General features: G+C 48.0%; 3 protein-coding genes across 17 annotated transcripts in view; 2 read left to right on the forward strand and 1 right to left on the reverse strand.

The window, feature by feature from the left end:
- The window catches only part of LOC107402792 (doublesex- and mab-3-related transcription factor C1-like), a 7,112-nt gene extending 2,890 nt beyond the window's left edge, over positions 1 to 4,222 (forward strand). The window contains exons 2-7 of one of the 3 annotated variants that reach the window (XM_042269310.2): positions 1 to 61; positions 370 to 428; positions 978 to 1,114; positions 2,243 to 2,309; positions 2,472 to 2,727; positions 3,649 to 4,222. The exon at positions 1 to 61 is cut by the window's left edge and continues 96 nt beyond it. In XM_042269310.2, the coding sequence (XP_042125244.2) occupies positions 1 to 61; positions 370 to 428; positions 978 to 1,114; positions 2,243 to 2,309; positions 2,472 to 2,727; positions 3,649 to 3,665 (597 nt within the window). In that variant the 3' untranslated portion in view covers positions 3,666 to 4,222. Of the gene's footprint in view, positions 62 to 369; positions 429 to 977; positions 1,115 to 1,351; positions 2,310 to 2,471; positions 2,728 to 3,648 lie in introns of those variants that run through there. The other 2 variants (XM_042269309.2, XM_042269312.2) reach the window with 2 other exon arrangements.
- Positions 4,223 to 12,976: 8,754 nt separating this feature from the next.
- Positions 12,977 to 27,045, forward strand: LOC102917947 (uncharacterized). Of its 7 annotated transcripts, none has more exons than XM_076562445.1 (15): positions 12,977 to 13,054; positions 19,545 to 19,709; positions 19,841 to 20,002; positions 20,134 to 20,298; positions 20,432 to 20,596; positions 20,745 to 20,909; positions 21,041 to 21,202; positions 21,336 to 21,500; positions 21,634 to 21,798; positions 22,228 to 22,385; positions 22,868 to 22,926; positions 23,237 to 23,373; positions 24,260 to 24,320; positions 24,517 to 24,643; positions 26,501 to 27,045. In XM_076562445.1, the coding sequence occupies exons 1-14, from the start codon at positions 13,008 to 13,010 to the stop codon at positions 24,637 to 24,639; spliced, it is 1,899 nt and encodes a 632-aa protein (XP_076418560.1). In that variant the 5' UTR covers positions 12,977 to 13,007; the 3' UTR covers positions 24,640 to 24,643; positions 26,501 to 27,045. The 7 variants fall into 7 exon arrangements, with proteins under 7 accessions (XP_076418560.1, XP_076418558.1, XP_076418563.1 ...); XM_076562443.1 differs by having other exon boundaries at positions 12,987 to 13,054; positions 19,485 to 19,709; XM_076562448.1 differs by lacking the exon at positions 12,977 to 13,054 and adding an exon at positions 13,264 to 13,370.
- A 9,194-nt stretch (positions 27,046 to 36,239) lies between these two features.
- On the reverse strand, positions 36,240 to 50,286 carry LOC121826735 (uncharacterized). 7 transcript variants are annotated; one of them, XM_076561425.1, is made up of 15 exons: positions 50,220 to 50,286; positions 43,563 to 43,787; positions 43,270 to 43,431; positions 42,974 to 43,138; positions 42,676 to 42,840; positions 42,363 to 42,527; positions 42,070 to 42,231; positions 41,772 to 41,936; positions 41,474 to 41,638; positions 40,887 to 41,044; positions 40,348 to 40,406; positions 39,901 to 40,037; positions 38,954 to 39,014; positions 38,631 to 38,757; positions 36,240 to 36,784 (listed from the first exon to the last, which is right to left on the reverse strand). In XM_076561425.1, the coding sequence occupies exons 1-14, from the start codon at positions 50,264 to 50,266 to the stop codon at positions 38,635 to 38,637; spliced, it is 1,959 nt and encodes a 652-aa protein (XP_076417540.1). In that variant the 5' UTR covers positions 50,267 to 50,286; the 3' UTR covers positions 36,240 to 36,784; positions 38,631 to 38,634. The 7 variants fall into 7 exon arrangements, with proteins under 7 accessions (XP_076417540.1, XP_076417542.1, XP_076417545.1 ...); XM_076561427.1 differs by having other exon boundaries at positions 43,563 to 43,727; positions 50,220 to 50,281; XM_076561430.1 differs by lacking the exon at positions 50,220 to 50,286 and adding an exon at positions 49,904 to 49,992 and having other exon boundaries at positions 43,563 to 43,727.
- Positions 50,287 to 58,332: the final 8,046 nt, after the last annotated feature.

Here is a 58,332-nt window from a genome sequence, read left to right on the forward strand (position 1 = left end):
GATGCTGACCCCAACTCTCATATGGATGCTAAGCAGTGCCCCGCCAGATCACCAGGCATGAGTGAGTCTCTGGCCAGGGAGTCAGGGGGGCGGTGTCTCCGTTTGGCATCAGTAATCCTAAATGCTTCTGCCACCAGCCATGCTGCAGAATTTCCACTTGACCTTGGGCAAACCCTCCCAAGACCTTAACCAGTCCAGGTTTAAGGGTTCCTACTAATGCCAAGTATCATGCGCTTACAGAAAGGAGAGGCATTGTGGGTGGGGTATTGAAAAAATTCATGGTGACCAGAGTCCTCAAGTGGAGGGTAGGTGCTTTTTCAGGGTAGGTGGGAAGGGAGGATCAGCCGAGCTCTGTGTGGTCTTTTACAGATGGGCAACAGGGTATGATTTACCAGCCTGGAGTCTTGCGTCACACAGTTCCCCAGCAGGTAAGAAGAATAAGTTGCTACAGGGACACGCTCCACGCCAGCAGTCATTGTCCACACAATTTCAACTCTGTCCCAAACTCTGAGGTTCTAGCTCCAGTCCTGTCTGGCACTTGCCTTGCAACCTTGAGAAAATAACTTCCCTTTTGGCCTCAGTATCCTCACCCACAGGAAAAACCCAAATGGTGAGACTGTGCAGTTGATCACCAAAGTCTTGAGAATTCTGCCATTCCCCATGGCTGTGACCAGGGTCTTGAGAGCTCTGCCATTCCCCATGGCTGTGACCAGGGTCTTGAGAGCTCTGCCATTCCCCATGGCTGTGACCAGGGTCTTGAGAGCTCTGCCATTCCCCATGGATGTGACCAGGGTCTTGAGAGCTCGGCCATTCCCCATGGCTGTGACCAGGGTCTTGGAGCTCTGCCATTCCCCATGGCTGTGACCAGGGTCTTGAGAGCTCGGCCATTCTCCATGGCTGTGACCATTTTAAAACACTCCCATCCCTCTGTCTTGGTGGTCAGACCTGATCTTCAACATGGATGTCTGTCCTTGCAGGAAAACTCCCAGGTGCCTGTGCTGCTAAATTGGCCCACAGCAGTTTTACCTGTGAATGGTACTTCGGTGACTGTGAGTCCTCAAATGCTGATTTCGTTCTCATGTGACCACTGCCAGCCCATTACTGTACCCTACTTGTGAGTACAAGAAAGACCATGGAGCCAGCTCTGGCTTAGGGTGCTGTGTTAACACTCCTGTCTGGTGCTATGCGGTGTGGGTGGGGGTAGGAGCAGCAAGAAGGAAGACCAAGAGGGGGAGGAAAGGAGAGGAGCGAAAGGAGAAGGAAGGAGGGAGGGAGGGAGGGGAGGAAGGAAGGAAGGAAGGAAGGAAGGAAGGAAGGAAGGAAGGAAGGAAGGAAGGAAGGAAGGAAGGAAGGAAGGACAGAAGATAGGAAGCAAGGAAGGACAGAAGCAGGGAAGGACCGAAGGAGGGAAGAAAGGAAAGAAGGGGAGCAAGGAAGGAAAGGAAGGAAAGAATGAAGGAAGGGAGGAAGGAAAGAAGGAAGGAAGGGAGGAAGGAAGGAAAGAAGGGGGGAAGGAAGGGACCACAAAGTATAGGGAATGACACAGCTCTATTTCAGCCTAACTTGCAGACAGGGTCCTCCCTGATTTGGAATTTCCTGTATGACATGCTTGGGAAAGAGCTTTCTGGCCGTTCACTCCCTCTGGGCATGTCTGGAAAATATCTCACACAGGAGCATTAAAGAGGACAAGCACACTGCATGCAGCAGGCAGGGGCAGTCTAAATGTTGAGACTATTCACGCACACTGAAGTGAACAGACACGAGAGAAGTTTCTGCTGAAATCTGGAGGCTTAATTGCAAGGCCTGGGTAAATGTTCCAGGCCAGCAGAGAATGTGTCTCCTCGATGAGCTTGGCTTATCCTTCATGACCGGTGGGGAGTGGGCCAAATGGAGGCAAGAGCCAGTCCTTTCCAGTCTCTGAAAAGGAGCATGCTCACATCTTCCCTGGTGCTGGGCAGACCAGAATGGCCCTTGGTCATCTTCAGTGTGCCTGGGAAGGAAAGAGTTCACAAAAAGTAGTGTCTAGAGGAAGATCGACGGAAGGAGGTTGGAAGGAAAACAGGTCAGGTGGGAGGAGGATTAATCCCAGGCCCAGTGGACTATTGCCATTTGTCCTCATGTCCACAGTCATTCACATCCCCCCCCCCAGCCGCTCTTGCAGAGGCCCTGGCTGTCCATGTGTACCTGCGGTAGTTGTCATCCAGACTGTTTCACCTCCGGCTTCTCCTCTGCTTGCTCTCAGGTTCTCTAACGTGCTCTTGCAGCCCTGCATCAACACTGCCCCTCCTGTACCGCAGGCACAGGTCCTGGTAAATGAGTGGGGTCGAGGTCTTTGGACGGGATGGGCTTTGTGGATATCGGAGGAGAAGCTCATAGAGATGGGGGTTTGGTAGAAAGGAATGGAGGCCGAAGAGTCCACTGTGGTTGGGTGTCTTGTCAGAATTCACTCTCTCATATCTCTTCCTGTGCAGGTCTCCAGCATCTCTTTCCAGGGCCCTGCAAATGCCAACCAGGCTCCTGTCATCGCCAACCAGATCAATAACGTCTCCAACCAGGGCCCTGAAGTCTACAACCCGGTTCCTGAAGGCACCACCCAGCTCTCGGATGTCTCCAACCAGGGTGCCCTCTCTGCTGAAGTGGATAGACAGAAGGTACTAGATGCTGCCGAGGCTCTCCTGATTCTGCATAACTCCCCTCAGGCCTGGCAGGACCCTTGCAGCACTTCAGGTAGCTGGCTCCTTGAAGGAGGAACGTGGGGTGGATAGGGTGAGGAAACTGGAGGGCTTCTGCTAAGTTACTGGTAGCTAGAGTGGGTGGTTTCATCAGCCTGGAGGCCAGAGCCTCGAACTCTTCGGTCTGATTGAGAAGTGGCACCCGGGTTCTACTCAGTGCATCTTGGTTTAGCAAGTGTTTTGCTCAACAGTAGAGGGCCAGCACCCTGAAGTCAAGAAAACTGTGGGGCCTTCCAGTGGCAAGTTCTTCCGGAGGGCAGGCGGCATATGACGTGGAAGCAATGGGACCGGGTGGAATGACCCCCAGCCCATAGTTGTGTCCCAGTCCGCAGCAGCCTGAGAAGGCCTGGGAGGCTATGCACAGGGGATAAGGGTCTGGAACGGAGGGCGAGCTTCATGCTGACTTGGGACATTTTCCATATGGACATGGCACGTGGATGCCTCCCCAGGCTGAATTTTGCCAGCAAATCTCAAGTCCGTCAAGGAAGGGGTTTGTGAATTGAGAGAACTTCATAGCTTCCAGGGAGGCTGGAAAGGAAGGCTTCTGAGTAAAAATGGCCAATGAAGAGTGTGAAGCCACTATGGGTGGATATCCTGAAACCCAGGATGCTGAATGAAGCCCGAGGGCTTGCTTCTCACAGAGGTCTGTCTGGGTGCCAGAAACTCTGGGGCCGGTGGTGAAAGATGCAGGCGTCAGAACCAGGATCTTATTCAGACATCTTGGGCTTGACCAAAAGGAAACTATGTCTGGGACTGATGGTGGCCCCTCTACCAGACAGAAGGAATTCAGGTAGGAACAGGTCTGTTCATTGGTCCCAGTGAAAACCTTAGACCATTTGGTCCATGGCGTTACAACTGGAGAGCCAGGCGGTAACGTATTTGTGATCAGACCTTGCATTTGCGTTTCTTTCTGCAGGTGCTGATGGGGAGTGAAGACCACAGCTGACCTGCCTCTGGAATTCCCCTAAGCCTACACACTCTGCTTCACCGAATGACAACTGGACATCTTGAGAGCACCCTAGGAGAGCTGAAAAGGTGGCCTGCCAAGCACTAGACTGCCTGTCAAATTCTGTTTCTGTGTTTGCAACATAGTTCCCATCCAAACTGCTTATTTCCTTTTCTTAAGCTTTAGGCATTGTGTGGGCTGTTAAAACCTTATCTTGAGGTAGGGTAATGACTTAACTGTGGTTGTATATTCTGGACCTTGCATACCCCCCCCCCTTTCTTTGGTTTTCTTGTCTTCTTGTTTGTTTTTGGTTGTACGACATGGACCTTTCTGTGTGTCCTCAAAGCTGCACTGAACAACAGACTGTTAACGGACCGTTCACATGGTTCTGAGCCCGCAACTATGGTAGCATTTTCTGTCTCGTCATTGTTTGCATACTTGAATAATCCTGTACCTAGCCATGTCTTAAGATATGTCAGGATGCATCACCTGGGTCTAGTAATCTCTGTGTATACACAAATAAAGTTTCATTGTTGTAAAGCAATGAGAAGTTTAGGCTGACTTTTTTTTTTTAAAAAAAAATTAAGCCAGATGTTGGTGAATACTGCCTTCTTTGCTCAGGCACTAAGCTAGCCAACAGTTTGTTATTTGTTTTATTAAGGCACCCACATCATCAGGCATCAGGGAAAAGGTTTTGCAAGAGGTACTTACCAACTTGAGCCTGTGTAGCAAAACCTCCAAAGAGGACTTTCTCTTGTCCCATGGCCTATCAGACTTTACTGTGTGAGCAGAGGGAATTGGGATATGGGCAGAGAGCACTTCATTCCACCTTATGATGTGTAGATTACTAGTAAAACCTCTAGGCAAAGCTGTTAGTGCCACATGTCAGGTTTGTCGCAAAAGTTCCAACTGCATCCTCCCTTTGCTCCCAGGATCTAGTCCTCTAGGACTCTAATTGTGTGGTGTCAAGAATCCCATCTTAGTAATTAACCCGCATATATCATTGTTCTTTCAGCTTACACGCTGATTATGGTTTTAGATTTCCCTGCTCCACACCATCAAACTCAAAAGTATTTCAACTTTGGAGTGAAAACAATACACCTTTTGACCACGATTTAGAAGTAATTTAGCACTGTGGTTTTGTATTCAAATCTTTACACTCAATGCAACTGAGCATATTTAAGGCATGATACGGTAATGCAGTGCAGACGTGACTGCAAGAGCCTTTTTCCATCATGACCAGAAATGGCTCCAATTTGCAGACTTCTCTGTGAACCAGGAAAATTGCAAGTCTGTGCATAGAGAGAAGATCTCTGGCAACAGCATTTTAAGAAGGTGAATATTCCCCAGTGCTGCAGCTGAGACGCTTTCTGCACATGTTCCCTGGCTTCTTGAGAGGAATCCATTAATTAACACAGGAAGGCCTTTAGCTCAAAACATCTCATATAAAGCAAGGCAACTCTCATCCTGGTGAGATTTGAGAATGTTTCTGGCCTCCTTTGAACTTTCTTATTCATATATGTGTTTGCTTGTTCATTTATGTATTTAGTCTTCTCTCATGTATGATCCTGAGTGCACTTTCCCCTACCCTCTCTTCTCCACATCCTCCCGCCGACCCCCCCCCAAGCCACACCACTCCCTCTCCATTCCTCCTATGTTCCCCTTCAGAGACAAACAGGCCTCCCAGGGATATCAACCAAACATGGCATATGAAGTAACAATAAGACTGTGCACATACCTCATATCAAGGCTGGAGGAGACAACCTAGGAGGAGGAAAGGGGTCCTAGGAGCAGGCTAAGGAGCCAGAGCCAGTCCCCACTCCCACTGTTAGGAGTCCCACAAGAACACCAAGCTACATAGCCATAACATATGCAGAGGACCTAGGCCAGACCCATAGAGGCTCCCTGATTGTCGGTTTAGTCTCTGCGAGCCCTTATGAGCCCCGGTTAGTTAATTCTGTGGGCCGTGTCCTTGTGGTTCACACCATTCCCTCTGGAACCTACAATTCCTTCTCCCCTCTTCTGAGGTATTTCCCCAAGTTCCACCTAATGTCTGGCTGTGGGTCTCTGTCTTAGTTAAGGTTTCTGTTGTCAAGAGACACCTCGACCACAGCAACTCCTGTAAAGAAAAGCATTTCATTGGGGTAGCTCACTTACACTCCAGAGATTCAGCCCATCATTATCATCATGGTGGGACATGGTGGCATGCAGGAGGACACGGTGCTGGAGAGGTAGCTGAGAGTTCTGCATCTTCTGCAGGCCATAGGACATGGTATGATACAGTGGGTGTGGCTTGAGCCTATCTGAGACAGGAAAGCCCACCTCCCCAGTGACACCTTTCCTCCAATAAGGATAAACCCACTCCAACAAAGCCCACACCTAATAGTGCCACTACCTTTGGGGGCCATTTTCTTTCAAACCACCACACTCCACTCCCTGGCCCACAAAAGGCGTGTGCCCTATCATAAGGCAAAAATACATTCAGTCCAACTTGAAAAGTCCCCAGTCTCAACATTGTTTAAAAGCCCAGAGTTCAAAGTCTCTTCTTTGAACTCTTCTTTGAATAAGAGATTCATGCAATCTCTTAATTGGGGTCCCCTGTAAAAATCAAAATAAAAAAGCATATCACACACTGCCGACATATAATGGTGTGGTGGTAGGGTCCTGTGAGGTTCCCTTTGGGGCCAGGGAGGGGTCAGGGAGGGGTCGGGGAGGGGTCGGGGAGGGGTCGGGGAAGAGGAGCTTATGCACAGAGTCAAAGACACACACTCTGGGAGGATGCTGGAAAACAACAAACTCAGTTTATTCAGGAAGAGGCAAGCATTAAAACCCTCCACCCCGCCCCAGGGGAAGGTCTGATGAATATGCATCTGCTGTTGTAACATGGCTGCCTCTCATTGGCCCAGGCCATCTCCTATCATGTCGCAGCTGCTGTTGCTAAGGCCCTTAGGCAGACCCAGGTTGGTTCTCAGGAAGTATCTCATGCACATGCTCTCATTACTGGTTTGGGCCAGCTCGCCCTCAGGCCTTTTATACGTAATGGCACATCATACCCATCACCATACAGAAAACCTAGGGTAGGGAGCATAGTGAGGAAAGACTGGACCAAAGCAAGACCGAAAACAGCTGGGCAAACTCCAAACTGCATCTCCATGTCTGATGTCAAAGTGCTCTTCAGATCTGCAACTCCTCCCAGGTTTGTTGACTGCAACACACTTCTCTCTCTTGGGCTGGTTACACTCCCTGTTAGGTGTCTCCTTGGCAGGTATCCCACAGCTCTGGCATCTCCAACATCTGGGGTCTCCAAAGCAGTCTAGGCTTCTGCGTCACAGCTTCACACGATGGTCTCTCTGTGCCTCCAATTCAGCGACACCCCTGTCATGTGCCTGCCTCAGCGGCTTTCCTCAGTCATGGAGGAATGTTCCATAACCCCTGTTTTCGATCCCTAAAGCCAGAACTAAGTGACTGAAGCTGCCAGGTTCTGCTGCTTGCTGGAGCTGGAACATGGCCCCTTCATTTAATTACATCTGCACCAACTTTCTGTTTTCCATGGTTTCCTCCACTGCCTAGGCTTGGCTGTCCTGGAACTTGCTCTGTAGCCCAGGCTGGCCTCAAATCAGAGACCTGCCTTCTGAACGCTGGGATTAAAGGTGTGTGCTGTCACGTCCAGTCTTAAGCTTCTCTTTAACTCATTTCCCAGGTCAGAAACTTAGCTGAGTAAGCTCTTACCCTGAGGTAACCACTCCCTTCGTTCTATTTCTTCATCTGTTTGTCTCCTTGCACATAGGACTTAGCTCCACTCCATTTCCTGGTGATCCATTTCAACTCAAACTTTACATCTTGTAATTTACCATTTAGCTTGCTCCAATGCATTAGAAATCTTCATTAGACTTATTACGAATAACCACTTGACAGAGCCTATACTCGGCTTTTCTGAGATTTCCTCTGACAAAGGAATGAATGCAAAACTCTTGACTTAGCCTCAGGCAACATCTGTGGACAAGGGCAAAAGGCAGCCGCATTGTTCACCAAAATATCACAAGAACGATCCTTAGGCCAAATATTCTTCTCTAGAAGCCTGTAGACAAGTTTCTAAATGGTCTTATTAAATAAAATACTAAGAGCCCAATATAGGGGTGAAAGCCTTAGAGATCAGGGAAATAGCCACCAGCTTACCTTAACTCACCACACCACCATAGCTTCCCAAGAGAGCTACTTCCTGTCAAACCAGGCTTTTATTGCCTTGCTGTTCTTCCCTCTCATTGGCTCTTATCCCAGCTGCCTCACTTCCTTGTCACTGCCAGTCTGTATAGACCTCCAGGTCTTTATGGTTGGTACTGGGATTAAAGGCATGTGTCACCACGCTTGGCTGTTCCCTAGTGTGTCTTTGAACACACTGAGACCCTGCCTGCCAAGTGATCGGATTAAGGGTGCGTGCTAACACTGCCTGACTTTTGTGTTAATGGCTTGCTATTACCTCTGATCTCCGGGCCAACTTTATATATCAACATGCAAATAAAATATCACCACAGAACCCCTGGAGCCAGGCCCCAACAGTTCCAATCAATCATCCTTAGCACCACTGTCTTCCATGCTCCTACTTAGATGGTCCATTAAACATCACTTAAAGCATTCCACTGCTTTCTGAACCCAAACTGCCAAAATTCATATTATTCCAAACAAAAACATCGTCCAGTCTATCGGGCCAATACCCCAGTCCCTGGTAACCACTTCTGTCTTTGTAGGAGTTCCTATCACTATGAAGAGACACTGCAAGCATGGCAACTCTTAGAGAGAAAAACATTTCACTGGGGCTGGCTCGCTTACAGTTCAGAGGCTCAGTCCATTATCATCATGGTGGGACATGGCGGCATGGAGGCAGACATGGTGCTGGAGAAGGAGCTGAGAGTTCTATACCTTGTGCAGGCCACAGGAAGTGGTCTGATCCATTGGGTGTGGCTTGAGCATATCTGAGACCTGAGAGCCCTCCTCAGAGACACACTTCTTTCTTCTAAACCATTTTATTTTATTTTATTTTACTTTCTTTCATTTTTTTGGGGGGGGGTGTTGTTGTTTTTTTTTGTTTGTTTGTTTGTTTTTTGAGACAGGTTTTCTCCATGTAGCTTTGTGCCTTTCTTGGAACTCACTTGGTAGCCCAGGCTGGCCTCGAACTCACAGAGATCCGCCTGGCTCTGCCAGCAAGCAGGGTGAGGGGGGTGCGAAGGCATGGGTGCTGTGGGGAGTGCCTCCAGTCGGTCTGCATGGCAGCACGGCCTATTGAGTGGCTTCCCTAAGAGGATGTGCTCTGGCCCAGCCAAGGCTGCACAGGCGACCCTGGAGAGGAGTCAGTGACCACCAATCAGATCTTTCTTCAGTCCTCTACTGACGTTCCGAAGAAATACAGAGCCAGTGGTGCCCACTGTGCAGAAGGCAAGGTCACCTGGATGCTCCTGAGCTGAGGCTCTCTCCCATGCCGCTGAGTCCCCTTTCCTGCCTGCCTCTTGTTTTGGGCACACGTGATTTACAGCAATGGCATCCAATCCTGCTTTTCTTTTTGTTTCTGAGGCTCTGAGCCTCTCGTATTATCGCTCTGGTGGATGAGAAAGAAGTTGGGAAACTGACCAAGAGTGGGCTGCTGTGGAGTGAGGCTTGGTATCTTCCACCTGTGCCCACCCCACTTGTTCTTGCATCCATCACTGTGCTGAAAGAAGCACCAGTGCCCACTAGAGGCCGCCACCCAAGCCCTGTCTTACCAGGCTCCTGGACATAAGCCCAAATAAATGTCTTTAGTTCACAAATGACCCATTTCGGGTATTCTCATTTGGTATCAGAAAACGGACAAGGGTAGAAACTGACAAGTGGCATTGTGGCTTCAACAATATTTGAAAATGCAGAGGTGGCTTTGGATGTCAGTGATGGTTAGATCGGCATAGTTTTCATTTGTGCCTGAGAGGCCTGTACCACTGTGAGTAAAGAAATAATCAACCAGGTGTCCTGACAGCATCTAGACTAGAAGGAAAGATTTCCAGACCATGTATCCTGGAAGAAATAATATCAAAATGTGTACATGTAACTAAGGGCACGCAGTAACAATAAATAAACCTAAATTGAAAATTGATAAAAGCCCTGAATAGATGTATGAATGTATGTATGTATGTATGTATGTATGTATGTATGTATGTATATGTTTATGTGTATGCATACAAATAACCAATGGGCATATGAAGAAAAGTTCAATGACACAAACTGTATTAGGCTGAGTTTTATGGAGGAACAGAGCTAGAACATTTCTGTCTGTCTGTCTGTCTGTCTGTCTGTCTCTCTCTCTCTCTCTCTCTCTCTGTGTGTGTGTGTGTGTGTGTGTGTGTGTGTGTGTGTGTGTGTGTGTGTGTGTGTGTTTGTGTGTGTCTACACATAGGGAGGCCAAAGGACATACCTGGGTGCCATTCTTCAGACTGCATCCAGTGGCAGACTGAATCTTTGTGACATGGTTCTCTCACAGGCCAAGAACTGTCCAAGTGGACCAGGCTGGCTAGTCTCTGGATGCTGGGGCTTCACCTCTCCCAGTCTCCTCAGCTCTAGTATTACAGGCGCACATTGTCATGCCTGGCTTTTAATATGGGTTCTGGGGAATGAATCCTGTCCTTGTGTATTTAAGTCAAGCTCCCTCCTCAGCCCTGCCTCCCACCCCCACTCAAGATAGTTCTCCAATCGTGTTTATCGGGGTGGTCATTTTGTCCATGACATTTAGTATCTCTTCTACACAGCTGTCCCTTTCTGCCTGTTAGTAATAAGTATTCCATTCCTATCCAAGCCCTCCCATTCCCTCACTCAATATCATTAAAACTTTCAATAATGGAAATAACCTTAAAGTGAAAAAAAAAAACTGCTTTGCTTACCTGTCTGCAGATAGGTCAAAAGTGGACTGCTTCACACACAACCAACAAAAAGGACACTGCTAGGTGCCTAAGAGCTCTCCAAACCCTTCCCATCAGAAGCAGCCACCATGAGCCTCAATGACTGCCACACTTGTCCCTTGGGATCTCGTGGGTTTTGTTCCAAGATCCCCCTGGGAGCATCAAGATCGACAAATGATTGAGCCCCTTATGCAGAATAGACTGAAATGTATCCACCTCTGTGCTACCTGAAAAATTGAACAGCATACACGCAGTATTCAAACGAGGCAGGGAACTGGGAAGGACCTATGTCCCAAAGGTCTGTACTCATTCAGTGCTGATGCACTTTGTCCCTGACTACTCTGCGTGTGTGGGTATGTGAAGTTACGGTTGTAGCACTGCACATTTGCGTGGACTGTTTGGATTTTCAAACACAGCAAGGAGCTGGAACTTCACTGTCCAGCTTATAGAACAGTTCACTAAAAAATAAATCAACAGCTCGGACATAAAGCAAGAAATGTAAAACCAGGCAAAGGGGACTCCGGACTAGCCGTTCTGCTGTTGGAAGCAGGTCCACCATGCCCTGCTTTGTCCCCTGGGCTCTAGGGGGTCAAACTGATTTCGCCTCGAGTGCAGCAAGCACTGTAGCTACGGAGCACCCTCTCCAGGCCAGGTGGGACTGACTGCGTTTGAGGAGACCTCTCTAAGAGGACTCATGGGTTCTTAAGGAAAAATGTGTCTTTGCTACTTGGCATGGTATTGCTTCCCAACCCTGAGAAATGAGGAAAGGTTGTTTCAAGGCATAAAGGCCTTCACTTATTAGGGAGACTGCCCAGTGGGGGATTTGTCAAGGGTACAGTACAGGTGTAGGCAAAGCATCTTGTGGGTTCGTTTTTAATGGGGAAAAGTTTTGCTTCGGTTCCAACTTTGAAGATACAGATCTTGTCAAAAGAGGAATGGGCATTTTAGAAGAGATGGTGAGCACACACATCTTCCCCATGTCTGCATCAGAAGCTTGATTTGTAGAATGTGAAAGAAGCACCGCTGATATAAAGTGCCACTGCTGACGTCCTTCCTGTGACGTCCAACTGAGCCTTCTTCATTGTACAGAATAGCTGACTTGAACATCTAAGCACGATTAAATTGTGAGGACTCTCTGAAATCTACCAGTGTTTTAAAAGACCTTTGTAAATATAAACCTACCAGAATTTGATCCAGGGTCCCTTGTCTAATTAACCTCTAAGGTTAAACCTAGCACTACAACTCTATAAAAAAAAGTATGAATAAAATGACACCTAATGATATCTGCTATACTCATAGACTTGTGCCTTACCCAGTCACCACCAGAAAGGCTTCCTCCGGCAGCAGATGGGAACAGATGCAGAGACCCACATGTCAGACATTACATGGAGGGAAGAGAGTCAAAATGGGAGGTCTCTATCAAATCCCTGCCCCTCAGAGCTCAGAGATTCCCACTGAAGAGGAGGCAGAGAGAATGTGAGAGTCAGAGGGTATGGAGGCCACCAGGAGAACAAGGCCCTCTGAAGCAACTAAGTCAGATGCCTATGAGCTCACAGGACTGAGGCAGCAAGCACAGGGCCTACACGGGTCTGCTCTGGGTCCTCTGGCATAGATATTATAGCTCTAACTTACTGTTTGTATGGGACTCGCGACAGGGAGAATGAGTTGGTCTCTGACTCTTGTGCCTGCTTTGGGGGGCTCTTCTCCTCCTGTTGACTTGCCTTGACTCACTTCGATATGACAGTTTTCGCTTCATCTTGTGTTTTATTCTGTCATGCTTGGTTCTTGTCTCTTATTTTTCTAGTGAGAGACAGAAAGGGAGTGGATCTGGAGGGGTGGGGGAGGAGAGAAGGAACTGGGAGGAAGAGTAGAGAGAGGGGACACTATAATCAGGATATAGTGTATAAAAAAGGATCTATTTTGAATAAAATCAAATTTTTTTTTTAAATTTACCATGGATAATCCAAAATGGATAGGAAGCTGATGCCTGGTCCTCCACACTTTCCATGATAAAAAGGAAAGACATTTGTAATTAAAAGGAAAATGATCAGCTCAGGAGCCCTCAAGTCCAAGCTGTCAGACCAAGTTCTCAGCACAAAGGAGATTGATTAGCCCCAGAGAGACAGAGGGGAGGGATAAATGTGGTGACATACTGTGTACCCCAATAAACTTGCCTGAGTATCAGAGGACAGGGCCAGCCACTCGATTAGAGATAGAGGCCAGGCAGTGGTGGACACACCCTTAATCCTGTCACTAAGGAGGAAGAGATCCATCTGGATCTCTGTGAGTTCGAGGCCACACTGGGAACAGAGTCAGGCAGTGGTGTCACACACCTTGAATCGCAGTACTGGGAAGCACACACTCCCCTTTAGTCCCAGGAATGACGTCAGGGCAGAGAAAGGTATATAAGGCATGAGGAAACAGGAACTCACTCTCTTTAGGCTGAGGATTTCGTACAGGTAAGAACTAGTGGCTGGCTGCTCTGCTTCTCTGCACTTTCAGCTTTCACCTTGATATCTGTCTCTGGGTGTTTGTTAAAACACCGTCTAAGATTTGAACAACAGACAAGGGACAAAGACAGGAGACAGAGGGAAGAGGGAGAAGGGGGAGGATCCCAAAGGAAGGGGGAAGGGTTATTTGTCCCAAAGTGACTAAGGACTGCCTCTGGACAGAGAGGAGACAGATGTGGCACATAGGTAAACGGCAGCTTATAAAGGGAAGAGGGAAGCTCCTGTTAGGCTGAGTTGCTTATTTTCAACTGGACGTGTCCATTAGGTGAGTCCCAGGGGGCTTTTGATTGCTGGATTTCAGTACTTTGGTAGCTGGACCTTGGTGGTCAGCCTTAGGAGGAGGGACCGGCCAACAAGGGAATGGACCTTGAGGGCCAGCCAGCTTTAGTCACGTACACTCACGGCCTTTAGCAAGGCAGAGGGAAGTGGGGAGAAGGACAGGGCCTGCCAGAGTCACACGTTCCAGTGGGCTGATGTGCCTCCAATAAGATGATCCATTTTGTGGTTTGGAATCACACCGAGGGCATGGTAATCTGTGTCTGTGTGTTTTGTTTAATTTTTTTCTCCCTCTGGAGCTCAGCATGCAGCTCCCTAGGGAGTCCTTGGTGGCCTCAAACATGTGGTGATCCACTTGCCTCAGCCTTCTTAGGGATGGAATTGAAGGTGTGGTGTGGCCGTCTTGCCTGGCTGTGGGCCTGGTTGCCCTTGTTTGCAGTGGCTATTGCTTTAAGACCTACACTTCTCAACAAGATACCACTTTGGAAGTGTTTGTCTGAAACATGTTCCCTAGAGATTTTCATTCCTTTGTCTGGAGGTGGGCCTCGGCTACAGCTCTTTATTTTTCATTGTTGTTATGTTGTGTTTTGTTTTTCCTGCGCCAGTCCTGCGCTCTCCATTCCTCAAAGATGCAGATAGGTTGCGACTAACTGGGCTAATGATAGAACTTCCTGTTTCAAGGAGACAATTGCTTTCCATTGCAGAGAGGTCTATTCATTAGGTTTGGTCTTTCTGTGTGTGTTGTGTGTATGTGTGAGTGTATTCATCTGGGTGCATGTGTGTACTGAGGACAGAGATGAGCATCCGGTGTCCTTCCTTCCTCATGAGCACTCTACATTGCCTTTCACCTGTTTTCAGACAGAGTTTCTCACTGAACCCCGGGGTTAGGCCATCATAGGTAGGTTGCCTGTCCAGCAGGCCCAGGAATCCATCTGTCTCACCACCTCCACAGCTCGGGAATCAGAGGCATGTATCACCAACCCCTGCTTTTCCAGGTGGGATCTGGGGATCAAACTCAGTTCCTCATGCATGCTTAGCAAGTGCTTTATCTTCTGAGCCGCCTCTGCAGCCCAGCTTTGTTCTTATTTTACTGTCTGGATGCTTTTGTGACAACTAAGAGACCGTGTTTCTGTCGTTCTTGTTTATTTTGCCTGTTTTTCCCTCTTGAGACAAGTGTCCCTATGTAGAACAGATTGTCCCTGAACTTGGTAGGCATCCTTCTGCCTCTCTCTCCAAAGTGCTGGGAGCGTAAGGATTTGTGATCACCTCCAATTCTAAGTCCATGTTTTATTACTCCTGTTTGACTGCTATAATATAGAGGAAGCAACTGAGCTTTGACTTTTGTATGATGACCTTAACTTTACTTAAATCTCTCTCTGTCTCTCTCTCGCTTTCTCTCTCTCTTTCTCTCTGTCTCTGTCTCTGTCTCTCTCTCTGTCTCTCTCTCTCTCTGTGTGTGTGTGTGTGTGTGTGTGATCCCAAGTATGCCAGTGAGGAAGTCAGGGAACAACTTGTGGGAGTCGATTCTCTCCTTCCATAGTGTAGATACTGGGGAGTAAACTTGGGTCTTTGGGCTTCTCAGGAAGCACTTTCCCCTCCTGGGCCCCATCTTAGATAGGTTCCTCATGCTGTGGAAAAGACACCAGGTGCACAGCATCTCTTATAAAGGAAACATTTAAATGAGATGACTGGCTTACAGTTTCAGAGGCTCAGTCCATGATCATCAGGGCGGGGAACATGGGGGGATGCTGACAGACCTGGTGCTGGAGCCCAGAGTGCTTACATCTTGACTCAGAGGCAACAGGAAGTCGACTGACTGTCACGTGGAGGGAAGCTTGAGTAAAGGAGACCTCAAAGCCCACCCCCACAGTGACACATTTCCTTCAACAAGGTCATACCTCCTAAAAGTGCCACTCCCTGAGGGGGCCATTTTCTTTCAAACCACCACAAGCCCTCACCCTGGCCCACACAGTACATTAACTTTTGCATTTTATCCAGGATGTTGGCTTCCTTGTTGAGTGCATGCCCCTACATCTTTGTATATTTTAGTTGTTTATGGGATTAGGTAACAAATATTCAGAAATGGTGGTAAATGTCAATGAGAGGAAAGAAAGGACATTTTGTGTCTACTGCAGGGTCTAAGTGATTTACATATGGGCCTTGAACAAGAGTAAGAATTGAGCAGAAGGTAGACCATAGAGCACTGTGTTCAGACATGGTTCAAAGACTCGGGCTCCCACGTATATGCCATGCGACAACAAGCAAGTCATATTTGATCCCCTGGCCTCAGATTTCTCATCAGTAAATTGAGACTCGATAAATAATATCTCACTCAACAGTTTTACTAACACGGTATCTAGGACCTGCAGGATGTCCCGCACAATGAGAGAGTCTCGGCAAGCTCATGGGGGCTTACCACTGTTGGCTCATCTCCTGAGAGTAACTTGTCTCTAGACTGGGAGGTCTATGAGGGCATCTGGCCAATTTTGCTGTCCCCGCCGTCTTAACCTGCTGCCAGGCACAATAGAGGAACTTGAAGTGACTCATAGTTCCTGTATATTGAAACTACCCATGAGTGGCAGAGGTTTTTGAGCTCGGTCTTTTAGAGTCTGGTAAAGTTAGTATGGTGGAAAGAAACACCATGCCAGTGTCCCCCAGGAAGAGAAGACACTAGACTACTACACAAGTGTGGATCAGACCAAAGTTTCCAATATATAGAAAATAATCTGCCACAGCTGTTAGATTTTCAGTGTATTTTATTTTTTAAAAAAATCTTGGACAGAAGAACAAAGCTCAACTCATATTAGATTTCTGGGAATGGAAGGGGACTTCAGAAGAGGGTCTATGCTGTTAACACATGCAGTTGCTTGCTCTAGAGTGTACATAGCAGTATGTTTATTTTCATTTTCTTTCTTTTATTTATTGTTTTGTTTTCGAGACAGGGTTTCTCTGTGTAGTTTTGGTGCCTGTCCTGGATGTCACTCTGTAGACCCGATTCGCCTGGCTCTGCCTCCCGAGTGCTGGGATTAAAGACGTGTTTAAGTTTAGAACATGCCAAAGCATATGCTATCCCCTGCGGCACACACTTTTTTTTTTTTAATTAAAAGTGAGCTTAGCTAGCAATATTGGGAAGAATCTATGAATGCCATGCACCATGTTCACAAAAGAGCCAATAGAGCCACAGATATTTCCAGGCGGGCACAGTGCATTTGTGATTTTTGAAGAAGACATTTTGAAATCTGCACAAGGGATGTTTATTAATCTTTTAATAGAAATGGACAAGGAAAAAAACAAGAAAGGAAGGAAAGAATGAGAATTGGGAGCAAAGAAGAGAGGGAGACAGGCAGGAAAGGAAGTCAGGAGACCGGGAGGGTGAGTGGATGAAGGAATGGCTTTGAAAGTGAGCACAGAAAGGGAGAGCCAGCAAAAAGTATTTTCATCTGAAAATATTGGTGACATTTTACTAAAAGTAGCAGCAACTCAAACAAGCCCCTCAACCCCTGTCCTTATCAGACTGCATTCTGAGGAGTCAAGCTAACACTGAAAACAACAACAAATAACAACAGCAACAACAAAACATAAACATTTGAATATACTGAGATGCAGAGAAAAAAAACTCAGAACTCATGTGTGCGCGGGTGCGTGTGTGTCCTAATGTGATGGGATTTCTTCCGTTGCCTGACTTTAGAAAAAACGCACCAGTTAAAAAGTCCAGTGTATTTCTGTAAATCAGAGGCAAATGAAGTTTTTCCTGCTAAGCAGATATCAGTCGACAGGAAAGTGGCGATACTCTAGAGTGCACTGGGATTGGGGGAGAAAAAAAAAAAGGCACAAGATGTACCAGACAGGAATGCACAAAAGAAACAACTAAAAACAAAAGTGAAAGATACAAAAACATGAGAGAGCCGCAAAAAGGGAGAGACACGCCAACCTGGTGAGTAGGAAGGCCGGGTATCCTGTGGCTAGCCAGTTCCCTCTTAATTCATCCTCGGAATCAAAGAAAATGCAACCAGAACTCATTGCAACCGAGAGTCCCCCGGGGAATTGTCGTGCAGATACTCAGATACACATAGAAGAACAGAAGATAAGGAGCAGGAAAGTTACATTTGGGTCTGTGGAGCAAGAATTAGGGACGTTTCCTAGCAGACGTCATGCCCTGCAATGGCCTGACGTGAATAAATGATAGACAGACAGACAGACAGACAGACAGACAGACACACACACACACACACACACACACACACATACATACATACACACATACGAAAAAACTTAAGGCACTGTAGAGGAAGCAGAGAAATTTAGGGATTTATCGCTGGAACAGAAAAGAAAGCTCAGAGACAGACTCTCACAAGATGAAACGCAGTGTTCTCAGACATTGGAAGTGTTCTCTGGGGTTTTACGATGGCTGCTGCTGAAGGAGCAAACACAATGTGAGGTCTAACCCTCATTTGTTCCTCCCGTGCTAAAGGCTGGGTTAGCCCAGTGAGCACCAGAGGCCTACAGGCGCCACATCCGCGTGTGGGCGGAAGTGGGACCCAGAGCGGCCACCAGGGGGCGGGCTTTCAACTGACGCGTGCTGGGAGCTCATTGGCCCTTGTGGCGCGCACGGCAGGAAGTGGCGCCGAAGACCCAGTCACACCCGAGGGACGGGACTCGAGGGCCAGAAGCGCGTCTTCTCTCTCGGGCTCAACTCCCTGGTTCTGAAGGGCTGGAGTCCGGAGTAACCACAAGTATGACCTCCGTGTTCCTCGGTGCCTTTCTTCTTCCGTCCCTCACGCTAAGGTGCCCGTTTCCTCCATTTTCAGGCCTCTGTAGGCGAAGCCTGCTGGAGATGGGAAACGACCTGGAGGAACACTCCTTGCCCCCACCCGGCCCTTCTGCCCTCACAGGCTCCGCCCAGCCCCCACAGCCCGTACCCCAACCGCTTCAGAGCGCCCTCTCTCCAGGCTGCCGGGCAGTCTGGAAATTACCACAGAGCAGTTGAGGCAGGTAGAGGGTGTGAGGGAAGAGAAGAAGCATACTCGGTCCCACCCTTCGTCGAAGCGTTGAGGCGCGCCTGGACAACTGGGGAGAGAACCTGGGTTTGATGAAAGAAGAGGGTGCACGGCCGGGCGGTGGCGCACGCCTTAAATCCCAGCACTCGGGAGGCAGAGGCAGGCGGATCTCTGTGAGTTCGAGGCCAGCCTGGGCTACCAAGTGAGATCCAGGAAAGGCAGGGACACAGAGAAACCCTGTCTCGAGAAAGAAAAAAAAAAAAAAGAAGGAAAGAAAACCAGAGGATACGTGTTGGGCCAACAGAAAGCTGACTGCCGGAGAGTTTGTCTTTGGGTTACGTCAGGGCCTCGTACTCCTCATGGGCTTCAACAAACATCTGTCACGTGTAGAAGTGTAGAATGTCTGGATGGAATTCGTGAGAGTGTTGTTTGTGTGAAACCCAGCATCTCATTAGCTAGCTCAGTTGGTCTCAGTCGTGAACTGCCTACCCCAGGTTCCTGGGTGGTGGGTGGGTTTTTAGGTATGACTCATATGTCCACTGCCTTCAGAAGAACGATATGATTTCACGGGCAGGTGTGGGAGCGGGATGCAGGACAAAAGGACAATCGGTTGAAATGGCCAGCACGGTAACAATTAAGATTAAAGTGTGGTGTGAGAAAAACTTGAATGGAGGCTGAAGGGAAAATTGAACACTGGGTATCCATGAGACTGCCGAGTATTTGGTGCAAATTTTCCCACGTGGGGAGTGAATGAATGGAGGGCACCAGGAAGACAGCTGTCAGTGTCTGGGCTTTGGTGTGTTCGTCGAGGGAGGCCTTGGGCTCCTTGTGCATTCCTGGAAAGGGGATGTGAGGAGTGAGTCTGAGAAGATTGATCCTGTAAAGGAGCCAATGCCAACAAGTTCTTGGGGGTGGTGGTGGTGAGGAGAGGTGGTGGGTGAGTGAGAGAACCTGGGAAGGATGGAGAGTGTGAGTACAGAGAGGAGATGAAGACCAAAGAAAACCATGAGAGGATGAATTGATAGAAGTAGAGGTGAGCGTGTTGGAGAAGATTCTAGTCACCAGACACTGATTATGTTTGTTTGTTTGTTTTGTTTTTTGCTAAGGAAAGAGCAGTTACTCTTAGGCCCTGGGGGATACAGTGGCATTTCTGCTCTCTACCCCAGAACCATGGAGCAAAAAGACAAAGTGGATGTCCCGGGCTGGCCCTCCGACTCAGAAAGTAACGTGGAGAACAAGACTGGAGCCCCAATGGGAACAGAGCCTGGCCTCAGAGGCCCTGCAAATCACCGTGGCAGAGGCCACAGTTGTGGCGCCAGGATCCAAGTCAGGTGAGAAACCCGCCTCCTGGTGAGTATGGTGTCTGGGTTGGGGAGGGGGTCAGGCTGCCTTTGCACATGGGGATACCGGGGCCATTGGGATACACAGGGGGATACAGTGGCGTTTCTGCTCTCAACCCAAGAACCGTGGAACAAAAAGACAAAGTGGATGTCCCGGGCTGGCCCTCCTCCTCGGAAAGTAATGTGAACAAGACTGGAGCCCCAATGGGAACAGAGCCTGGCCTCAGAGGACCTGCCAATCTCCGTGGCAGAGGCCACAGTTCTGGCGCCAGGACCCAAGCCAGGTGAGAAACCCGCCTCCTTGTGAGTATGGTGTCTGTGTTGTGGAGGCGGTCAGGCTGCCTTTGCACGTGGGCGTACCGTGGCCATTGGGATACACAGGGGGATACAGTGGCGTTTCTGCTCTCCACCCCAGAACCACGGAGCAAAAAGACAAAGTGTATATCCACTGCTGGCCCCCCAACTCAGAATGTAACATCGGGAACAAGACTGGAACCTCATGGGGAATGGAACAAGGCCTCAGAGGCCCTGCCAATCACCGTGGCAGAGGCCACAGTTCTGGCGCCCGGACCCAAGCCAGGTGAGAAACCTGCGTCCTGGTGAGTATGGTGTCTGGGTTGGGGAGGGGATCAGGCTGCCTTTGCACATGGGCGTACCGTGGCCATTGGGATACACGTGGAGATACAGTGTGGCGTTTCTGCTCTCCACCCCAGAACCACGGAACAAAAAGACAAAGTGTATATCCACTGCAAGCCCTCCACCTTGGAAAGTAACATGGGAAACAAGACTGGAGCCCCAATGGGAACAGAGCCTGGCCTCAGGGGACCTGCAAGTCACCGTGGCAGAGGCCACAGTTGTGGCGCCAGGACCAAAGCCAAGTGAGAAACCTGCCACCGCATGAGTATGGCTTCTGGGTTGGGGAGGGGCTCAGGCTCACTTTGCACATGGGAATAGAGTGGCCATTGGGGTACACATTGGGATACAGTGGCCATGGGGATAGAGTGGCGTTTCTGCTCTCCACCCCAGAAACACGGAACCAAAAGCCAAAGTGGATGTCCCGGGCTGGCCCTCCACCTCGGAATGTACCATGGAGAACAAGACTGGAGCCCCAATGGAAATCGAACAGGACCTCAGAGGACCTGCACATCACCGTGGCAGAGGCCACAGTTCTGGCGCCAGGACCCAAGCCAGGTGAGAAACCCACGACCTGGTGAGTATGGTGTCTGGGTTGGGGAGGGGGTCAGGCTGCCTTTGCACGTGGGCGTACCGTGACCATTGGGATACACAGGGGGATACAGTGGCGTTTCTGCTCTCCACCCCAGAACCACGGAACAAAAAGACAAAGTGGATATCACCTGCTGGCCCTCCACCTCAGAAAGTAACATCGGGAACAAGACTGGAGCCCCAATGGGAACAGAGCCTGGCCTCAGAGGACCTGCAGATCACCGTGGCAGAGGCCACAGTTGCGCCAGGACCCAAGCCAGGTGAGAAACCCGCCTCCCCGTGAGTATGGTGCCTGTGTTGGGGAGGGGGTCAGGCTGCCTTTGCACATGGGCGTACCGTGGCCATTGGGATACTCTTGGGGATACAGTGTGGCGTTTCTGCTCTCCAACCCAGAACCATGGGACAAAAACATAAAGCGAGTGTCTCGCCGGGCTGGCCCTCCAACTTGGAATGTAACGTGGGGAACAAGACTGGAGCCCCACTTGGAGTAGAACCTGGCCTCAGAGGACCCGCAAAACACCGTGGCAGAGGCCACAGTTGTGCCAGGACCCAAGCCAGGTGAGAAACCCATGTCCTGGTGAGTATGGTGTCTGGGTTGGGGAGGGGGTCAGGCTGCATTAGCACATGTGGATACCGTGGCCATTGGGATACACGTGGAGATACAGTGTGGCGTTTCTGCTCTCGACCCCAGAACCGTGGAACCAAAAGACAAAGTGGAGGTCCCGGTCTGGCCCTCCACCTCGGAATGTAACCCAGGGAACCAGCCTGGAGCCCCACTGGAAATAGAACCTGGCCTCAGAGGACCTGCCAATCACCGTGGCAGAGGCCACAGCTGTGGCACCGGGACCAAAGCCAGGTGAGAAACCCGGTCCTCACACTCTCGGGTCCTCGGGTGTCCCAGTTGTGCCATCTCCTCATGAGTGTGTTGAGGCGTAAATCGAATTACTCTTATTGATAAAAAACAGAAATCAGGTGTCAAGGTAAAATCCTAAAAGAACATAGAAGCAGGGGAGCAGCCGCAGCCACTTCCCACCTCTCTGGTTCCTCCAACCAAAAAGGCCTAGATCCTCCCTCCACCCTTCTTTATCACTTCCTGTCTCCCCTCTGCACAGACCTCCAGACCTCTATAGTTAACCAGTGGCTAGCTCTGCCCCCTGAGGCCAAGCAAGCTGTATTTGTCAGAACACAAACCAAACATCACAGCACAGTATGGGGTCTGGGTTGGGGAGGGGGTCAGTCCCCCTTTGCCCGTGACTAGCAGGAGTCCTTCAAACCCCTACTGTAGGGAACACAGCGAGGCCCTGCCTGCTCTGGGTTCCGAGAAGAAGGTGCATGGTGCACTGCTAAAGAGAAGACAGATTCGACTACCAAGAGCGACTGGGGCTGTCGCCCACAAACCCCTCTGGCAGGGCAGGAAGTCCTCTGCCAAAGCAAGAGGTCACAGTGAGTGCCATTGGCTGGGGAGGGAGCCAGAGTTTGGTTGGAGGGAAGCACAGCTTGAGTAACTCTGTGTCCAGCCCTGTCTCAGAACTGGGGGGCGGGGGCGGGGGTGTTTGACAAGGTCCATAGTCGTGAGTTCTCAGAATGGTGGTGAGTGTCTTCAGATGAGGCTGATTGGTGCAAATTTTCCCACGTGGGGAGTGAATGAATGGAGGGCACCAGGAAGACAGCTGTCAGTGTCTGGGCTTTGGTGTGTTCGTCGAGGGAGGCCTTGGGCTCCTTGTGCATTCCTGGAAAGGGGATGTGAGGAGTGAGTCTGAGAAGATTGATCCTGTAAAGGAGCCAATGCCAACAAGTTCTTGGGGGGGGGGGTGGTGGTGAGGAGAGGTGGTGGGTGAGTGAGAGAACCTGGGAAGGATGGAGAGTGTGAGTACAGAGAGGAGATGAAGACCAGCCAGCGGGGAGGAATTGGTGGTCTTTTACAGCTGGGAAGGAGAACACTGTGTGCCAGCCTGAAGTCCTGCCCTTCACAGGCCCCCAGGAGGTAAGGCGAATCTGGTGCTAGAGTGGGAGGCTCCCACCAGTCACTGTCAAGACCCTTTCCACCGTGTCTTAAAGTCAGGGCTTCCACCTCTAATCGTTCAGCACAGTGCTTTGTGACATTGGGAAACATCACTTCTCCTTGGGCCTCAGTCTTCTCAGCGCTAACAGGGTGTGTTAAGATCGGAGGAGGGTTCTGTGGGGTCTTCAGAGCCCTGACATTCTGGGTTCCTGCCCTCAGCCTAAAATTTGCCCAGCCCTCCTCTCTTTCTGGCTGGCCTGGAACCCAATCCCTGTCATCTCTGTCCCTGCAGGAGAGCTCCCAAGGGCCTCCGCTCTTCTGCTGGCCCCCAGCAGTTTCGTCTCCGCCCTATGTGACAATGACCTTGGGGCAGCAATTGATTGTTTCTCCTTCCGTGGAGCTCCGTGAGGCTGTTGGCTCATCCAACCCGTGAGTAGAAAGTGACCGTGGGGCTGCTTGTGTCATGTCATGGGTCAGTGTGTGTGCAGCCCTGGACTTGCTGCTGTCGGCGCAGGAGGAGGAGGAGGATCATGTGACATTGACCATGGGGATCATGGGAAGGAGGAGGACACAGGTAGGGGAAGAAGGCTGCGAGTCAGACTGTGGGGCAAGGACAGGGGCCTCTCCTGATTTGACAGTTTCTACTCCAGAGACTTGGTGGTACAAGTGACTTTATTTTTCCAAGCACCCATTTTCTAGAGGTCATTTTAGCAAAAAGCACCCTATACCTCTCACACTGAGGAAAGCACCGGCACAAGGCTTGCCCCACAGTGGGCCTTCAACGCGTGGGCCCTGTTTCTCTGTATCACGACAGATGGGTGAGATAGAAAGAAGGTCCTGGTGAAACCTAGGGACATGGTGGCGAGGGCCACAGAGGCCCATGGCAAAGTCCAGAGGCCCACAGAGAAAGCCTCCTGGAAGTGTTCCAGCTTGTCCTTCCTGATCTGTGGTGGCTGGACAAAATGCTGGCAAGAACCATTCCCTGAAAACAGAAGGTCACCATATCTCTCCAGAGCCTTTGCAGATTAAAATGCAAACACTCATGGTTCCCTGATGTTTTCTTCACTATGTATCTGGGAGAGAATTAAAAAAGGGCTTGTTCAGACTAATATCTCAGGAAAAATATGTCAGAGGGGGTGTGGGAAGGAAAACAGGCTGGGCAGGACAAAGGACATGTCCAAGCCGTGGGGTGGGTCTATGGTCTCCACAGTCCTTTGGAGTCCCACCTTCTGGTATGGCAGAAACCCTGCCAGTCTCTGTCTATAGGTGCTACCCGCCCGCCCAAGTGTTTAATCCCCTCACCTCTTGTTTCCAGACTCTCGGATCTGAGCCCCCTGCCGTGTCCCACCATGGAGCATCATCCACCAGAACAGCAGGTCCCTGCAGAGAAGTTGGGGTTTCGGAAACTTGGGCGGGAGAAGCTAAGTGGATGTGTAGAGCAGACCGCTAGGGGCTGGGAGTGGGCACTGGAGGCAACGGGGCACTGAAAGGGCCCTGGAAGCACACGTTGTGCTTCTGAGAAGAGGTGTTGGCTGCACAGCTCCTGCTCTCCTCACACCTGTTTCTTTGCAGGGCCCCGCTGCCTCTGACCAGGCCCCGGTTTCTACGATCTCAGAGTGTCAGGAGACACTGGAGGCTGCCGAGGCCCTGATGACTCTGAAGAACTCTTGGACCTGGCGCCAGAGCCACAGCTAGCCAGGTAGCTGGCTTCTTGAAAAGGAGCACAGGATGGAGATGGTTGGGAGGTGGAAGGCTCTGTCATAAGTTGGTCATAGCTGGGTACATGGGGTAAGTTGGTGGTTTGCATGACTTTGGGGATGGGTACCCCAGGCTTCTGAAGCTGACTTCAGAAGGGGCACTTGAGGATTATTCAGTGAATGCTCAGTCTCTCGAGTTTTGTGCTCAGCAGTAATCGGCTGGTGCCCTGACATCAAGTGAGAGAAGGAGACCGAGGTCCCCGGGGGGTGGGGGGGTGGTTTGCAGGGACTTGCCCCAGGGCAGGCAGCATATCAACTGGAAGAAATAGAACCCAGCATCCTGATTCCTCACCCAGGCCTCGCGTCCCCAGTCTGCTGCACACCATGGTGGTGGTCTGTGGAAGACATACATGGAAGGATGTGTGTGTGTGTGTGTGTGTGTGTGTGTGTGTGTGTGTGTGTGTGTGTGTGTGTAGTCTCGGGGGTGGATCTCAGTTCAGATGTGCAGCCTGGATTCCTTCTCAAGGTGTATTTTGCCACCAAATCTCAAATGACTCGCCCGCCCAGAGGGCAAGGACAGTATGAGCTGAGAAGGGAATTAAACCTCTAGTGTGTCTGGGAAGCAAGGCTGGACATTGTTGAGCACAGAGGCAAATGGGGCCTAGGGAGTGTAGGAGGAAGCCACCCTGGACAGAACTGCTGCAATGGAAGGGGCAGGATGAAGCTGGAGAGGTGGCTGATCACAGGGGGCTGGCAAGGGTGGAAGAAGAAACCTATACCAGGGATTCTTAAAGCTATCTGTCTCGAAACCCCTTTCCAACTGAGAAATGTTTACAGGACCCCAGTATATAGACACATAGGATAGATGTACAAATAAAACATTTACAGACAATAAATTACAAAGATACTTACTTTAATACAAGTCTTTGGTTTGCATGTAGTTTTCCCATTTGTTAAAGATAAAACAAATGTCAGTGCCAAGGAAAGGGGTGTGTTTGTTTATTTAAACACAAAGAGTTAAATCTTAACTAAAAACTTGACACTGTGGGACATGAAATATCTTCCACATTTTTCAGAGTTGATCAGTACTTTTATAATTGTCAGTGCTGAGGATGCTGCTTCACATAAACATGGAGTGAAAAAATGGCAGAAGTGTGTTTTGGGCCATTTTTGAAATGTTAGGAGTACTGCCTTAATCCCAAGCCAAAATTCATCTGACAGTTTTTCACAAGCCTCAAGTCAGCAGCTCAAACAGCATTTTTAAAAGTCAAACATTCTAAAACATGGTGAGGAATGACAGAAGGAAAATAGTTAAAGCTTTTGTTTTCCTCAATTAAACTACCATGTTTCTGTTAGAGCCCTCAAACAGGGCTCAAAGCAGCCATCAAACTGGAAGGGAAAGACTGATATCCCAGGCTGTCCTCTGACCTTCTCTTACCAGCACATACTCAGAAATACCAATGTATGTCCCCCCATCTCTGTCTCTCTGTCTCTGTCTCTGTCTCTCTCTCTCTCTCTCTACACACACACACACACACACACACACACACACACACACACACACACACACACGGGGCTAGGCCAGGAGAAGTGGGTAGTGGAAATCCAAAGAACTTTCCTGACATCAGGAAGGTTATATTGAGAGACCATGAGCTTCACCAGAGTAGGTTGGTGGCCAGTGATGGAGGAATGAGGGAAGGTGAGGCTGGAGGTGGGGAATCCAGGCAGGAATAGGTCTGTGCACTTGTGTCAGTGACAAATCTTCAGTTATGGGAGATGAAGAAGAAAGAGAGTCAGGAAAGGGATTCAAGGGATTCATGATCATTAGGTGGTCCTCATCCCATCTTTTCTGCCTTCAGGTCTTGCTTGAGTTGGAGCAGTGAAGCCTCCCAGCCCATCCTTGTGATTCAGATCCACTGGTTGGCTCCATCTCACTTCCTACTGAGCACCGACTTCCTGCTGAACTGCACCTCCCTCTTGAGCTTACGGGCCCAGAGGAGGGGGTAAAGGCTTGTTCCAGCACTGAGTAGTTGATATTCTGTGTGATTCACGTCTGAAATGCTCAAATGTGCTTTAAAAGCCTTCAGGCGTTTCATAAGCTTTCAGACTCTTCATAATGTAGGTCAGTTCCTTGGCTTACATAGTATGTTATTGTACCTCCATCCCTTGTTCCTTTGGAAGTCGGCACTTTTTAATATATGTTCTGTAGGTAATATGATAATATGACCAGTCTGTTGGTGGGGTTCTGAGTGGGTTGGTATGCCAGTGTTTGCATTTGTTTTGTGATTGCATATGTGCCTGGGCACTCCTGTACTTAATACTTGCATGTGGACACACGAGAAGTTTCAATTTGTGTCTAGGCCTGTGTATGCGAACAAATAATAAAGCATTGGTGAGAGGCACTGTAGATGTAACCAATCGTCTTATTAAAATAAGAAACACAGAGCCAGTGTAAAAGAGAAAGCCGAGTGGTCAGAGCTCAGAGATAAAATCTTACCTCCTGCAGTGCTCCTAACTTCACCGAGAGAGAGCTACTTCCTGTTTGTCTGTGTTTAAATAGTCTTTCTGTTCTGCCTTCTCATTGGTTGTAAACCCAACCACATGACTGCCTCATCACTGCCTGTAAGTACCGCCCTCCAGGTCTTAAAGGTGTATGTCTCCAATATTGGCTGTATCCCTGAACACACAGAAATCTAACTAGCTCTTCTAACCACCACGCTCTTGCTATGGCTCTAATACCTCTGACCCCAGGGCAACATTATTTATTAACATAAAATTAAAATCACATTTCAGTACAAATAAAATATCACCATAAGGCACTACTCAGGTCTTCACTGTAACTGGTTATACCTTCCCCAATGGTCTCTCTTCTGGGACTCTGACCCTGCCACATGTTCCAAGCCTTAGCCACTCAGCATGCTTCTTAATGTCTTCAAAAACATGTACCACAATAGACATCTTACCAAGCAGGGATGTCAGCATGCAGTTCAGCCTTGGTAACCTCTGGACCACAGCTTCTGTGTCCTGGCCCTGAGGAAATAATCCCAGAATATTTCACCTCCATGATGCTGGTCCCTTCTCAATCACAGATGATTTTTCAGCCCCAGCTGACCAGCATCAGTTTTTCCGGTAAAGCAAAAGTTTCACTTTAGTGGTTGGGTTTTTGTTTTGTTTTGTTTTGTTTTTTGGGTTTTTTTTTTTTTGGTTTTGTTTTTTTGTTTGTTTTTGGTTTTTTGAGACAGGGTTTCTCTGTGTAGTTTTTGGTGCCTGTCCTGGATCTCGCTCTGTAGACCAGGCTGGACTCAAACTCATAGAGATCTGCCTGGCTCTGTCTCCAGAGTGCTGGGATTAAAGGCCTGTGCCACCAAACAGAACACATGGCAAAACATGGATTAATAGAAATGGGTTAATTTGAGGTAAAAGAGCTAGCAAGCAAGAAGCCTGCCATAGACCATACAGTTTGTAATTAATATAATTGATTTATAATTATTAATTATAAAATTATAAAAAGCCCCTATGTATTTACTTGGGTCTGAGCGGCTGCAGGACCAGGCAGGACACAGGGGAATCTTCCGACTACATTTGGCTGCCCAACGTGTTGGCTTGACTTTCCACCTAAAACTAGAGAGAACTTAAAAAGAAATTCTAAAATTGAGCTAAGAACAGCTTTCTACTTCATGTCTCATGCAGGATGAGATATAGAGATGCCAAGGTACAGAGACACCGTGGCATGTAGACTTGAGCTACAGTATGGTGGGTTCACAGCATGTGGGCTTGAGTGCAGCATGCAGCATGCAGGAATACACAGATTCCTGCTGTGGTACACAGAGGTGTCTCCAAGCTGTGCAGTGCACTGCATGGTGGATTTAGCTTTTACTCATACAGACAAAAAGGGTTTATGGGCCAGCTGCATGCTCCCTGATGGCAGTGAGGAACCCAGAGTTGGCAGGGTAAGCATGACTTTCCTGGGTACCCCCGTCATGTTGAAAAGCTGAGGTAGGTGGAGTCAGCAGCCAAGGCTACTGGTCCTAGCCATGCAGTTCAGCAGTTTAAAACCTCTCCTGGTCAGAGATGGATTATAGGTTCACAATGATACAGATTCAGATGGAATAAACCTCCAAACAGTTTACAGTGTGTGTAGGCTTCAAAGAGAGAGAAAAAGGAATATATGCAGTTACATTAAGAAATAGATAGTTTTAAAAAATGAAGAGCAGTGATTGCGTGGTAGAGAGAAGTTGAACTAGAGACTCAACAGCAAGTTATAGGTGTGAGAGAAGGCTGGGGTATGTAGTCAGAAGTTTCTCCTGTGTCCCACCCGGTCCTGTAGCTGCTCAGACCTGAGTAAACACACAATTACAAACTGTATGGTCTATGGCAGGCTTCTTGCTATCTAGCTCTTTTTACCTTAAATTAACCCGTTTCTATTAATCTATATGTCACCATGTGTTCTGTGGTGTTACCTGTGTGCCATTACATGCTGCTCCCTGGACGGCAGGATGGATGGCAGGATGGTGTATCCCCTGCCTCCCCTTTCTCCTTTCACTGTCTTCCTTGGATTTTCCCAACTGGCTCCATCCTGCCCTGCCATAGGCCAAACAGCTTTATTTATCAACCAATCAGAGCAACACATATTCACAGCATACAGAAAGATATCCCATAGCACCTCCCCTTTTCTGTCTAATCAAAAAGGAAAGTTTTAACTTTAACATTTATCAAGCATCAATTACAGTTATAGTATCTAGTCTATTTGTATTTGGCAAAATTAAAGAAAATATTCTATCTATCCTACATTTGTGAGTCTAAAGTTTCATATCTAATTTATCTTTTATCATGACTAAGGAAAACTATAACTATCTAGTCTTCAACTACATCAAAGACCCCAGAAGGATATAATATTACCTAAATAAACAGGATAAATAAATAATAAATAATAATACATACATACATTATAAGCAACTTCCAAAATTCTGGAAATGACAGAGACAGCTGGCAGCCTGGACAGTCATCCAAAGTTCCTCTGCAACGTTGGGGCATCCATCTTTAATGGCACTCAACGGCTCGAGTTTCCACCTAAGTTCCTGCTTCATGTCTCGTGTGGGTGGCGAGACACTGCAATATGCGGGCTTGAGCTACTCTTGGCAGGTTCGTGGCATGCAGGCTTGACCTACGCCACGTTACACAGAGGTGTCTCTAAGCTGCACACTATGCTGCATGGTGGATATAGTTTTTGCTAATATAAAAAAAAAAAAAAGGTTTCTGGGCTACACGCTGCTTTGATAGAGGCATAGATCCACTGCCTTCCAGAGTCCGGCGGTGAGCTTGGTTCCTCCGAAGCTGGGGGTAAACGTAGTTCCTTCCATGTTGAAAAGCTGAGGTGGGCGGAGCCAGCAGCCACAGCCGCCGTTTCAGTCTTAATAATGCTGCACTTTAAAGCAACAGATTCACAATAAAACAGATTCAGATGGGATAAACCTCTAAACGGTTTACAATGTGTGTAAAAATATGCATAGGCTTGGAAGAGAGAAAAAAAGTAATATATACATATTGCTTAAAAACAAAAAAAGGTTGAGAGATTTTTCTGTCCAATATCAGAAGAGCCCTCTGGTGTGGGGCAGAGAAAAATCAATATTTTTATTTAAAGCAGGTTAATTATAAATATAATCTCTTTCTAAAGAAGAAAAGGGGATAGCATAGATATAATAGGATAAAAGGGTAGATTAATAAACCTACTTTTAAAGAACAACAACTTGTTTAGAAATGTTTTGCATCGCTATGGATTTTATTTATCAATAGAAGTTTAAATTTAATTTTGTTATACTATATATATATATATATATATAATTTCTACTCTTGTTTGAGGTATTATGTTTATGTAACTCATTTAGATTGTAATGTATAATTAAAATACAGATTAATTAATAATTAATCTTCTATGATAGTCAAAATTATAGTCATGTTAAGTTTTCTAGGTATATACATCATACATGAGGGATCTTATGTGCTCCACTATCGTCTTAAACGTGATTGGTAGAAAATGTTAAGACTGTATAAGTTGCTAGGTCAATGGGAGAAAATAAAACTGCCTTCTTTTTTCCTGTGGCTCCTATCTGTCCAAGCTATCTGCCGTTTTTCTGCAGGGTGGGGGAAAGTGTGCTCAGTCGCTAGGCAACCTGTGTTCAGCTAGATGCCTCTGGTGATAGTTAAAGGGAGATCTGGAACTAGAGGAAAGATTTGGGAAAGGAGGAAGTTAAGCTTAATTGGCACATCTGTCAGGCCTTCTCAAACGGGTAGCCTGGACGATTAAGTCTTTTCTTAGAGAGTATGGAGGTATCTCTGATTAGGTACTTTCCTCCGTCTGGGGATGCACCTGGCCGGATGCTGCCAATGATGATAATTACAGGGAGGCTTGAACTGGGGTTCTGGCTGAGCATAGCTGTCAGCGCAGAAGGTTATCTAAATATTCCGAGCAGTGGTTAGGTAAGGAGTTAAAGGTCTATAAAATTAGTAAGGCTGTGAGAAATGAGGGTCCAAGCTAAATTATGTAAAGCTATTACTTAACGTCCACCTGACCTAGGCAGTGTCTCCTTGTGTAATTTACCTTAAATCAGCAGACTTGCTTGTGAACTGTTATTACTGTTAGTCATTAAAAGTGGCTAAGGGCGATATCTGATTCCAGAGGAGGCCTTTCCTGAGGCTGTTCTCCAAACACCTGGAATGTATATGTCCAGAGAGTGATCAGTCCACATTGTGAGCCCTTCTTAGGGAAAAATCAATTGGGAAAATTCTGAAGGCACACATGATTTTCATAACAGAAGACAGCTGATATATGACAAGTAACACCAAAAGCTCCTTGGGATTTGGCTTCCTGGGGAGGAATTCCTTGATCCCTCTAGGTAGTGACTTTGCCATAACCAGCTGAGTTCTTATGATATATTCTGGTGGCCCACAGCAGTTATATGTAATTTTGCTATGTTAAAGTTAAAACCTTCCTTAAAAAAAAAGAAATGGGGAAGTGCTGTGAATATCACTCTGTATGCTATGAATGTGTTGCTTTGATTGGTTAAAAAGTGCTGATTGGGCAGTTGCCAAGCAGGAAGTTTAGGTGGGACAAAGAGAGAGGAGAATTCTGGGAACAGTAAGGCTGAGTCAGGAGACACTGCCAACTGCCATGAGGAGAAGAAAGATGTAAAGATACCAGTAAGCCACAAGCCATGGGGCATGTTATAGGATTTATAGAAATGGGGTACACTAAGATGTAAGATCTAGCTAGCAAGAAGCCTCAGCCATTAGGTCATACTGTTTCAATTAAAATAAATTTCTAAGTGATTATTTTATAAGTGGCTGTGGTGTCCTTGGTGCCTCTGTGAAGCAGGAACCTGAAGGAACATTTCACGTTGTTTTGATGAATTCAGTGGTCATTTTACTATGGGTTGTGTATGCCAGTCTATACAACATAATAATAGCAGTCCAGACAAAAACAGTTTCTTGCCCAAATGGCTATTTTTGCCAAAAAGAAGATTAAAATCCATATAGAGTGTCTTTGACACCTATCTTTCTGTGCTGACAGCTATGCTCAGCCAGAACCCCAGTTCAAGCCTCCCTGTAATTATCATCATTGGCAGCATCCGGCCAGGTGCATCCCCAGACGGAGGAAAGTACCTAATCAGAGATACCTCCATACTCTCTAAGAAAAGACTTAATCGTCCAGGCTACCCGTTTGAGAAGGCCTGACAGATGTGCCAATTAAGCTTAACTTCCTCCTTTCCCAAATCTTTCCTCTAGTTCCAGATCTCCCTTTAACTATCACCAGAGGCATCTAGCTGAACACAGGTTGCCTAGCGACTGAGCACACTTTCCCCCACCCTGCAGAAAAACGGCAGATAGCTTGGACAGATAGGAGCCACAGGAAAAAAGAAGGCAGTTTTATTTTCTCCCATTGACCTAGCAACTTATACAGTCTTAACATTTTCTACCAATCACGTTTAAGACGATAGTGGAGCACATAAGATCCCTCATGTATGATGTATATACCTAGAAAACTTAACATGACTATAATTTTGACTATCATAGAAGATTAATTATTAATTAACCTGTATTTTAATTATACATTACAATCTAAATGAGTTACATAAACATAATACCTCAAACAAGAGTAGAAATTATATATATATATATATATATATAGTATAACAAAATTAAATTTAAACTTCTATTGATAAATAAAATCCATAGCGATGCAAAACATTTCTAAACAAGTTGTTGTTCTTTAAAAGTAGGTTTATTAATCTACCCTTTTATCCTATTATATCTATGCTATCCCCTTTTCTTCTTTAGAAAGAGATTATATTTATAATTAACCTGCTTTAAATAAAAACATTGATTTTTCTCTGCCCCACACCAGAGGGCTCTTCTGATATTGGACAGAAAAATCTCTCAACCTTTTTTTGTTTTTAAGCAATATGTATATATTACTTTTTTTCTCTCTTCCAAGCCTATGCATATTTTTACACACATTGTAAACCGTTTAGAGGTTTATCCCATCTGAATCTGTTTTATTGTGAATCTGTTGCTTTAAAGTGCAGCATTATTAAGACTGAAACGGCGGCTGTGGCTGCTGGCTCCGCCCACCTCAGCTTTTCAACATGGAAGGAACTACGTTTACCCCCAGCTTCGGAGGAACCAAGCTCACCGCCGGACTCTGGAAGGCAGTGGATCTATGCCTCTATCAAAGCAGCGTGTAGCCCAGAAACCTTTTTTTTTTTTTTATATTAGCAAAAACTATATCCACCATGCAGCATAGTGTGCAGCTTAGAGACACCTCTGTGTAACGTGGCGTAGGTCAAGCCTGCATGCCACGAACCTGCCAAGAGTAGCTCAAGCCCGCATATTGCAGTGTCTCGCCACCCACACGAGACATGAAGCAGGAACTTAGGTGGAAACTCGAGCCGTTGAGTGCCATTAAAGATGGATGCCCCAACGTTGCAGAGGAACTTTGGATGACTGTCCAGGCTGCCAGCTGTCTCTGTCATTTCCAGAATTTTGGAAGTTGCTTATAATGTATGTATGTATTATTATTTATTATTTATTTATCCTGTTTATTTAGGTAATATTATATCCTTCTGGGGTCTTTGATGTAGTTGAAGACTAGATAGTTATAGTTTTCCTTAGTCATGATAAAAGATAAATTAGATATGAAACTTTAGACTCACAAATGTAGGATAGATAGAATATTTTCTTTAATTTTGCCAAATACAAATAGACTAGATACTATAACTGTAATTGATGCTTGATAAATGTTAAAGTTAAAACTTTCCTTTTTGATTAGACAGAAAAGGGGAGGTGCTATGGGATATCTTTCTGTATGCTGTGAATATGTGTTGCTCTGATTGGTTGATAAATAAAGCTGTTTGGCCTATGGCAGGGCAGGATGGAGCCAGTTGGGAAAATCCAAGGAAGACAGTGAAAGGAGAAAGGGGAGGCAGGGGATACACCATCCTGCCATCCATCCTGCCGTCCAGGGAGCAGCATGTAATGGCACACAGGTAACACCACAGAACACATGGTGACATATAGATTAATAGAAACGGGTTAATTTAAGGTAAAAAGAGCTAGATAGCAAGAAGCCTGCCATAGACCATACAGTTTGTAATTGTGTGTTTACTCAGGTCTGAGCAGCTACAGGACCGGGTGGGACACAGGAGAAACTTCTGACTACATACCCCAGCCTTCTCTCACACCTATAACTTGCTGTTGAGTCTCTAGTTCAACTTCTCTCTACCACGCAATCACTGCTCTTCATTTTTTAAAACTATCTATTTCTTAATGTAACTGCATATATTCCTTTTTCTCTCTCTTTGAAGCCTACACACACTGTAAACTGTTTGGAGGTTTATTCCATCTGAATCTGTATCATTGTGAACCTATAATCCATCTCTGACCAGGAGAGGTTTTAAACTGCTGAACTGCATGGCTAGGACCAGTAGCCTTGGCTGCTGACTCCACCTACCTCAGCTTTTCAACATGACGGGGGTACCCAGGAAAGTCATGCTTACCCTGCCAACTCTGGGTTCCTCACTGCCATCAGGGAGCATGCAGCTGGCCCATAAACCCTTTTTGTCTGTATGAGTAAAAGCTAAATCCACCATGCAGTGCACTGCACAGCTTGGAGACACCTCTGTGTACCACAGCAGGAATCTGTGTATTCCTGCATGCTGCATGCTGCACTCAAGCCCACATGCTGTGAACCCACCATACTGTAGCTCAAGTCTACATGCCACGGTGTCTCTGTACCTTGGCATCTCTATATCTCATCCTGCATGAGACATGAAGTAGAAAGCTGTTCTTAGCTCAATTTTAGAATTTCTTTTTAAGTTCTCTCTAGTTTTAGGTGGAAAGTCAAGCCAACACGTTGGGCAGCCAAATGTAGTCGGAAGATTCCCCTGTGTCCTGCCTGGTCCTGCAGCCGCTCAGACCCAAGTAAATACATAGGGGCTTTTTATAATTTTATAATTAATAATTATAAATCAATTATATTAATTACAAACTGTATGGTCTATGGCAGGCTTCTTGCTTGCTAGCTCTTTTACCTCAAATTAACCCATTTCTATTAATCCATGTTTTGCCATGTGTTCTGTTTGGTGGCACAGGCCTTTAATCCCAGCACTCTGGAGACAGAGCCAGGCAGATCTCTATGAGTTTGAGTCCAGCCTGGTCTACAGAGCGAGATCCAGGACAGGCACCAAAAACTACACAGAGAAACCCTGTCTCAAAAAACCAAAAACAAACAAAAAAACAAAACCAAAAAAAAAAAAACCCAAAAAACAAAACAAAACAAAACAAAAACCCAACCACTAAAGTGAAACTTTTGCTTTACCGGAAAAACTGATGCTGGTCAGCTGGGGCTGAAAAATCATCTGTGATTGAGAAGGGACCAGCATCATGGAGGTGAAATATTCTGGGATTATTTCCTCAGGGCCAGGACACAGAAGCTGTGGTCCAGAGGTTACCAAGGCTGAACTGCATGCTGACATCCCTGCTTGGTAAGATGTCTATTGTGGTACATGTTTTTGAAGACATTAAGAAGCATGCTGAGTGGCTAAGGCTTGGAACATGTGGCAGGGTCAGAGTCCCAGAAGAGAGACCATTGGGGAAGGTATAACCAGTTACAGTGAAGACCTGAGTAGTGCCTTATGGTGATATTTTATTTGTACTGAAATGTGATTTTAATTTTATGTTAATAAATAATGTTGCCCTGGGGTCAGAGGTATTAGAGCCATAGCAAGAGCGTGGTGGTTAGAAGAGCTAGTTAGATTTCTGTGTGTTCAGGGATACAGCCAATATTGGAGACATACACCTTTAAGACCTGGAGGGCGGTACTTACAGGCAGTGATGAGGCAGTCATGTGGTTGGGTTTACAACCAATGAGAAGGCAGAACAGAAAGACTATTTAAACACAGACAAACAGGAAGTAGCTCTCTCTCGGTGAAGTTAGGAGCACTGCAGGAGGTAAGATTTTATCTCTGAGCTCTGACCACTCGGCTTTCTCTTTTACACTGGCTCTGTGTTTCTTATTTTAATAAGACGATTGGTTACATCTACAGTGCCTCTCACCAATGCTTTATTATTTGTTCGCATACACAGGCCTAGACACAAATTGAAACTTCTCGTGTGTCCACATGCAAGTATTAAGTACAGGAGTGCCCAGGCACATATGCAATCACAAAACAAATGCAAACACTGGCATACCAACCCACTCAGAACCCCACCAACAGACTGGTCATATTATCATATTACCTACAGAACATATATTAAAAAGTGCCGACTTCCAAAGGAACAAGGGATGGAGGTACAATAACATACTATGTAAGCCAAGGAACTGACCTACATTATGAAGAGTCTGAAAGCTTATGAAACGCCTGAAGGCTTTTAAAGCACATTTGAGCATTTCAGACGTGAATCACACAGAATATCAACTACTCAGTGCTGGAACAAGCCTTTACCCCCTCCTCTGGGCCCGTAAGCTCAAGAGGGAGGTGCAGTTCAGCAGGAAGTCGGTGCTCAGTAGGAAGTGAGATGGAGCCAACCAGTGGATCTGAATCACAAGGATGGGCTGGGAGGCTTCACTGCTCCAACTCAAGCAAGACCTGAAGGCAGAAAAGATGGGATGAGGACCACCTAATGATCATGAATCCCTTGAATCCCTTTCCTGACTCTCTTTCTTCTTCATCTCCCATAACTGAAGATTTGTCACTGACACAAGTGCACAGACCTATTCCTGCCTGGATTCCCCACCTCCAGCCTCACCTTCCCTCATTCCTCCATCACTGGCCACCAACCTACTCTGGTGAAGCTCATGGTCTCTCAATATAACCTTCCTGATGTCAGGAAAGTTCTTTGGATTTCCACTACCCACTTCTCCTGGCCTAGCCCCGTGTGTGTGTGTGTGTGTGTGTGTGTGTGTGTGTGTGTGTGTGTGTGTGTGTGTAGAGAGAGAGAGAGAGACAGAGACAGAGACAGAGAGACAGAGATGGGGGGACATACATTGGTATTTCTGAGTATGTGCTGGTAAGAGAAGGTCAGAGGACAGCCTGGGATATCAGTCTTTCCCTTCCAGTTTGATGGCTGCTTTGAGCCCTGTTTGAGGGCTCTAACAGAAACATGGTAGTTTAATTGAGGAAAACAAAAGCTTTAACTATTTTCCTTCTGTCATTCCTCACCATGTTTTAGAATGTTTGACTTTTAAAAATGCTGTTTGAGCTGCTGACTTGAGGCTTGTGAAAAACTGTCAGATGAATTTTGGCTTGGGATTAAGGCAGTACTCCTAACATTTCAAAAATGGCCCAAAACACACTTCTGCCATTTTTTCACTCCATGTTTATGTGAAGCAGCATCCTCAGCACTGACAATTATAAAAGTACTGATCAACTCTGAAAAATGTGGAAGATATTTCATGTCCCACAGTGTCAAGTTTTTAGTTAAGATTTAACTCTTTGTGTTTAAATAAACAAACACACCCCTTTCCTTGGCACTGACATTTGTTTTATCTTTAACAAATGGGAAAACTACATGCAAACCAAAGACTTGTATTAAAGTAAGTATCTTTGTAATTTATTGTCTGTAAATGTTTTATTTGTACATCTATCCTATGTGTCTATATACTGGGGTCCTGTAAACATTTCTCAGTTGGAAAGGGGTTTCGAGACAGATAGCTTTAAGAATCCCTGGTATAGGTTTCTTCTTCCACCCTTGCCAGCCCCCTGTGATCAGCCACCTCTCCAGCTTCATCCTGCCCCTTCCATTGCAGCAGTTCTGTCCAGGGTGGCTTCCTCCTACACTCCCTAGGCCCCATTTGCCTCTGTGCTCAACAATGTCCAGCCTTGCTTCCCAGACACACTAGAGGTTTAATTCCCTTCTCAGCTCATACTGTCCTTGCCCTCTGGGCGGGCGAGTCATTTGAGATTTGGTGGCAAAATACACCTTGAGAAGGAATCCAGGCTGCACATCTGAACTGAGATCCACCCCCGAGACTACACACACACACACACACACACACACACACACACACACACACACATCCTTCCATGTATGTCTTCCACAGACCACCACCATGGTGTGCAGCAGACTGGGGACGCGAGGCCTGGGTGAGGAATCAGGATGCTGGGTTCTATTTCTTCCAGTTGATATGCTGCCTGCCCTGGGGCAAGTCCCTGCAAACCACCCCCCACCCCCCGGGGACCTCGGTCTCCTTCTCTCACTTGATGTCAGGGCACCAGCCGATTACTGCTGAGCACAAAACTCGAGAGACTGAGCATTCACTGAATAATCCTCAAGTGCCCCTTCTGAAGTCAGCTTCAGAAGCCTGGGGTACCCATCCCCAAAGTCATGCAAACCACCAACTTACCCCATGTACCCAGCTATGACCAACTTATGACAGAGCCTTCCACCTCCCAACCATCTCCATCCTGTGCTCCTTTTCAAGAAGCCAGCTACCTGGCTAGCTGTGGCTCTGGCGCCAGGTCCAAGAGTTCTTCAGAGTCATCAGGGCCTCGGCAGCCTCCAGTGTCTCCTGACACTCTGAGATCGTAGAAACCGGGGCCTGGTCAGAGGCAGCGGGGCCCTGCAAAGAAACAGGTGTGAGGAGAGCAGGAGCTGTGCAGCCAACACCTCTTCTCAGAAGCACAACGTGTGCTTCCAGGGCCCTTTCAGTGCCCCGTTGCCTCCAGTGCCCACTCCCAGCCCCTAGCGGTCTGCTCTACACATCCACTTAGCTTCTCCCGCCCAAGTTTCCGAAACCCCAACTTCTCTGCAGGGACCTGCTGTTCTGGTGGATGATGCTCCATGGTGGGACACGGCAGGGGGCTCAGATCCGAGAGTCTGGAAACAAGAGGTGAGGGGATTAAACACTTGGGCGGGCGGGTAGCACCTATAGACAGAGACTGGCAGGGTTTCTGCCATACCAGAAGGTGGGACTCCAAAGGACTGTGGAGACCATAGACCCACCCCACGGCTTGGACATGTCCTTTGTCCTGCCCAGCCTGTTTTCCTTCCCACACCCCCTCTGACATATTTTTCCTGAGATATTAGTCTGAACAAGCCCTTTTTTAATTCTCTCCCAGATACATAGTGAAGAAAACATCAGGGAACCATGAGTGTTTGCATTTTAATCTGCAAAGGCTCTGGAGAGATATGGTGACCTTCTGTTTTCAGGGAATGGTTCTTGCCAGCATTTTGTCCAGCCACCACAGATCAGGAAGGACAAGCTGGAACACTTCCAGGAGGCTTTCTCTGTGGGCCTCTGGACTTTGCCATGGGCCTCTGTGGCCCTCGCCACCATGTCCCTAGGTTTCACCAGGACCTTCTTTCTATCTCACCCATCTGTCGTGATACAGAGAAACAGGGCCCACGCGTTGAAGGCCCACTGTGGGGCAAGCCTTGTGCCGGTGCTTTCCTCAGTGTGAGAGGTATAGGGTGCTTTTTGCTAAAATGACCTCTAGAAAATGGGTGCTTGGAAAAATAAAGTCACTTGTACCACCAAGTCTCTGGAGTAGAAACTGTCAAATCAGGAGAGGCCCCTGTCCTTGCCCCACAGTCTGACTCGCAGCCTTCTTCCCCTACCTGTGTCCTCCTCCTTCCCATGATCCCCATGGTCAATGTCACATGATCCTCCTCCTCCTCCTGCGCCGACAGCAGCAAGTCCAGGGCTGCACACACACTGACCCATGACATGACACAAGCAGCCCCACGGTCACTTTCTACTCACGGGTTGGATGAGCCAACAGCCTCACGGAGCTCCACGGAAGGAGAAACAATCAATTGCTGCCCCAAGGTCATTGTCACATAGGGCGGAGACGAAACTGCTGGGGGCCAGCAGAAGAGCGGAGGCCCTTGGGAGCTCTCCTGCAGGGACAGAGATGACAGGGATTGGGTTCCAGGCCAGCCAGAAAGAGAGGAGGGCTGGGCAAATTTTAGGCTGAGGGCAGGAACCCAGAATGTCAGGGCTCTGAAGACCCCACAGAACCCTCCTCCGATCTTAACACACCCTGTTAGCGCTGAGAAGACTGAGGCCCAAGGAGAAGTGATGTTTCCCAATGTCACAAAGCACTGTGCTGAACGATTAGAGGTGGAAGCCCTGACTTTAAGACACGGTGGAAAGGGTCTTGACAGTGACTGGTGGGAGCCTCCCACTCTAGCACCAGATTCGCCTTACCTCCTGGGGGCCTGTGAAGGGCAGGACTTCAGGCTGGCACACAGTGTTCTCCTTCCCAGCTGTAAAAGACCACCAATTCCTCCCCGCTGGCTGGTCTTCATCTCCTCTCTGTACTCACACTCTCCATCCTTCCCAGGTTCTCTCACTCACCCACCACCTCTCCTCACCACCACCCCCCCCCAAGAACTTGTTGGCATTGGCTCCTTTACAGGATCAATCTTCTCAGACTCACTCCTCACATCCCCTTTCCAGGAATGCACAAGGAGCCCAAGGCCTCCCTCGACGAACACACCAAAGCCCAGACACTGACAGCTGTCTTCCTGGTGCCCTCCATTCATTCACTCCCCACGTGGGAAAATTTGCACCAATCAGCCTCATCTGAAGACACTCACCACCATTCTGAGAACTCACGACTATGGACCTTGTCAAACACCCCCGCCCCCGCCCCCCAGTTCTGAGACAGGGCTGGACACAGAGTTACTCAAGCTGTGCTTCCCTCCAACCAAACTCTGGCTCCCTCCCCAGCCAATGGCACTCACTGTGACCTCTTGCTTTGGCAGAGGACTTCCTGCCCTGCCAGAGGGGTTTGTGGGCGACAGCCCCAGTCGCTCTTGGTAGTCGAATCTGTCTTCTCTTTAGCAGTGCACCATGCACCTTCTTCTCGGAACCCAGAGCAGGCAGGGCCTCGCTGTGTTCCCTACAGTAGGGGTTTGAAGGACTCCTGCTAGTCACGGGCAAAGGGGGACTGACCCCCTCCCCAACCCAGACCCCATACTGTGCTGTGATGTTTGGTTTGTGTTCTGACAAATACAGCTTGCTTGGCCTCAGGGGGCAGAGCTAGCCACTGGTTAACTATAGAGGTCTGGAGGTCTGTGCAGAGGGGAGACAGGAAGTGATAAAGAAGGGTGGAGGGAGGATCTAGGCCTTTTTGGTTGGAGGAACCAGAGAGGTGGGAAGTGGCTGCGGCTGCTCCCCTGCTTCTATGTTCTTTTAGGATTTTACCTTGACACCTGATTTCTGTTTTTTATCAATAAGAGTAATTCGATTTACGCCTCAACACACTCATGAGGAGATGGCACAACTGGGACACCCGAGGACCCGAGAGTGTGAGGACCGGGTTTCTCACCTGGCTTTGGTCCCGGTGCCACAGCTGTGGCCTCTGCCACGGTGATTGGCAGGTCCTCTGAGGCCAGGTTCTATTTCCAGTGGGGCTCCAGGCTGGTTCCATGGGTTACATTCCGAGGTGGAGGGCCAGACCGGGACCTCCACTTTGTCTTTTGGTTCCACGGTTCTGGGGTCGAGAGCAGAAACGCCACACTGTATCTCCACGTGTATCCCAATGGCCACGGTATCCACATGTGCTAATGCAGCCTGACCCCCTCCCCAACCCAGACACCATACTCACCAGGACATGGGTTTCTCACCTGGCTTGGGTCCTGGCACAACTGTGGCCTCTGCCACGGTGTTTTGCGGGTCCTCTGAGGCCAGGTTCTACTCCAAGTGGGGCTCCAGTCTTGTTCCCCACGTTACATTCCAAGTTGGAGGGCCAGCCCGGCGAGACACTCGCTTTATGTTTTTGTCCCATGGTTCTGGGTTGGAGAGCAGAAACGCCACACTGTATCCCCAAGAGTATCCCAATGGCCACGGTACGCCCATGTGCAAAGGCAGCCTGACCCCCTCCCCAACACAGGCACCATACTCACGGGGAGGCGGGTTTCTCACCTGGCTTGGGTCCTGGCGCAACTGTGGCCTCTGCCACGGTGATCTGCAGGTCCTCTGAGGCCAGGCTCTGTTCCCATTGGGGCTCCAGTCTTGTTCCCGATGTTACTTTCTGAGGTGGAGGGCCAGCAGGTGATATCCACTTTGTCTTTTTGTTCCGTGGTTCTGGGGTGGAGAGCAGAAACGCCACTGTATCCCCCTGTGTATCCCAATGGTCACGGTACGCCCACGTGCAAAGGCAGCCTGACCCCCTCCCCAACCCAGACACCATACTCACCAGGTCGTGGGTTTCTCACCTGGCTTGGGTCCTGGCGCCAGAACTGTGGCCTCTGCCACGGTGATGTGCAGGTCCTCTGAGGTCCTGTTCGATTTCCATTGGGGCTCCAGTCTTGTTCTCCATGGTACATTCCGAGGTGGAGGGCCAGCCCGGGACATCCACTTTGGCTTTTGGTTCCGTGTTTCTGGGGTGGAGAGCAGAAACGCCACTCTATCCCCATGGCCACTGTATCCCAATGTGTACCCCAATGGCCACTCTATTCCCATGTGCAAAGTGAGCCTGAGCCCCTCCCCAACCCAGAAGCCATACTCATGCGGTGGCAGGTTTCTCACTTGGCTTTGGTCCTGGCGCCACAACTGTGGCCTCTGCCACGGTGACTTGCAGGTCCCCTGAGGCCAGGCTCTGTTCCCATTGGGGCTCCAGTCTTGTTTCCCATGTTACTTTCCAAGGTGGAGGGCTTGCAGTGGATATACACTTTGTCTTTTTGTTCCGTGGTTCTGGGGTGGAGAGCAGAAACGCCACACTGTATCTCCACGTGTATCCCAATGGCCACGGTACGCCCATGTGCAAAGGCAGCCTGATCCCCTCCCCAACCCAGACACCATACTCACCAGGACGCAGGTTTCTCACCTGGCTTGGGTCCGGGCGCCAGAACTGTGGCCTCTGCCACGGTGATTGGCAGGGCCTCTGAGGCCTTGTTCCATTCCCCATGAGGTTCCAGTCTTGTTCCCGATGTTACATTCTGAGTTGGGGGGCCAGCAGTGGATATACACTTTGTCTTTTTGCTCCGTGGTTCTGGGGTGGAGAGCAGAAACGCCACTGTATCCCCCTGTGTATCCCAATGGCCACGGTACGCCCACGTGCAAAGGCAGCCTGACCGCCTCCACAACACAGACACCATACTCACAAGGAGGCGGGTTTCTCACCTGGCTTGGGTCCTGGCGCCAGAACTGTGGCCTCTGCCACGGAGATTGGCAGGTCCTCTGAGGCCAGGCTCTGTTCCCATTGGGGCTCCAGTCTTGTTCACATTACTTTCCGAGGAGGAGGGCCAGCCCGGGACATCCACTTTGTCTTTTTGTTCCACGGTTCTTGGGTTGAGAGCAGAAACGCCACTGTATCCCCCTGTGTATCCCAATGGCCCCGGTATCCCCATGTGCAAAGGCAGCCTGACCCCCTCCCCAACCCAGACACCATACTCACCAGGAGGCGGGTTTCTCACCTGACTTGGATCCTGGCGCCACAACTGTGGCCTCTGCCACGGTGATTTGCAGGGCCTCTGAGGCCAGGCTCTGTTCCCATTGGGGCTCCAGTCTTGTTCTCCACGTTACTTTCTGAGTCGGAGGGCCAGCCCGGGACATCCACTTTGTCTTTTTGCTCCATGGTTCTGGGGTAGAGAGCAGAAATGCCACTGTATCCCCCAGGGCCTAAGAGTAACTGCTCTTTCCTTAGCAAAAAACAAAACAAACAAACAAACATAATCAGTGTCTGGTGACTAGAATCTTCTCCAACACGCTCACCTCTACTTCTATCAATTCATCCTCTCATGGTTTTCTTTGGTCTTCATCTCCTCTCTGTACTCACACTCTCCATCCTTCCCAGGTTCTCTCACTCACCCACCACCTCTCCTCACCACCACCACCCCCAAGAACTTGTTGGCATTGGCTCCTTTACAGGATCAATCTTCTCAGACTCACTCCTCACATCCCCTTTCCAGGAATGCACAAGGAGCCCAAGGCCTCCCTCGACGAACACACCAAAGCCCAGACACTGACAGCTGTCTTCCTGGTGCCCTCCATTCATTCACTCCCCACGTGGGAAAATTTGCACCAAATACTCGGCAGTCTCATGGATACCCAGTGTTCAATTTTCCCTTCAGCCTCCATTCAAGTTTTTCTCACACCACACTTTAATCTTAATTGTTACCGTGCTGGCCATTTCAACCGATTGTCCTTTTGTCCTGCATCCCGCTCCCACACCTGCCCGTGAAATCATATCGTTCTTCTGAAGGCAGTGGACATATGAGTCATACCTAAAAACCCACCCACCACCCAGGAACCTGGGGTAGGCAGTTCACGACTGAGACCAACTGAGCTAGCTAATGAGATGCTGGGTTTCACACAAACAACACTCTCACGAATTCCATCCAGACATTCTACACTTCTACACGTGACAGATGTTTGTTGAAGCCCATGAGGAGTACGAGGCCCTGACGTAACCCAAAGACAAACTCTCCGGCAGTCAGCTTTCTGTTGGCCCAACACGTATCCTCTGGTTTTCTTTCCTTCTTTTTTTTTTTTTTCTTTCTCGAGACAGGGTTTCTCTGTGTCCCTGCCTTTCCTGGATCTCACTTGGTAGCCCAGGCTGGCCTCGAACTCACAGAGATCCGCCTGCCTCTGCCTCCCGAGTGCTGGGATTTAAGGCGTGCGCCACCGCCCGGCCGTGCACCCTCTTCTTTCATCAAACCCAGGTTCTCTCCCCAGTTGTCCAGGCGCGCCTCAACGCTTCGACGAAGGGTGGGACCGAGTATGCTTCTTCTCTTCCCTCACACCCTCTACCTGCCTCAACTGCTCTGTGGTAATTTCCAGACTGCCCGGCAGCCTGGAGAGAGGGCGCTCTGAAGCGGTTGGGGTACGGGCTGTGGGGGCTGGGCGGAGCCTGTGAGGGCAGAAGGGCCGGGTGGGGGCAAGGAGTGTTCCTCCAGGTCGTTTCCCATCTCCAGCAGGCTTCGCCTACAGAGGCCTGAAAATGGAGGAAACGGGCACCTTAGCGTGAGGGACGGAAGAAGAAAGGCACCGAGGAACACGGAGGTCATACTTGTGGTTACTCCGGACTCCAGCCCTTCAGAACCAGGGAGTTGAGCCCGAGAGAGAAGACGCGCTTCTGGCCCTCGAGTCCCGTCCCTCGGGTGTGACTGGGTCTTCGGCGCCACTTCCTGCCGTGCGCGCCACAAGGGCCAATGAGCTCCCAGCACGCGTCAGTTGAAAGCCCGCCCCCTGGTGGCCGCTCTGGGTCCCACTTCCGCCCACACGCGGATGTGGCGCCTGTAGGCCTCTGGTGCTCACTGGGCTAACCCAGCCTTTAGCACGGGAGGAACAAATGAGGGTTAGACCTCACATTGTGTTTGCTCCTTCAGCAGCAGCCATCGTAAAACCCCAGAGAACACTTCCAATGTCTGAGAACACTGCGTTTCATCTTGTGAGAGTCTGTCTCTGAGCTTTCTTTTCTGTTCCAGCGATAAATCCCTAAATTTCTCTGCTTCCTCTACAGTGCCTTAAGTTTTTTCGTATGTGTGTATGTATGTATGTGTGTGTGTGTGTGTGTGTGTGTGTGTGTCTGTCTGTCTGTCTGTCTGTCTGTCTGTCTATCATTTATTCACGTCAGGCCATTGCAGGGCATGACGTCTGCTAGGAAACGTCCCTAATTCTTGCTCCACAGACCCAAATGTAACTTTCCTGCTCCTTATCTTCTGTTCTTCTATGTGTATCTGAGTATCTGCACGACAATTCCCCGGGGGACTCTCGGTTGCAATGAGTTCTGGTTGCATTTTCTTTGATTCCGAGGATGAATTAAGAGGGAACTGGCTAGCCACAGGATACCCGGCCTTCCTACTCACCAGGTTGGCGTGTCTCTCCCTTTTTGCGGCTCTCTCATGTTTTTGTATCTTTCACTTTTGTTTTTAGTTGTTTCTTTTGTGCATTCCTGTCTGGTACATCTTGTGCCTTTTTTTTTTTCTCCCCCAATCCCAGTGCACTCTAGAGTATCGCCACTTTCCTGTCGACTGATATCTGCTTAGCAGGAAAAACTTCATTTGCCTCTGATTTACAGAAATACACTGGACTTTTTAACTGGTGCGTTTTTTCTAAAGTCAGGCAACGGAAGAAATCCCATCACATTAGGACACACACGCACCCGCGCACACATGAGTTCTGAGTTTTTTTTCTCTGCATCTCAGTATATTCAAATGTTTATGTTTTGTTGTTGCTGTTGTTATTTGTTGTTGTTTTCAGTGTTAGCTTGACTCCTCAGAATGCAGTCTGATAAGGACAGGGGTTGAGGGGCTTGTTTGAGTTGCTGCTACTTTTAGTAAAATGTCACCAATATTTTCAGATGAAAATACTTTTTGCTGGCTCTCCCTTTCTGTGCTCACTTTCAAAGCCATTCCTTCATCCACTCACCCTCCCGGTCTCCTGACTTCCTTTCCTGCCTGTCTCCCTCTCTTCTTTGCTCCCAATTCTCATTCTTTCCTTCCTTTCTTGTTTTTTTCCTTGTCCATTTCTATTAAAAGATTAATAAACATCCCTTGTGCAGATTTCAAAATGTCTTCTTCAAAAATCACAAATGCACTGTGCCCGCCTGGAAATATCTGTGGCTCTATTGGCTCTTTTGTGAACATGGTGCATGGCATTCATAGATTCTTCCCAATATTGCTAGCTAAGCTCACTTTTAATTAAAAAAAAAAAAGTGTGTGCCGCAGGGGATAGCATATGCTTTGGCATGTTCTAAACTTAAACACGTCTTTAATCCCAGCACTCGGGAGGCAGAGCCAGGCGAATCGGGTCTACAGAGTGACATCCAGGACAGGCACCAAAACTACACAGAGAAACCCTGTCTCGAAAACAAAACAATAAATAAAAGAAAGAAAATGAAAATAAACATACTGCTATGTACACTCTAGAGCAAGCAACTGCATGTGTTAACAGCATAGACCCTCTTCTGAAGTCCCCTTCCATTCCCAGAAATCTAATATGAGTTGAGCTTTGTTCTTCTGTCCAAGATTTTTTTAAAAAATAAAATACACTGAAAATCTAACAGCTGTGGCAGATTATTTTCTATATATTGGAAACTTTGGTCTGATCCACACTTGTGTAGTAGTCTAGTGTCTTCTCTTCCTGGGGGACACTGGCATGGTGTTTCTTTCCACCATACTAACTTTACCAGACTCTAAAAGACCGAGCTCAAAAACCTCTGCCACTCATGGGTAGTTTCAATATACAGGAACTATGAGTCACTTCAAGTTCCTCTATTGTGCCTGGCAGCAGGTTAAGACGGCGGGGACAGCAAAATTGGCCAGATGCCCTCATAGACCTCCCAGTCTAGAGACAAGTTACTCTCAGGAGATGAGCCAACAGTGGTAAGCCCCCATGAGCTTGCCGAGACTCTCTCATTGTGCGGGACATCCTGCAGGTCCTAGATACCGTGTTAGTAAAACTGTTGAGTGAGATATTATTTATCGAGTCTCAATTTACTGATGAGAAATCTGAGGACAGGGGATCAAATATAACTTGCTTGTTGTCGCATGGCATATACGTGGGAGCCCGAGTCTTTGAACCATGTCTGAACACAGTGCTCTATGGTTTATCTTCTGCTCAATTCTTACTCTTGTTCAAGGCCCATATGTAAATCACTTAGACCCTGCAGTACACACAAAATGTCCCTTCTTTCCTCTCATTGACATTTACCAACATTTCTGAATTTTTGTTACCTAATCCCATAAACAACTAAAATATACAAAGATGTAGGGGCATGCACTCAACAAGGAAGCCAACATCCTGGATAAAATGCAAAAGTTAATGTACTGTGTGGGCCAGGGTGAGGGCTTGTGGTGGTTTGAAAGAAAATGGCCCCCTCAGGGAGTGGCACTTTTAGGAGGTATGACCTTGTTGAAGGAAATGTGTCACTGTGGGGGTGGGCTTTGAGGTCTCGTTTACTCAAGCTTCCCTCCACGTGACAGTCAGTCGACTTCCTGTTGCCTCTGAGTCAAGATGTAAGCACTCTGGGCTCCAGCACCAGGTCTGTCAGCACGCCACCATGTTCCCCGCCCTGATGATCATGGACTGAGCCTCTGAAACTGTAAGCCAGTCATCTCAATTAAGTGCTTCCTTTATAAGAGATGCTGTGCTCGTGGTGTCTTTTCCACAGCATGAGGAACCTATCTAAGATGGGGCCCAGGAGGGGAAAGTGCTTCCTGAGAAGCCCAAAGACCCAAGTTTACTCCCCAGTATCTACACTATGGAAGGAGAGAATCGACTCCCACAAGTTGTTCCCTGACTTCCTCACTGGCATACTTGGGATCACACACACACACACACACACACACAGAGAGAGAGAGAGACAGAGACAGAGACAGAGACAGAGACAGAGAGAAAGAGAGAGAGAAAGCGAGAGAGAGACAGAGAGAGATTTAAGTAAAGTTAAGGTCATCATACAAAAGTCAAAGCTCAGTTGCTTCCTCTATATTATAACAGTCAAACAGGAGTAATAAAACATGGACTTAGAATTGGAGGTGATCACAAATCCTTACGCTCCCAGCACTTTGGAGAGAGAGGCAGAAGGATGCCTACCAAGTTCAGGGACAATCTGTTCTACATAGGGACACTTGTCTCAAGAGGGAAAAACAGGCAAAATAAACAAGAACGACAGAAACACGGTCTCTTAGTTGTCACAAAAGCATCCAGACAGTAAAATAAGAACAAAGCTGGGCTGCAGAGGCGGCTCAGAAGATAAAGCACTTGCTAAGCATGCATGAGGAACTGAGTTTGATCCCCAGATCCCACCTGGAAAAGCAGGGGTTGGTGATACATGCCTCTGATTCCCGAGCTGTGGAGGTGGTGAGACAGATGGATTCCTGGGCCTGCTGGACAGGCAACCTACCTATGATGGCCTAACCCCGGGGTTCAGTGAGAAACTCTGTCTGAAAACAGGTGAAAGGCAATGTAGAGTGCTCATGAGGAAGGAAGGACACCGGATGCTCATCTCTGTCCTCAGTACACACATGCACCCAGATGAATACACTCACACATACACACAACACACACAGAAAGACCAAACCTAATGAATAGACCTCTCTGCAATGGAAAGCAATTGTCTCCTTGAAACAGGAAGTTCTATCATTAGCCCAGTTAGTCGCAACCTATCTGCATCTTTGAGGAATGGAGAGCGCAGGACTGGCGCAGGAAAAACAAAACACAACATAACAACAATGAAAAATAGAGAGCTTTAGCCGAGGCCCACCTCCAGACAAAGGAATGAAAATCTCTAGGGAACATGTTTCAGGCAAACACTTCCAAAGTGGTATCTTGTTGAGAAGTGTAGGTCTTAAAGCAATAGCCACTGCAAACCAGAGCAACCAGGCCCACAGCCAGGCAAGACGGCCACACCACACCTTCAATTCCATCCCTAAGAAGGCTGAGGCAAGTGGATCACCACACGTTTGAGGCCACCAAGGACTCCCTAGGGAGCTGCATGCTGAGCTCCAGAGGGAGAAAAAAATTAAACAAAACACACAGACACAGATTACCATGCCCTCGGTGTGATTCCAAATCACAAAATGGATCATCTTATTGGAGGCACATCAGCCCACTGGAACGTGTGGCTCTGGCAGGCCCTGTCCTTCTCCCCACTTCCCTCTGCCTTGCTAAAGGCCGTGAGTGTACATGACTGAAGCTGGCTGGCCCTCAAGGTCCATTCCCTTGTTGGCCGGTCCCTCCTCCTAAGGCTGACCACCAAGGTCCAGCTACCAAAGTACTGAAATCCAGCAATCAAAAGCCCCCTGGGACTCACCTAATGGACACGTCCAGTTGAAAATAAGCAACTCAGCCTAACAGGAGCTTCCCTCTTCCCTTTATAAGCTGCCGTTTACCTATGTGCCACATCTGTCTCCTCTCTGTCCAGAGGCAGTCCTTAGTCACTTTGGGACAAATAACCCTTCCCCCTTCCTTTGGGATCCTCCCCCTTCTCCCTCTTCCCTCTGTCTCCTGTCTTTGTCCCTTGTCTGTTGTTCAAATCTTAGACGGTGTTTTAACAAACACCCAGAGACAGATATCAAGGTGAAAGCTGAAAGTGCAGAGAAGCAGAGCAGCCAGCCACTAGTTCTTACCTGTACGAAATCCTCAGCCTAAAGAGAGTGAGTTCCTGTTTCCTCATGCCTTATATACCTTTCTCTGCCCTGACGTCATTCCTGGGACTAAAGGGGAGTGTGTGCTTCCCAGTACTGCGATTCAAGGTGTGTGACACCACTGCCTGACTCTGTTCCCAGTGTGGCCTCGAACTCACAGAGATCCAGACGGATCTCTTCCTCCCTAGTGACAGGATTAAGGGTGTGTCCACCACTGCCTGGCCTCTATCTCTAATCGAGTGGCTGGCCCTGTCCTCTGATACTCAGGCAAGTTTATTGGGGTACACAGTATGTCACCACATTTATCCCTCCCCTCTGTCTCTCTGGGGCTAATCAATCTCCTTTGTGCTGAGAACTTGGTCTGACAGCTTGGACTTGAGGGCTCCTGAGCTGATCATTTTCCTTTTAATTACAAATGTCTTTCCTTTTTATCATGGAAAGTGTGGAGGACCAGGCATCAGCTTCCTATCCATTTTGGATTATCCATGGTAAATTTAAAAAAAAATTTTGATTTTATTCAAAATAGATCCTTTTTTATACACTATATCCTGATTATAGTGTCCCCTCTCTCTACTCTTCCTCCCAGTTCCTTCTCTCCTCCCCCACCCCTCCAGATCCACTCCCTTTCTGTCTCTCACTAGAAAAATAAGAGACAAGAACCAAGCATGACAGAATAAAACACAAGATGAAGCGAAAACTGTCATATCGAAGTGAGTCAAGGCAAGTCAACAGGAGGAGAAGAGCCCCCCAAAGCAGGCACAAGAGTCAGAGACCAACATATTCTCCCTGTCGTGAGTCCCATACAAACAGTAAGTTAGAGCTATAATATCTATGCCAGAGGACCCAGAGCAGACCCGTGTAGGCCCTGTGCTTGCTGCCTCAGTCCTGTGAGCTCATAGGCATCTGACTTAGTTGCTTCAGAGGGCCTTGTTCTCCTGGTGGCCTCCATACCCTCTGACTCTCACATTCTCTCTGCCTCCTCTTCAGTGGGAGTCTCTGAGCTGTGAGGGGCAGGGATTTGATAGAGACCTCCCATTTTGACTCTCTTCCCTCCATGTAATGTCTGACATGTGGGTCTCTGCATCTGTTCCCATCTGCTGCCGGAGGAAGCCTTTCTGGTGGTGACTGGGTAAGGCACTAGTCTATGAGTATAGCAGATATCATTAGGTGTCATTTTATTCATACTTTTTTTTATAGACCTGTAGTGCTAGGTTTAACCTCAGAGGTTAATTAGACAAGGGACCCTGGATCAAATTCTGGTAGGTTTACATTTAAAGGTCTTTTCAAACACTGGTAGATTTCAGAGAGTCCTCACAATTTAATCATGCATAGATGTTCAAGTCAGCTATTCTGTACAATGAAGAAGGCTCAGTTAGACGTCTCAGGAAGGACGTCAGCAGTGGCACTTTATATACAGCGGTGCTTCTTTCACATTCTACAAATCAAGCTTCTGATGCAGACATGGGGAAGATGTGTGTGCTCACCATCTCTTCTAAAATGCCCATTCCTCTTTTGACAAGATCTGTATCTTCAAAGTTGGAACTGAAGCAAAACTTTTCCCCATTAAAAACGAACCCACAAGATGCTTTGCCTACACCTGTACTGTACCCTTGACAAATCCCCCACTGGGCAGTCTCTCTAATAAGTGAAGGCCTTTATGTCTTGAGACAGCCTTTCCTCATTTCTCAGGGTTGGGAAGCAATACCACGCCAAGTAGCAAAGACACATTTTTCCTTAAGAACGCATGAGTCCTCTTAGAGAGGTCTCCTCAAACGCAGTCAGTCCCACCTGGCCTGGAGAGGGTGCTCCGTAGCTACAGTGCTTGCTGCACTCGAGGCGAAATCAGTTTGACCCCCTAGAGCCCAGGGGAAAAAGCAGGGCATGGTGGACCTGCTTCCAACAGCAGAACGGCTAGTCCGGAGTCCCCTTTGCCTGGTTTTACGTTTCTTGCTTTATGTCCGAGCTGTTGATTTATTTTTTAGTGAACTGTTCTATAAGCTGGACTGTGAAGTTCTAGCTCCTTGCTGTGTTTGAAAATCCAAACAGTCCACGCAAATGTGCAGTGCTACAACCGTAACTTCACATACCCACACACGCAGAGTAGTCAGGGACAAAGTGCATCAGCACTGAATGAGTACAGACCTTTGGGACATAGGTCCTTCCCAGTTCCCTGCCTCGTTTGAATACTGCGTGTATGCTGTTCAATTTTTCAGGTAGCACAGAGGTGGATACATTTCAGTCTATTCTGCATAAGGGGCTCAATCATTTGTCGATCTTGATGCTCCCAGGGGGATCTTGGAACAAAACCCACGAGATCCCAAGGGACAAGTGTGGCAGTCATTGAGGCTCATGGTGGCTGCTTCTGATGGGAAGGGTTTGGAGAGCTCTTAGGCACCTAGCAGTGTCCTTTTTGTTGGTTGTGTGTGAAGCAGTCCACTTTTGACCTATCTGCAGACAGGTAAGCAAAGCAGTTTTTTTTTTTCACTTTAAGGTTATTTCCATTATTGAAAGTTTTAATGATATTGAGTGAGGGAATGGGAGGGCTTGGATAGGAATGGAATACTTATTACTAACAGGCAGAAAGGGACAGCTGTGTAGAAGAGATACTAAATGTCATGGACAAAATGACCACCCCGATAAACACGATTGGAGAACTATCTTGAGTGGGGGTGGGAGGCAGGGCTGAGGAGGGAGCTTGACTTAAATACACAAGGACAGGATTCATTCCCCAGAACCCATATTAAAAGCCAGGCATGACAATGTGCGCCTGTAATACTAGAGCTGAGGAGACTGGGAGAGGTGAAGCCCCAGCATCCAGAGACTAGCCAGCCTGGTCCACTTGGACAGTTCTTGGCCTGTGAGAGAACCATGTCACAAAGATTCAGTCTGCCACTGGATGCAGTCTGAAGAATGGCACCCAGGTATGTCCTTTGGCCTCCCTATGTGTAGACACACACAAACACACACACACACACACACACACACACACACACACACACACACACACACACACACACACAGAGAGAGAGAGAGAGAGACAGACAGACAGACAGACAGACAGACAGACAGACAGAAATGTTCTAGCTCTGTTCCTCCATAAAACTCAGCCTAATACAGTTTGTGTCATTGAACTTTTCTTCATATGCCCATTGGTTATTTGTATGCATACACATAAACATATACATACATACATACATACATACATACATACATACATACATACATACATTCATACATCTATTCAGGGCTTTTATCAATTTTCAATTTAGGTTTATTTATTGTTACTGCGTGCCCTTAGTTACATGTACACATTTTGATATTATTTCTTCCAGGATACATGGTCTGGAAATCTTTCCTTCTAGTCTAGATGCTGTCAGGACACCTGGTTGATTATTTCTTTACTCACAGTGGTACAGGCCTCTCAGGCACAAATGAAAACTATGCCGATCTAACCATCACTGACATCCAAAGCCACCTCTGCATTTTCAAATATTGTTGAAGCCACAATGCCACTTGTCAGTTTCTACCCTTGTCCGTTTTCTGATACCAAATGAGAATACCCGAAATGGGTCATTTGTGAACTAAAGACATTTATTTGGGCTTATGTCCAGGAGCCTGGTAAGACAGGGCTTGGGTGGCGGCCTCTAGTGGGCACTGGTGCTTCTTTCAGCACAGTGATGGATGCAAGAACAAGTGGGGTGGGCACAGGTGGAAGATACCAAGCCTCACTCCACAGCAGCCCACTCTTGGTCAGTTTCCCAACTTCTTTCTCATCCACCAGAGCGATAATACGAGAGGCTCAGAGCCTCAGAAACAAAAAGAAAAGCAGGATTGGATGCCATTGCTGTAAATCACGTGTGCCCAAAACAAGAGGCAGGCAGGAAAGGGGACTCAGCGGCATGGGAGAGAGCCTCAGCTCAGGAGCATCCAGGTGACCTTGCCTTCTGCACAGTGGGCACCACTGGCTCTGTATTTCTTCAGAACGTCAGTAGAGGACTGAAGAAAGATCTGATGGGTGGTCACTGACTCCTCTCCAGGGTCGCCTGTGCAGCCTTGGCTGGGCCAGAGCACATCCTCTTAGGGAAGCCACTCAATAGGCCGTGCTGCCATGCAGACCGACTGGAGGCACTCCCCACAGCACCCATGCCTTCGCACCCCCCTCACCCTGCTTGCTGGCAGAGCCAGGCGGATCTCTGTGAGTTCGAGGCCAGCCTGGGCTACCAAGTGAGTTCCAAGAAAGGCACAAAGCTACATGGAGAAAACCTGTCTCAAAAAACAAACAAACAAACAAAAAAACAACAACACCCCCCCCCAAAAAAAGAAAGAAAGTAAAATAAAATAAAATAAAATAAAATAAAATAAAATAAAATAAAATAAAATAAAATAAAATAAAATGGTTTAGAAGAAAGAAGTGTGTCTCTGAGGAGGGCTCTCAGGTCTCAGATATGCTCAAGCCACACCCAATGGATCAGACCACTTCCTGTGGCCTGCACAAGGTATAGAACTCTCAGCTCCTTCTCCAGCACCATGTCTGCCTCCATGCCGCCATGTCCCACCATGATGATAATGGACTGAGCCTCTGAACTGTAAGCGAGCCAGCCCCAGTGAAATGTTTTTCTCTCTAAGAGTTGCCATGCTTGCAGTGTCTCTTCATAGTGATAGGAACTCCTACAAAGACAGAAGTGGTTACCAGGGACTGGGGTATTGGCCCGATAGACTGGACGATGTTTTTGTTTGGAATAATATGAATTTTGGCAGTTTGGGTTCAGAAAGCAGTGGAATGCTTTAAGTGATGTTTAATGGACCATCTAAGTAGGAGCATGGAAGACAGTGGTGCTAAGGATGATTGATTGGAACTGTTGGGGCCTGGCTCCAGGGGTTCTGTGGTGATATTTTATTTGCATGTTGATATATAAAGTTGGCCCGGAGATCAGAGGTAATAGCAAGCCATTAACACAAAAGTCAGGCAGTGTTAGCACGCACCCTTAATCCGATCACTTGGCAGGCAGGGTCTCAGTGTGTTCAAAGACACACTAGGGAACAGCCAAGCGTGGTGACACATGCCTTTAATCCCAGTACCAACCATAGAGACCTGGAGGTCTATACAGACTGGCAGTGACAAGGAAGTGAGGCAGCTGGGCTAAGAGCCAATGAGAGGGAAGAACAGCAAGGCAATAAAAGCCTGGTTTGACAGGAAGTAGCTCTCTTGGGAAGCTATGGTGGTGTGGTGAGTTAAGGTAAGCTGGTGGCTATTTCCCTGATCTCTAAGGCTTTCACCCCTATATTGGGCTCTTAGTATTTTATTTAATAAGACCATTTAGAAACTTGTCTACAGGCTTCTAGAGAAGAATATTTGGCCTAAGGATCGTTCTTGTGATATTTTGGTGAACAATGCGGCTGCCTTTTGCCCTTGTCCACAGATGTTGCCTGAGGCTAAGTCAAGAGTTTTGCATTTATTCCTTTGTCAGAGGAAATCTCAGAAAAGCCGAGTATAGGCTCTGTCAAGTGGTTATTCGTAATAAGTCTAATGAAGATTTCTAATGCATTGGAGCAAGCTAAATGGTAAATTACAAGATGTAAAGTTTGAGTTGAAATGGATCACCAGGAAATGGAGTGGAGCTAAGTCCTATGTGCAAGGAGACAAACAGATGAAGAAATAGAACGAAGGGAGTGGTGACCTCAGGGTAAGAGCTTACTCAGCTAAGTTTCTGACCTGGGAAATGAGTTAAAGAGAAGCTTAAGACTGGACGTGACAGCACACACCTTTAATCCCAGCGCTCAGAAGGCAGGTCTCTGATTTGAGGCCAGCCTGGGCTACAGAGCAAGTTCCAGGACAGCCAAGCCTAGGCAGTGGAGAAAACCATGGAAAACAGAAAGTTGGTGCAGATGTAATTAAATGAAGGGGCCATGTTCCAGCTCCAGCAAGCAGCAGAACCTGGCAGCTTCAGTCACTTAGTTCTGGCTTTAGGGATCGAAAACAGGGGTTATGGAACATTCCTCCATGACTAAGGAAAGCCGCTGAGGCAGGCACATGACAGGGGTGTCGCTGAATTGGAGGCACAGAGAGACCATCGTGTGAAGCTGTGACGCAGAAGCCGAGACTGCTTTGGAGACCCCAGATGTTGGAGATGCCAGAGCTGTGGGATACCTGCCAAGAGGAGGTACAACAGTGAGTGTAACCAGCCCAAGAGAGAGAAGTGTGTTGCAGTCAACAAACCTGGGAGGAGTTGCAGATCTGAAGAGCACTTTGACGTCAGACATGGAGATGCAGTTTGGAGTTTGCCCAGCTGTTTTCGGTCTTGCTTTGGTCCAGTCTTTCCTCACTATGCTCCCTACCCTAGGTTTTCTGTATGGTGATGGGTATGATGTGCCATTACGTATAAAAGGCCTGAGGGCGAGCTGGCCCAAACCAGTAATGAGAGCATGTGCATGAGATACTTCCTGAGAACCAACCTGGGTCTGCCTAAGGGCCTTAGCAACAGCAGCTGCGACATGATAGGAGATGGCCTGGGCCAATGAGAGGCAGCCATGTTACAACAGCAGATGCATATTCATCAGACCTTCCCCTGGGGAGGGGTGGAGGGATTTAAAGCTTGCCTCTTCCTGAATAAACTGAGTTTGTTGATTTCCACCATCCTCCCAGAGTGTGTGTCTTTGACTCTGTGCATTAGCTCCTCCTCCCCGGCCCCTCCCCGACCCCTCCCCAGCCCCTCCCCGACCCCTCCCCGACCCCTCCCCAGCCCCTCCCCGACCCCTCCCCGACCCCTCCCCGACCCCCCCCCACCCCTCCCCTGCCCCAAAGGGAACCTCACAGGACCCTACCACCACACCATTATATGTCAGAAGTGTGTGATATGCTTTTTTATTTTGATTTTTACAGGGGATCCCAATTAAGAGATTGCATGAATCTCAGAAGAGACTTTGATCTCTTTTCAGGTTGGACTGAATGCATTTTTGCCTTATGATATGGCACAATCCTTTGTGGGCCAGGGAGCAGAGTGTGGTGGTTTGAAAGAAAATGGCCCCCAAAGGTAGTGGCACTATTAGGTGTGGGCTTTGTTGGAGTGGGTTTATCCTTATTGGAGGAAAGGTGTCACTGGGGAGGTGGGCTTTCCTGTCTCAGATAGGCTCAAGCCATACCCACTGTATCATACCATGTCCTATGGCCTGCAGAAGATGCAGAACTCTCAGCTACCTCTCCAGCACCGTGTCCTCCTGCATGCCACCATTTCCCACCATGATGATGATGATGGGCTGAATCTCTGGAGTGTAAGTGAGCTACCCCAATGAAATGCTTTTCTTTAGAGGAGTTGCTGTGGTCGAGGTGTCTCTTCACAACAACAGAAACCTTAACTAAGACAGAGACACACAGCTAGACATTAGGTGGAACTTGGGGAAATACCTCACAAGAGGGGGAGAAGGGATTGTAGGTGCCAGAGGGAATGGTGTGAACCACAAGGACACGGCCCACAGAATTAACTAACCGGGGCTCATAAGGGCTCACAGAGACTAAACCGACAATCAGGGAGCCTCTATGGGTCTGGCCTAGGTCCTCTGCATATGTTATGGCTATGTAGCTTGGTGTTCTTGTGGGACTCCTAACAGTGGGAGTGGGGACTGGCTCTGGCTCTTTAGCCTGCTCCTGGGACCCCTTTCCTCCTCCTGGGTTGTCTCCTCCAGCCTTGATATGAGGTATGTGCACAGTCTTATTGTTACTTGATATGCCATGTTTGGTTGATATCCCTGGGAGGCCTGTTTGTCTCTGAAGGGGAACATAGGAGGAATGGAGAGGGAGTGGTGTGGCTTGGGGGGGGGTCGGCGGGAGGATGTGGAGAAGAGAGGGTAGGGGAAAGTGCACTCAGGATCATACATGAGAGAAGACTAAATACATAAATGAACAAGCAAACACATATATGAATAAGAAAGTTCAAAGGAGGCCAGAAACATTCTCAAATCTCACCAGGATGAGAGTTGCCTTGCTTTATATGAGATGTTTTGAGCTAAAGGCCTTCCTGTGTTAATTAATGGATTCCTCTCAAGAAGCCAGGGAACATGTGCAGAAAGCGTCTCAGCTGCAGCACTGGGGAATATTCAC

This window comes from Peromyscus maniculatus, chromosome X (assembly GCF_049852395.1).
Source record: "Peromyscus maniculatus bairdii isolate BWxNUB_F1_BW_parent chromosome X, HU_Pman_BW_mat_3.1, whole genome shotgun sequence".
In the NCBI taxonomy this organism is placed as follows: Eukaryota; Metazoa; Chordata; class Mammalia; order Rodentia; family Cricetidae; genus Peromyscus; species Peromyscus maniculatus.

What these genes read in the sequence shown, in the direction of transcription:
- LOC102917947 (XM_076562443.1), top strand. Translation starts at nt 13,008, where the DNA reads ATGAGGAAACAGGAACTCACTCTCTTTAGGCTGAGGATTTCGTACAG. An exon ending in GGCGCCCGGACCCAAGCCAG is followed by an intron (nt 20,299 to 20,431) that starts GTGAGAAACCTG and finishes TCTCCACCCCAG; the next exon opens with AACCACGGAACAAAAAGACA. An exon ending in GGCACCGGGACCAAAGCCAG is followed by an intron (nt 21,799 to 22,227) that starts GTGAGAAACCCG and finishes CCCCTACTGTAG; the next exon opens with GGAACACAGCGAGGCCCTGC.
- LOC121826735 (XM_076561425.1), bottom strand. Translation starts at nt 50,266, where the DNA reads ATGAGGAAACAGGAACTCACTCTCTTTAGGCTGAGGATTTCGTACAG. An exon ending in AGGCTGAGGATTTCGTACAG is followed by an intron (nt 43,788 to 50,219) that starts GTAAGAACTAGT and finishes TTTTTTGCTAAG; the next exon opens with GAAAGAGCAGTTACTCTTAG. An exon ending in ATCATCCACCAGAACAGCAG is followed by an intron (nt 38,758 to 38,953) that starts GTCCCTGCAGAG and finishes GTTTCTTTGCAG; the next exon opens with GGCCCCGCTGCCTCTGACCA.